This window comes from Vombatus ursinus, unplaced genomic scaffold (assembly GCF_900497805.2).
Source record: "Vombatus ursinus unplaced genomic scaffold, bare-nosed wombat genome assembly UNPS02009918.1, whole genome shotgun sequence".
NCBI classification, from domain to species: domain Eukaryota; kingdom Metazoa; phylum Chordata; class Mammalia; order Diprotodontia; family Vombatidae; genus Vombatus; species Vombatus ursinus.
In genome coordinates this window covers 6,061,450-6,132,444 of record NW_020949696.1, presented here as the reverse complement: position 1 = coordinate 6,132,444, position 70,995 = coordinate 6,061,450, and the positions used below count along the sequence as shown (strand labels likewise).

At 42.5% G+C, this 70,995-nt stretch overlaps 2 protein-coding genes across 8 annotated transcripts; both read left to right on the top strand.

The window, feature by feature from the left end:
• The first annotated feature begins 10,431 nt into the window (after positions 1–10,431).
• Positions 10,432–51,625, top strand: DAZAP1 (DAZ associated protein 1). Of its 7 annotated transcripts, none has more exons than XM_027853043.1 (13): positions 10,432–10,540; positions 23,953–23,993; positions 24,685–24,851; positions 25,133–25,198; positions 28,429–28,539; positions 30,977–31,025; positions 35,981–36,063; positions 39,350–39,503; positions 41,476–41,505; positions 42,557–42,697; positions 45,561–45,737; positions 48,051–48,140; positions 50,584–50,670. In XM_027853043.1, exons 1-12 carry the CDS (start codon positions 10,512–10,514, stop codon positions 48,128–48,130), a joined length of 1,128 nt encoding a protein of 375 aa, XP_027708844.1. In that variant the 5' UTR covers positions 10,432–10,511; the 3' UTR covers positions 48,131–48,140; positions 50,584–50,670. The 7 variants fall into 7 exon arrangements, with proteins under 7 accessions (XP_027708844.1, XP_027708843.1, XP_027708842.1 ...); XM_027853042.1 differs by having other exon boundaries at positions 50,581–50,668; XM_027853041.1 differs by lacking the exon at positions 48,051–48,140 and having other exon boundaries at positions 10,435–10,540; positions 28,432–28,539; positions 50,584–51,625.
• Positions 51,626–57,996: 6,371 nt separating this feature from the next.
• On the top strand, positions 57,997–61,498 carry RPS15 (ribosomal protein S15). The gene is made up of 4 exons (XM_027853307.1): positions 57,997–58,074; positions 58,445–58,530; positions 59,998–60,232; positions 61,345–61,498. The coding sequence occupies exons 1-4, from the start codon at positions 58,072–58,074 to the stop codon at positions 61,456–61,458; spliced, it is 438 nt and encodes a 145-aa protein (XP_027709108.1). The 5' UTR covers positions 57,997–58,071; the 3' UTR covers positions 61,459–61,498.
• Positions 61,499–70,995: the final 9,497 nt, after the last annotated feature.

Sequence of the window (70,995 nt, the reverse complement as noted above, 5' to 3'; positions counted from 1 at the left end):
AAACAGTTGAAGAAATATATTAAACTCAGCAGGGAAATAGAAATATAGAGGCATGTGGTTAAGAAGAAAGATAATAAGGGGCAGCTAGGTGGGGCAGTGGATAGAGCACCGGCCCTGGAGTAAGGAGGACCTGAGTTCAAATCCAGCCTCGGACACTTGACACTTACTAGCTGTGTGACCCTGGGCAAGTCATTTAATCCTGATTGCCTCACCAAAAAGCAAAAAATGAAAAAAAAAAGCAGAAGAAAGATAATAATGGGCAGAAATAGATGCAAACAAAACAAACTCCCTGATCCTTAAGTGGGTGGGGGATTAAAAAGAAGAAGGGAAGGAAAGCAAATACCTAGAATCTAAGGGAGTGCCTTAGATCAGTCTTGGGAACAGCTGAATTGCAGGAAGATGTAATAGAATGTTATTGTACCTTAAGAAATGGCTAAAAAGAAGATTGCAGAGAATCTTGGGTAGTTTGAATTGATGCGGAAAGAAATTTCTTTCTCTTGGCTTTTGGGTTGCCAAGTGAAATGGAGAGAAGGTTGCTAGAGAGGGGAAGGTGTAGAAATATTGATGCGAAGAAAAGAACAAAGAGGGTCATTACATTTTTAAAAAATGCACAGAAGGGACAGCTAGGTGGCACAGTGAATAGAGCACCGACCCTGGATTCAGGAGGATCTGAGTTCAAATCCAGCCTTAGACACATAACACTCACTATCTGTGTGACTCTGGGCAAGTCATTTAACCCCAACTGCCTCACCAATAAATAAATAAATAAGTAAAATAAAATGCACAGAAGACAATGGAAGTTCAGAAGGAAACATAGACAAGCTGGACAGTTTTGAAAGTAACACATGGAATGTATTTGTAATGAGAACCCCCCCCCCTTTTTTTTTTAAATATGGAACAGGGCTTTGGTCCACAAGCCCAAATCACCTAAGATGAAGGAGCCCAAGTGGGAGAGGGCAGGGCTCTTCTGAGAGATGATCTCCTGCCTTTCCCTACCATGCGGGTGGAAGTAGCTTCTATTGTAGGTGATTTGGCCATGTGCACTAAAAGTCCTGTTCCATATTAAAATAATAATAATAATAATAATTTTTTAAAAGCAAACCATATGAAATACAGATTCATATTTTCTGTTGTATATATAGAAATGCTCTTTAAGTACTGAAGTTCGAATTTTTTTTAATTAAGCAAAACCAAAATTGTATTAGATGATGAGTTCTTAACTAGGGGTTTATGAACTTGGGTTTTTAAAATTTTGATAACTGTATTTCAGTAGAATTAATTTCCTTTGAAATCCTATATATTTTATTTTGTTCATTTAAAAACATGATTCAGAGAAGGGCCCCATAGGTTTCACCAGGCTCCTGAAAAGGTTAAGAATCCCTGTAACAGTTCAATGCTTATCTGGTTGCTTGCAAAAAGGTCTTTCTCAACCCCAAAGCAATTTCTTTTTTAAGAAAAGAAAATCAAGGGGCAGCTAGGTGGTGCAGTGTATAGAGCACCTGCCCTGAAGTCAGGAGGACCTGAGTTCAAATGTGACCTCAGACCAAACACTTGACACTTACTAGCTCTGTGACCCTGGGCAAGTCACTTAACCCCTATTGCCTAAAAAAAAAAAAGAAAAGAAAATCAAACTTCTCTTCTCAAAGGGAAACATACATAATTTCCTGAGTACATGGGGTTTGTCCCAAGGGCATTAGGGACCTCACTCTTCAGGTGAGGAGCCACACTTACTGAGTTTTTATGCAGAAACCCCCAGGGTCCTGACCCTCTCCCTCCACTTGGGTACAGCTTGGTTCCAGGTGCTGCAACAAAACCCGAAGTTCTGGTTTAATCACAGATCCACTTAAAAGGACAGGTCAAGTCACCTTTCCCAGAAGCCCCTCCAGAATTTCCCAGATGAGCTGGTGCTCTGTCCACAAGGGATCTAGAACCTGAGATCTGCTGGAAATGACCTCGACCCCAGGTGAGATGGCAAATGGATTAGGGTTGTGCTCACAAACCAGCAAGGGGCCTTCTGCTTTCTCCCCTCTTCCATAAGGCTCACCACGCCTCTCTATTCTGGATTAATACTGTAAAAGCCCACTGGGTCCCTGCACCAGCAGAAGACAACCCACATTTTCCTCCAGGAATCCATAGGGAAACACATAGGGAGTCCAATTAGAGGTTAGATCCTATGAGATATATATATATGAAAATAATTTTTTAGGAAAAAAAAAAGTCTTGGACCTCAGCTGAAGAGTCCCTGTAGTTTTTTTTTTTTTTTCAGGAAAAGAAAATAAGAATTCTTTTTGGGGGGGGGGGAGGGGTTGCTAGGCAACGGGGTTAAGTGACTTGCCCAGGGTCACACAGCTAGTGAATGTTATGTGTCTGAGGCTGGATTTGAACTCAGGTCCTCTTGACTCCAGGGACAGTGCTCTACCCACTGCATCACCTAGCTGCTCCCAAAATAAGAATTCTTATATCATCGTGTTTACTTTTTTTTTTTTTAAAGGCATTTGAGTTAGGTGACTAGCCCAGGGTCACACAGCTAGTCTGAGGCTGAATTTGAACTCAGGTCTTCCTGACTCCGGGGCCACCTAGCTGCCCCATTATTATATTTACATAAATATCAAAAGCCAAAGCTTGACACTGCATTTCACACTTAAATTGTACACAGAGAAGAAAAATCATGATACTGGTTAGTTACAGACAGTTGAGGGCACATGTCAATCCTGAGTATTAGATTTTTTTTAGACATACAGTTGTTTGTTTGTCCTTTGTTCGTGAAGAGGACCACGACATCAGGGAGGTGATGCCATGACATGCCAGTGAATTGGATTGCAGTGAGGGAGGGCTATGCAAAGCCACCAGCCTCACTCTGTCCTCTAAAGCCATCTGGGTCCAGTGGCAAGATGGAGATCAAGACCACTAGAGATGGCCCCCAAACATACAGTACTCTGAAAGGGAAGCATGTTAATAATATTCTGTTAAAATTCATACTTTTGCAAGTAGGGGCACTATGGCACTGGAGTCCTGAATACCTCAATCCTAGTAAAATCTCAGAAATTTACTAAATGTGTGACCGTGGGCAAGTCACTTAATCTCTGCCTCATTCTCTTCATCTGTAAAATGGGAATAATAATACTGTCTAGCTCTCAGGGTTGTCATGAAGATAAAATGAGAGATTTTTTTAAGTAAAAATATATTTTTAAGTAAAATACACTCACAATGATATAAACAGGGGGTAGTTAGTGATTGCACTGGTTTTATTCCTATCCACTACTTCTTCAGTGATACATTAAAAAAAAAAAAGATAGGAACCTAACAAGAAAATGGTAGCAGTTTTTTTATACATGTTAAATGTTTAAGAAATGCATAAATACTATGATAAATAGTGGCCTAGCCTACTACTGCAGGCTGCTGTGGCTGGGCCTGGGACCCGGATCTATACAACTGTATGCTTTAAATGACTCCTGGATCGAGATACCACATCAGTGAGGAGCCTTGAAACAAGAATCTCATCCCTGAGTGTGACTGAGCTAAACTCTGTGACAGCTATGATATACTGAACCATTCACTCAGTAAGTCAGTCAATAAGCATTTCTCACTATGTGGTGAGTCCTGTTTGAACCATTTGAGTGATCTCAGAAATCATATACTATACATGAATTGAGTCTAAAACTTAATACAACAGTCCATCAGTTTAAAAATTATGTATATATGTATATGTATTTTATATGTATATATTGTTATATTATAAAACATATGCCATGTTATATTATTATTTATCATTATACTATATTGTCACATTAAAATATATTATGTAAGAATATTTTGTTATAGTGATATTGTTAAAATATATTATATTATGTTAGAATATATTGTTATACTATAACATATTATTTATGTATTTTACATATAAAATCTCATTCTTCAGTATAAATTGGGAAAGTTGTCTTTTTTGAGTGTGTTAAAGAGATCTATTCTTTAATAAATTCAAGGTTGCTGGACTGCTCTCACCTGAGATACTAATAACAAATGCAACAAGGTCAGGCCACTGTAAGGAGGTCTGCAGACCTTTTCTGACCTGCTTCATCTCTTCAAACAATGGAATTTGGAGCCCTTTTCTAGGTTTACCAGACTTAGTCCAGCTGCTAACTATGAATCAGCTCACCACTAATGGAGACTGATTGGACACCCTGGCACATTAGAGAGCAACAGATGATATTTTGGTTTTTTTGAAAGTCCAGGTTTGCTGAGATGATCTTTTCTGTAACATGTGCAAAAGTAGATAGGAAGCTAGGCCTCAAAGCCTGCTCTAGTCTGGAGCATTATCATTGACCCCTTGGATAACAGACTGTTTGTGCCTGCTGATACTACAATGGCATGGAGACCTTTAACGTTTGATAATTTTTTTGTGATGAATCTCACATTCATCAGCCTTGCTCTCTCAGGGGGACAGTTCCCACAACCGGCTCTCAGTTGCCTGGACTGCTGCTGTCCTCAGCCACAGGTCCACTTCCAGCTCCAAGGTTGGCTCCCAAGAACCCCTGTCCTAAGGGCCCTCCCAGCTCTGACATTCTGTGTTCTAAGGACCCTCTCAGATTTGACATTTTACCTTGTAAGGCCCTTTTGAGTTTTGACATGCATATTCTAAGATCCTTTTCATTCCTGCAATTATAATTTTGTTATTATGTATAGCAAATAATGAAAAGCAAAGTGTGCTTAATTGTGTTCTTCCAAGTTCAGAAGAAGGCTGTGTCCAAGAATTGGGACTTGAGCTAGGATTTTTCAGATGGTAGGTATTTGGGTAGAGGAAGAGGGTTAGGGAGGGCAAGGTTGGGTATCTGTGAGTGTGTAGAAATGGTGTGAGCTGGGGTACTCATGCAGGAATGCAATTCAGTTTTCATGAAAGAGCCTTGGATTGGGAGTTAGAGGATTTAGTCATTTAATCCCTGTCTGACTTTAGGCAGGTCACTTAACTTTTCTGTTTGCCCACCTCTAAAAAAAACAAAGCATTTGGATTAGATAAACTCAAAGGTCACTTCCAGCTCTGTGATCCTATAAAGAGGTGGTAATGATGTAGAAAGTAATGACTGAGCTGCCTCTTGAAGGAAGTAAGAGATTCTATGAGGTGGACAGGACACATATGAAGAGGGAGTATATTCCAGGCATGGAGGATGGCTAGGGCAAAGGCATGGAGGGAGGAAACAGTACCAGGTGTGCAGAACAGAAAAGACAGTTTTGTTGGATTGTTGAGTGCATAAAGGGGTGCAATGTATGAGACTGGAAAGATAGATTGGGGCTAGGTTATTAAAGACTTTAAAAACAAAAAGAGGTTATATTTTATTCCAGGGGTGTTAGGTTAGCTGACCACCAGAGTTTATTGAGTAGGGGACAGAGATGGTCAGATTGGTAGTAAAGGAAAGTCACTTTGGCAGTTGTGTGGAGGATGGATTGGAGTTTGCAAGAGGATCAATAATGAGTCCAGGTGAGAGGAGGTGAGGGGCCTGAAAGAAATGGCTACATGAGGTCTATAAAAATGTACATACCCTTTGACCCAGCAGTAGCACTTCTAGGGCTACATCCTAAAGAGATCACACAAAGGGAAAAAGGACCCACGTGTACAAAAATACTCATAGCAGCTCTTTTTGTGGTGGCAAAGAATTGGAAATTGAGGGGATGCCCATCAATTGGGGAATGACTGAGTAAGTTGTGGTATATGAATGTGATGGAATACTATTGTGCTATAAGAAATGATGAGCAGGCAGACTTCAGAAAAACCTGAGATGTGCATGGACTGATGCTGAGTAAAGTGAGCAGAACCAGGAGAACATTGTACACAATAACAACCACGTTGTGTGATGACTAATATTGATAAACTTAACCCTTTCTGGCAATACAAGGATCTAAGACATCTCCAGAGGCCTTGTGATGGAAAATGCTGTCCACACCCAAAGAAAGAACTATGGAAGTCAAATTGCTATTTTTTTTCTCTTCTGTTGAGTTTTGTTTCCTCTTTCTGATGGTTTCTCCTATTGGTTTTAATTTTTACTTACAACATCACTAATGTGAAAATATGTTTAATATGAATGTAGATGTATAGCCTATATCAGATTGTGTGCCATATTGGGGAGGGTGGTGGGGAAGAGGGGGAAGAAAAATTTTAAACTCAAAAGCATATGGAAGTGATTATTGATAAATCAAAATAAATTTTAAAAAAGGAAAAAAAAAGAAGTGGCTATGCGAGGAAGGAGAAGGGGTCAGGCAGATGTAAGAGATGTTACGGAAGTAGAAAGGGAAATATCTGGCAACTCATTGGATATATGGGCAATGGAGAGATAAAGCTGCCATTATGAACCTTTGCCAGAAAGTGGCAGGTTTGGTAGCAGGGTGGATTTTAGGAGAGAAGCACAGGAATTCTGGTTTGGACAGGTTGAGTCTTAGATGTTTCCAGGGGATCTAGTTTGAAATGGCCAATAGAAGAGCCATTCCCCAGGAGATAAAAACCCTGAGAGGTACATGCTGTTATTATCACCATTTTATAGTTGAGGAAACTGAGGTGAACAGGTTAAGTGACATGCCCAGAGTCACACAGCTAATAAATGTCTAAGGATGGATTTTAGACTTGAACTCAGGTCTTCCTGACTCCAGAAGCTAGGCCGGCACAGTGGATAGAGTCACAGGCCTGAAGTCAGGAAGACTCATCTTCCTGAATTCAAATCTGGCTTCAGACACTTACTTGCTGTGTGACCCTGAGCAAGTCACTTAACCTGTTTGCCTCAGTTTCCTCATCTGTCAAATGAGCTGGGGAAAGAAATGGCAAACCAGTATTTTTGCCAAGAAAACTCCAAAAATGGGGTCATAAAGAGTTGGACAGAATTGAAACAACCAAATAACAGCAATAACAAACTTCCTGACTCCAGACCCAGGTCTCTAACTACTGTGACACCTAGCTCTCTAGGTGCTATGTCATAACTGGAAGGGTTTGGTTTTTTTTTTTTTTTGGCAATTGGGGTTAAGTGACTTGCCCAGGGTCACACATGGAAGGGTCTTAAATACCAAATGTCAGAGCTGGGAGAAACCTCAGAGCAAGGAGGATCTTTAGCCAACATTTACAGATGGGAAAACTGAGGCCTGGAGTGTACATAATAGACACTTAATAATGTGGGTTTTTTTTTATGGATTTATTGACTTATCCAAGGTCACATACTTTGTAAGGGGCAGAGCCTACATGTGTGTGTGGTGGAAACCTGTGACCTCAAGGCCACAGTGGCCTTCTAGGTCCTTGATTTCAGCCTTTTGACTGAGTCCAAGTTTTACAGAACAAATCCTTGTATTAAGGGGATTTGTGCTGTGAAGCTTGGATTCAGTCAAAGGGCAGCACTTGAGGACCTAGAGGGCTACATGTAGCCTCCAGGCTGCAGGTTCCCCATCTCTAGCCTAAGATCTAGGACAGACTTTTCCGGGGTGAGGACCTCTTTTTAATGACCAAACATTCTGTGGACTCTGCACACAGTAGTATTTGTAGTACTAATGCCTAATGACTGAGAAAAATGCATGACAAAATGACCACACACACACACACACACACACACACACACACATAGAGCAAAAGGGGTATACAAGTGCACATCTACATCTATTTACCTATCTGGAGTTTTAGACAAATTGAGTTTGAGATGTTTCCCCGGGGATCCAGTTTGAAAATGGCCAATAAGAGAGTAACACACAAATATACCAATCCATAGTGAGGGGTGTATATGTGTGTGCCCCTCCCTTGTTTACCATTCTATATACACCTGTGCACATACATATATGTATACACACATGCACTTGTGTACCTTGTGTGTATGTACACACATATGTTCTTGTATACCCACACTGGAATTCTGCAGCCCTTTAAAGAAGTCTTTTCCATCTCACTACCACCCCAAGGTTAGCATAGTGCCTAGCACATAACAGAGCTTAAGAAATGTTGATTGATTGATTGATTGATCACATAATTAACATTTGAATATCCTTCGAAGGTTAATAAGTATTTTACATCCAGTCACTGTCTTTTTCAATACACTCTCCTTCGATTCCCCTAACTGCCAGGCGAGGGAGTCAGGGTGAGTTCCATTGTCCCCATTTCACAGAAGAGGACACAGGTCCAAAGGAAAACCACTTCCCTAGAGAATGTAAGAACTGGAAGGGTCTCAGGACCTTTAATCTGGGAGCGGGAAGGTACCTTAAAGTGCTTCACTTGCTTTTCCCGTCCGGCTTTAAGGTGGGGGGATTGGACCGGAGGACCCCTAAAGTCCTTTCCAGTTTCTAGCCCCAGGGAATCTTAACCTTTTTAGTGTCAGGGACCCCTTTGGCTATGTGGTGATGCTTATGGACCTCTTCTTGTTATAAGGGTTTCAATAATTGAAGGAAACGCTAAATTTCATTTGGAGGTTAGCAAAAATAAAGGTGGTTTTTTTTTAAACTAAGTTCAAGGTCTCCCTGAAACCTATTCCCTGACGCTTGGACCCCAGGTTAAGAACCCCTGCTCTATCTCCATCCCTTTCTCCTTCCAAATGGGGAAACTGAGGCTCAGCGACTTTAAGGGAGCTGCCAAGGTGACAGAGTGATGGCCCGCCGGTCGGTCCTCCAGACTCTAAAGCTGGCTCTTTGCACGATCCGGCGCTCTTCCGCGGCCTCTTTGTCTGCTACCCCCCGTGTCTAGGACAGTGCTGGTTGGCTTCTCTTCTCCCCCCTCTCTGGAGTTTCGGTCTCGGGTGCCTTCTTCTTCTGGCGAAACCCCCAGCTCCGAGCACAGACCCGGCCCCGCTTCCCTTCCCTTCCCTCCTCCCCAGCCTGTGCTGCAGCTCGCGCGCCCTGCCAAGCCTGTCTGCAAGCACGTGGCCGGGTTCAGCTCGGGCCAGGGCGAGGAGGAGGCCCGCGCCGAGAAGCGGCGGACTCCATTTCCCAGGCTGCCCCGCGACTGGCCTAGCGCCGGGCGCGCGCAGAGCTAGCGAGGGCGGGGGGAGGGGAAGAGAGAGGAAGGGAAGAACCGAGGGAGTGACGAGGGGAAGGAAAAAGTAGAAACCTAGGGAAAGCGGGAGCAGAAGAGGAAGGGAAAACAGATGGGGAGAGGATGAGAAAGGGAGGGAGAGCTGGTCAGAGAAGAGAAGAAGGAAAGAATAGAGAAAAAAGGGTACAGGGGAATAAAAGACCTAGGCTCAAGTCTTACTCAGACCGGTTTGAACTCTCTTCTTTTCTCATCCATAAAATGAGGGGTTAAACTATATGACCTCCTAGATTCCTTCTTGCTCTAAATGTATGATCACCATATACAGGAGAGAAAAATGCCTTGGGGGTATTAGTGTACTGCAGCACACTCACTATGAGCCCAAGAAGCTTAATTCAACTTTATGCCCCATTCGTAGGTTAGTGTCCAAAATGAGGGTAGTGATAATCTCTCTGGCCTTGATTGGGTCAAACATGGAGTACTGGGTCCCATTCTGAATAGCACCTTCTAGTAAGAAAGGATAGTAACAAATTCAGACATGAGGGCAAGGGGTAGGTACTTGGGACCAGGTCATAACGGGGCCAGTAGAAGAAACTTGCGAGGGTTAGCCTGGAAAAATGAATGGGGCTTAGTTGTTTTCCGTCCTTGATCATGAACAGATCTGCTCCAGGAGATCAGAGATTATTCATCACTGGTCACACTGAAGAAAAAAAGGAAGAGCAGTGAAAAAGAGAGAGGAGAGGGGAGAAGAGAGAGGGTGCATAGAGGTGGTGAAGAGAGGAAAAGAAGAGGGGGAGGTGACAGAGAAAAAGAGGAAGGAAAAAGTGGAGGAGAGGTGAATGTAAGGAAAGTGAGATAGAGGGGAAGGCCATCTAGTCCATCTCCCTCATTTTACAGATGAAGAAACTGAGGCCCAAGGTTAAATGAATTGTCAAAAGTGATCAGACATGGGATCTGGACCGGGGTCCTCCGACTTTTAGAGTTCATCCATACTCTTTCCACTGCACCATATTGACTACCCTAAGTGAGAAAAAAGGAAGGTAAATAGAGGAAGAGGAAAGAAAAAGGAAGGAGAGAGGAGGCAAAGAGAGAGAAGAGAAAAGGAGTAATGAGGGAGGAGAAAGGGAGAAAAGAAAGAGAGAGCACATGGTAGAAAAAGAGGGAGTCAGAAGAAAGTGAAGCCGACGCGAAGAGGAGGAAGAAAAAAGGAGGGCGGGGGAGCGCGCCGAGGACGCACGACGTGCCCCTGGCCCCGCCCCCGGCGTCCCGCGCGGGAGCGCGCACGGGCGCAGCGCCGGCGAAGGGGGCGGCACGGCGCGGGGGCGCGCGGTGACCGTTGGCGCTGAGGGGAGGAGGCAGGAGGAGCTGCCGCCGCCGCCGCCGCCGTCGTCGCCGCCGTCGCCGCCGCCGCTGCTGCCGCCGTTGCGCAGATCCGGGCTGGGGCTGTGGAGAGGGCGACGGGAGCTTGTGACCTTCCGGAGGAGGGAGCGAGGCCCAGGCCCGGGGGGGGGGGGCACGGAGCAGCGCCGCCACCATGAACAACTCGGGGGCCGATGAGATCGGGTAAGAGGCCCGGCGCAGGCCTCCCACCCTCGCTCCCTCTTTCTCTCCCGCTCCGGCTCGGCCGAGCCCGGCCCTGAGGGAAGCCCGGAAACCCCGGCGGCCAAGGGTCCCCCCCTCGCCCCGGGCCCCCAGCGCGGGCCTGCTGCCACAACCCGCCTCAAGGTCACGGCGAGGGCCGGGGCAGGCCCCCCCCCCTCCGTCCCGGGAGGCCGAGGCAGCCCGGCGGAAGCTGGCTTGGGCCTCTTCTTGGTTCCCTGAGCTTCGAGGACTGGAGGCTTAAGAGCCCGAGGTCGGGCTCTTCCTGGGAGCGGATTTACCGGGGGGCCCCCTCTCCAGCCTGGGGAGGCCCCGGCACCTTGGTGGGGCAGAGTGGGGGGGCGAGCCGCCTTGGTTCCTCCCGGCGGGAGCTCCAGCCATTCTCCCCGCCCACCTTCCCTGACCCGGCCCGGGCTTGGCCACCATTTGCCACCTCCCGTGCGGCTGCCTCCATTAACTTGGAGGAGACGAGCCCATTGGTTTTTCCAGGGCGGGCGGGGGGGGGGGGGGCCCCCCGCCCCTTGGGGCGGGGCCCCCCTTGGCGGCCGCCCCGGGGGCGCCCCCCCCATTGGGGGGGGGGGGGGGGCCCCTTGGTTTTTCCGGGGGGGGGGGGGGGGGGGGGGAGCACGCCTGCACCTTGGGCTGGGCCACCATTTGCCAGCCGCCCCGGGGCCGCCTCTTAATTTGGGGTGTGGGGGAGGCCATTGGTCTATCGGGGCCGCGGGAGGTAAAGTGGCTTATGAAGCTGCTTTTCTCGCACCTGTCCCCAGCCTGCTTTAGGGCACCGATTGCCAGTCGCTCTGGATGCTGGGTCGGCCCCATTAATTTTGGGGTGAGGGGCGATTTATGCCGAGTGGAGTGAGTTATGAAGCTGGTTCTTTAACCTCACGGCTTGGAGGTTCAAGAGGTATCCTCCAACCCCCGACATAGTTTGGAGATGGGGGCATGCCTTTTGTTGTATCTGGAGATGGGGAGGAAGAGGAAGTTAAAGCGTGTTTGTGAAGTTGATCCCTGGCAGTAGAGGTTGTTTTCCCCAACTTTGAGAGGAAGGCAAGCTGGGGAATGGGGGGGTGAGCACTGGTTTATTAATCTGACGATCTCTTGGGGTACCTTTGGCCACCATTTCCCAGCTTCCCTGGGGCTGCCGCTCTCCCGTCTAGTTTGGAGTGCCACCTTTGATTTGTCCGGAATGGGGACCTGGATGGCTGAGGATTAGGAAGCTGAATTCTCTCTTTCTTCTACCGATGTTTTCATTACTATTTGCCGCCCTCTCTAGGGCTGTTCCCATTGAATTGGAGTTAGGCTCCTGCTTTTATTCCCAGGTTAGGTAAAAGTGTTAAGCAAATTTAGATCCCAGAGGAAATAGGGCTTGCCACTTACTTGAGAGCCCCTAAGATCCCATTGGTTTAGGCTAGGAGGAAGTGGAAGATGTGATGCCAGGCAACCCACGTGGTAAGGCTGAAGGAACTAACCCTTACCATGGGGAAGACTTGAGAGGTTTCTCTGACTCCGTGGCTCTACCGAAGAGTCCTTTGGAACTTTGAAATATTTTGTGCCACTCACCTTTCATTTCTTCCATTGTGCCTTTAGCTTTTCAGAGCTCTTTGATTTCTGTTATTTTGCATGATGTTTGAAAGTAACTTCACTTGTTTGAGTTAGGATTGGGGAGACAGTGGGAGAAACGCCAAACATCTTTATCTATAGTGGGGGTCCCCGCCCAAGAAAAAAAAGAAGCACGTCTTTGGGCTGAGATCAAGTTCAGAAAGTTTTTAATTCAAGAATCTCTGCACAAATTTGGTAGTAGGAGAAAGTATTTGTCCTACCTTAATTCCATCTCTCACTAATATTAAATGAATTGAAAATAAGTTGTCTCAATAGATCCAGAAAATTTAATTCTAAATAAGTAAAGGTAGATTTAGTTTGCAGAGAAAAAGCTTTCAGGGTTTCCAGTCTTCAAAATGAGTTGACTCTTGCTTCATAAAGAGCTTTAAAAGAATTTGTATTTGGCATAGTGAAGTGGCCAGGTTTTCTTGTTTTCATTTCAGAAGAGGTCTTTTGAATTCTTTAAGGCCAAAGAGTTTTGAACATTAGTTTTGTTTGCTTAATACAGTAAATAAAAGAGGTATGTTGTCACATGGTGCATTCTGACAGATACATTGTCCCCTCCCCTTACTGTATAGTGAAAAAATATTTGACAGAAAATCTCTAGAGAATTGGGCAAAGTCTTGGCATTATAAAATATTGTTAAAGCAATTTACAGACATTGGTTAAGTCTCTCAGTACCCCTGTGTGGTAAGTACAATATAGAAATGCACCTTCCTGTGGGGTAAATGAGAGAAGATTCTTGACAGGGCCACCTGCATAGTATAAAAAAGTGTTTGTTTAAAAAGAAATTCATGACCACTTGAAACCTTTAAAGCTCTTCTGATAGGTAAAAGAGTAACCCAGAAGTGAACTTTAGAAACTTCTCCAGTGGATCTTTGATCTCCGTGCAGTGGCACTCAGCACCACTGGACAGATTACATGAACTAAGGCAGTCTTCCTCTATGCCTCATTCTGTTGAATGATTGTCTTTTTCTTACATTTTCCAGCAAGGATTTTTTTTTTAAGGCAGTTGGGATTAAGTGACTTGCCCAGGGTCACACAGCTAGTAAGTGTAGGATTTTCTTAATCTGCCTAAAGTTTTTAGAAATTTGTCCATATCTTAGCCTAATTTTTACAAGATTAAGTTAAGGCCTTTGTGTTTCTTTCTCATAACTGACAGTGATTTAAAGTTTTGAGATCAATTTACATATATTAGTTCATTTCATCCTCAAAACACTACCTGAAGTATGTAAATTCCTACCTGAAGTAGGAGCCATACATACTAATTGAAGAAACAGAGTTAGCAAGGTTAGACTTGCCCATGGTTATCCAGCTATGAAGTAGCAGGTGGGAGCTTACTGACCTTTGAGTCTAAAACCATCTGTAGTACTTATCTGAATAGTAGAATTTTTGAACTAGATGAGAACTTAGCTGTATTAGAGGAGCAACATGTAGTTGGGTAGGGAAAAAAATCTCTGGACTTGGAATATGGAGAGAGTTGAGATTAGCTGGGTGAACATGGCCAAGTCATTTAACCTCCTTGAAGCTAAGTTTCCCCATTTCCAAAATGGAAAGCGTAATATTTCTGTCTTGAACATGCTTGATGGGATTGTTGTGAGATTCAGATGAGAGAATCAAGGCAAAAATGCTGAACAGACTTGAAAGTGCTACAATGGAAATGTTTTATTACTTGCAATAACAATAATTCCCTTCACTTTCCTAAACCTTAGTTTCTTTGTTGTTAAATGGAGATAGCTAGGTTTGGGATCACAGATTTTGGTGAAGATCAAATGAGATGATGCTATGTAAGCATTTGTAAACCTTAAAGGCCAACACAGATTAATGTTGATGGCTACGCCTGTGATTATTTGGGATCATTTAATCCAGTCTCATTCTGTAGATGATAAAACAGGCCAGAGGTCTTGCTTCTCTTATTCCGGTGCAATTTTCACACAGTCATTGAACTTTTCAATAGTGAGTCATGTTTCTAGAGTACTTGAAGGTTTACAAATTACTTTCTTCACTGGCCCTTAAAGTAGATAGTACAAGTATTATCCCATTTTAGGAATGGGTGAGGGATTGGACCTATGGTTTCATTGGTATAAGGAACTCCTGGGTGAGGAAATACTCTCTATGAAAGCTGGTCAGCACCTTGTCTGCAACTTAGATCCTTAGGTGAGTTGCCTAGAGTATTGGGAGGAGACCTTCCCAGTTTCACACAGCTAATATGGATCAGAGGTAGGACTTGAACCTAGGTATTTTAGTCTTCTAGGCTGGTGCTCACCACTACAGCATAATGCCTCTCATCTCATATTATAGATGAAGAAACTAAGAGGTTGTAAGTGATTTGTTTGTGATCACATAGCATATTTCTTCTAGATATCTTGAGTCAACATGAATTAGGTGATTTTTAAAACAGGTAAAGTTTTGATGTAATGTTTTGGTTTTTTTTTCTCCTCAAAACAACTCTCTAAAGTTGTGCATTTATTAACTTTCACTTATGGAGGTAGAAACTGGAGCTTAGCAGTGTTAAATAACTTGCCCAAAGCCTTAGAGTAGTTAAAACAGAATTGGGATGAGAAAAACTCAGGTCTTTTGATTTTAAGTCCTGAGTCTTTGCACTATATTACCTCTCAAAAACCTTTGTGCCCCTTTTAAAATATGCTAATGACTGGGCTCTTTAAATTTCTGTGAAGTTAGCTTGGTGAATTCTGAGTGTGGGAGTTTGTTTAATGTTGGGATCAAAGTCATATATTTAACTTTTTCATGTTTAAACAGATAACCAAGTTTCAGAACTTAATTGGTTTTAATTGTTCTTGATAACTTTCCTCTTTAATAAATCTGATTCTCTTCTTCACCTTCTCATGAAGTCTACTTTGTAGTATTTGAAAGTAGAGAAAATTGAAATGGACCTTCCATTTTCTCTGCCATATTTTTCCATTCTCTCCTTTTAGTGAATGAGAAGATCCATCAACTTCTCCTCTTTAAAAAATAACTCCATTGTGTGTATTGGCATGTTAGTGCTACTAACCAGATTAGTGGTGCTCGAAGTTACTAAGTCCTGACTTTGGAGGCCTGTGAGAATTAATAGGCCTAGTTTAAAAACCACTACACTGGTGTTCTTCAAATGGAATTGGACAGCTTTCGATCATCTGAATTTGTTTGAAAATATGGTTCGTGTTCTTTTTGATAATTTATTTTCATAGTGCTTTGAGGATTACAAAGTTTTTTCCTTATAACAGCTCTGTGAGGTAAATATTCTGAATACTGTTTGTTGGTTTAATGGAAAGAACACTTGACTTGGGAATCAAGAGACCTGGGTGCCAGCCCCCCTCTGGCAATTGGCTGGCTGCGTGATGCTGAACCAGTTGCTTATGAGCTTCAATTTCTTCCAAAATGGAGATGAAACCACAGGTTTGTTGTGAGGAAAGTGTCTTTCAGATCTAAAAGTGCTATAGAAATATGAGCTGCCTTTACTAATTTTAGAGTAGTTAGAGAATTGAAACTGATTACAATCATTAATCAAATTCTGCTTCATGGAGTGTATTGTTCAAAGGCTAAATATTGGGCTTGTTTGGAAGGAAAGTATAAGGAATCTTGGATTGCTACAGTTTTAAATTTTGAATAGGTTAACTTATTTCATTCCAGAATTTCATGCATTTTACTGAGTTTGCATCTTTTAAGTGACATTTCAGATGGATCTGAAAGGTTGTGCTCCCTGCCTATTTGGGGTGATTAAAGTAGCTGTAAATGGTTGGATTCCTTTTTTGTGGAAGATGTTCCAAGGATTGGTATTAAACCTGCTTATAGTATCTTTATTTTTTGGAGAAGACAACATGTTGTCTAAATGTGTTAATTAGAGGCGTGTGTTTGAGGCATAGGTACACAGATGGAATTACCTTTTTGTAGCTACATCCTTCATTTGGAGCAAACTGAGAAAGGAGGGCTGGCTAGGAGCTTGATAAGTGCAGAGAAATGCAGTTATGGCAGCCTTGTGTGTGGGATCAGGAAGCAGAACATCTGCGTCCTGGTCTTGGCTCTGCCATTAAGTATAATTATGTCATCTTAAACAAGTCACTTTGGTTTCAGGGCCTCAGTTTCTTTTCTTTTCTTTTCTTTTTTTCTTTTTACAAAATAGAGAGTTAGATTAGATGTGCTCAAAGGGCCTGCTCAGTTTTAAGTCCTAAGAGTTCAAAGATAGTGTGAATATCACCTCCCCCCCATTTTACAGATGAGGAAATCGAGGCTCCTTGAGGTTATATAACTTGCTCAGGTCACATGGCTTAGCAAATGGCAAAGATCTGATCTTCTGACTCTAGGCCTAAGGGTGTTTACAGATAACTCTCTTTGGCATGGTGGTTGGTGGACCGTGTTTTGGAGACCATTCATGCTGTGCCTTACTGAGGTGGGACTAGAGAGAGAAGCAGCTGTTGAGATTTTATCAAGCAAACTGAGTTCCATTGGGTCACCTTGGATCAATAAGTCTTAGGGAATTTGGAGGGAACTCCAAACAATCTGAAGAAATAAGGAAGTGGGAAGATTAATTGGAGGGAAGATAAGAGCAGCATTTGTGTTAGCTTCACTAAAAAATAGTCAAGAAGGCTGTATCAGTCTATAGATCATAGAAAGATCTAAACATTAAAAGGGGAACAAAGCAGAAGAGACATAATTGAATAATGAAGTTAACTTGAAAGTCTAGAAATTGGAATGGAAAGAATACTGAACTAGGACATAGAAGGCTGAGATTTTCTGTTGGTGACCAAAATCTTGTCACTTTTCCTTTTGGGGTCTCAATTTCCCCATATTTAAAATCAGAAAGGATTGCATGATCTTTTAGTTGCCTTTAGACTTTGAAATTCTTTTTGTAGTGTCCCTTTCACCTGTCTCTTTTACAGGCTTTCTAGCTCTTAAAAGTCTACGATTCTGTTAGGCTGAATGTTAGAAAAATAACAAGTGCAAAAATTAGATTACAGCATGGTTTCTCAAGATTAGTAGCAAAAGTCCATTTCTTGAAATGTTAGAAACAAAACAGTAACCATCTCGTAGGCACTTATAAACCTTAAAGGACAAAGACAAAATGAAAACAGAAGACCTAAAGTTAGTTCTAAAAAGGTTTTCTTAACTAGAAAATGATCCTGTTCAAGGTCTGGTCTCATGGTTTCTGGTCTGATCTCTTTGATATTTTTTGTGGGGGAAACTTCCCTCCAATCAATCAACAAACATTTATTAAGCACTTACTGTGTGCCAGGCATTGTACTAGACCCTGGGGATAAAAGTAGAATACCTTGCTGTGGTCCTGGTCCATTTCCAAATTCTTTGGTACTCTTTTGTTCCTCCTGGCTTTTAGGACTTGTTCTTTGTCGCTGATAAATGTGATGTTTGTTTAAAAAAAAAAAGGATGTGGTTTTGAAGTGGAATACTCTGATTTTGATAGCTTGACAAGGTAGGTCTAAAAAAGCGTAAGGGATTTGGGGGTTTAATCATTGGGGTTCAGGCAGAAAGTAGTTGACTGCTTGTTAGTTAGACTAGATTATCTCTAATGGTTTTGTGCAAAAGCAGTTTGTACTTGGATATTCTAATCCTGCTATATCACTATGACTTTAGGGAAGCTACTTTCCCTTATAGGTATCTGTTGTCCTCATTGTAAAATGGCTTACAGCTCTGACATTTTATGAAATTGGATCCCTCCAACACTGGGCTACTGTAAATTGGGAACGTCATGTATTTTGATCATCCGAATCGGAGAATAAACTTCTGGTGGTCAGATTTCTCTCTTTTTTCAGTGATGGCCATGTTTGACAAAATATGTCTCCTTGCATATTTGTAATCTGCTACCTCTGTCGAAGTGAGGCAAATATGCTTATTTATCTATCCTCCAAAGTCAAGATTATTCAGTTGCCCACAATTCACTTGTGTGAAAACAGAAGTTAGTGTTTTCCTTTACATTGTTATGTTCATTTGTGTACATTGTTCAAATGTTTCTGCTTTCTTTTTTGTTGGATAGAAACTTAATCTTTCTGTTTCTCTGAATTCTTCATGTTTGTAGTTTCTTGAAGCACAATAATACTCCATTGTGTTCATGTCATGAATTCATTCAGCCATTCCCAGTTTATAGGCACCTGTGATCTATCTTTCTTTCTCTCTCCTTAAAGAAGGAATAAGCATTTGTATAGTACCTTCTGTGCTATATACTTTTATATACTGTGCTAAATACTTTTATTTCATAAAATAACCCTCATTTAACCCTCACAATAACTTTTCAAGGTAGGTGCTATTATTATCATCCCCATTTTGCAGTTGAGAATACAGGTAAGTGACTTACCCAGAATCACACAAAAAATAAGTGTCTGAGACCAATTTTGAATTCAGGTCTTTCTGACTCCAGGCTTAGTGTACCACCAGCTGCCTGCAGGGTATCTTTTCCTTTTGTCATTTGCCTCCTTGGAGGCTGTATATGCCCAGTGTGGTATTGCTGGGTCAGAGAGTATGCATACTTTAGTGGTTTTTCATTTATTCTTTCTCAGGATGGTTGGACCAGTTGACACTTCTGCTGACAGTACATTAGTGTATCTATCTTTCTAGAGCCCTTCCAATATTTACAATTTCACAGTATTTCCTTTTTAGCTATTTTAATCCTGTAATCTTTATGGTATCCTAGTCAGATGTCTTAGTGTTAAGCAATAGCTGGTTAATTAGCTCAATACATTTACTTACTGAATTAGAATCTGGCAAAAATCTTAGGGGAAGGGAATAATATTTATATAGCTCTTATCTGTGAGTCAGGCACTGTATTAAGCATTTTACAAATATTATTTCATTTGATCCTGAAAGGAAGATGCTGTTATTATCCCTATTTTACAGTTGAGGAAATGGGGTCAAACAGATGTTAAGTGACAAATTTAAGGGTCCCATAGCTAAGTAAGTGTCTGAGGCTGGATTTGAACTCATATCTTCCTGACTCCAGACCCAGTACTCTATCCTCTGCATCATCCTGCTGCCAGGCAAAAATTTTAGTCCTCTGAACTTGGTATAGTTGTGACTTACATAACTGATAACTGGCAAAGGACTCACCTTTTTCAGTGATCTCTCTTGGACTTAACATTTTTTGAAAGGGCTTTTCTTATACATTCTTTCATTTGTACCTCAAATCCCCATGTGGCTGAGCAGGAATTATCCCCATTTTCCAGAAGAGGAGCCTGGCCCAGAACTAAGTGACTTGCTGTGTGTATGGGAGCTCCCTCATGGGTAGTGAAGTCAGGATTTGAACCCAGACCTTTCTGACTGGCTTAGGTCCAAATAAGGCCCTTCTACCTACTCTTACTTAGTCTCTTAGTAGTTTGAATATTCAACTCAATTCAGCATTTGAAAAATGCTTAATATGTATGGAACACTGTGCTGAGCTGTAGGGAGATAGGAAGATAATCACTCATTACTACAGAATTGCAATGGTTATGTCAGATCAGAAACGTTGATAGCTAGCCCATCACCAGTTCAGTTGTTCTGTCATTCCTAGAAAATAAAATAGCTGAGGATGTGCCTTAATGAGAAGTACAGTGTTTGGTGCTCCTTATCCCATGGATCCCTGAAAATAAACCCTGCCCGTGCAAATCTCTGATAATCTTATTCCAATTTCACTTATCAGGGAAAGTATGAATTTCAACTAATGGGTCTATGCATTGATGTAATAGAAAGTCTTTGAACTCAGAAAACCTGACTTTGATTACTAACTTTGCCAGTGACCTCATGTTACTTTGGGCAAGTCACAACCTTAGTCTCCCCATCTGTAAAATGGGTGTAATTCTTATACTACTTTACAAGGTGATTTGGAGGATCAAGTGGATAATGGATGTGAAAGTACTTAGGTGGTAGAATACCGTATTGGTTGGGTTGTGTGAAATATCAGATTGAATACCAGTAAGCTGGCACTGTCTAGTCCCACGGGGTGAGGAATTCCAACCCCAGATTTGACCTCTGAGTGAACAGAAAGTTGAAGGGAGCTTTGGAGGGCAAATTTTCTTGGTGGTTTTTGTGCTTCTTTTGTGTTGAGATCACTGACTTAGCTTTAGGCTTCAAAGGAGCCCTCCTCAGGTCATAATGAATGACTTTTACCCGATCTAGGCCAAATTTTAGGCTCATCCTTAGATTTAAGGATTGTACCCTTTGGTAATGCCCTAATCTGTATAGTCCAATTTTTAGATACCACATGAAAGCTTTGTACCAGTATCATGTGAAGCCATTGTTTTTGGACTAAACCTGTTAGTACAGTGACAGTCTTTTATTAATGTAAGGGCAACTACTGCTTACATAGTGAATTGATAAAAATTTAGTAGAATCTTTTAATACTGAATATTTTGATTTTTGGCATGCAATCCAATTTCTGCCTCTCAGTTCTAGAGGTGATTTTGTTACTCTGGCAGACACATCTTATAAAAAGTGGGGCAGTAGCCTGGAGTAACAGAAAACAGTGAGTTTGGAGTCAGAGACCTGGGTTTGAGTCCCAGCCTTGACATTTATTACCTGTGTGATCTTGGGTAAGTCACTTCTTGAGTTTTCTTTGCCTTGGTCTTATCATCTGTAAAATGAGAGGGTTAACTGAATCTTTAAGGGCCATTCTAGTTCCCCTGTTTTATACTGGGAGGATCTCAGTAAGGTTAGAAATATTTCCCCGTATACTCTTTTCTAGTGCAGCAAAGACAAGGGTAAACGGGATGGAGAAATGCTGAACATACGAAGACTTTCTTATTGAGGCTTCATTTCATCTCTTTCTGAGCAGATTGAGATAATAAAGTGGGGGGTAATAATACTTGTCCTTATGGGAACAGTAGTGAGAAAAGTGCTTTGTAAACTATAAAATACTACTTTATATGTAAGTTATTGTTTTTAGTAGGTCAGGTGCCATTTAGGAAGGTTTTCTTTATCCACAAGAACTGAAAGTTTTAAAATGAGTTCACAATATAAATTTTGATGACTTTAGAATAATCGTATTTCTTTGTATAAACAATAGCTGTTGAGACTTTGAACACAGGACATGATAAGACCTACTGTCTGAAGAACCAAAACAAAAATTAAATTCTGACATTGCATTGGCACCTAAGTTTTAAAATTTAAATAATGATGGTTGGAACATTAACTGGCCAAACTTGTTCTTCTGGTATGTAAAGTATTATATTACTTGTGGGGAGCACCTGCTTGTTAAGTTACTGTTTTTGTTGGATGTAATACTTAGTAGGAAGTTGGTATTTTTTCAAAGTTAATCGAAGTGTTTTGAATATGCTTTAAAGATTTTGTTCCTGGGAAACATCAAGTATAACTACTAGTCCTTTTTTTTGAAACCATGCAAAGTTTCTCCCCCACCTGTGATTTCTGAATATAGTAGACTAGATTTTAAAGCTCCACATAGAGGATCTCATGATTATAGTATAAATGGCTATTGCTTAAATGGTGTCGCAGCAGTCTACTGTAGGTCCTGGAAGACAAATAGGTGGCCATCTTTTGGGTAATTGGTAAATAGGGAGAAAATAAATGTTAGCTCAGCATTCTCTTTGGCCTAATTTAGAAATGGTATGGACGGGAGTTTGGTGGTTTTTAAGTTAATGAGGCCAGAATTGGATCACCATTATGACTTTTTGTCCCATATGTTTTCCTGAAAAACCTTTGGCTTCACAATTGGAACGTGGAAGGGGGCCTTATCATGTGAAATGCCCAGACATCCTTGTTACTTTCTTCCCGCATTGAGTGTATTATTAAACAATACTAAGCATCAGTATTAACAGCGGTAGAATTGTCTCTCTCACATGCCAGCTTTAAATACTTCTCCTTAGAGAGTGAGAAAATGTAAACTGCAGTAGAAAAGAGCACCTGAAAATTGTGCTATTCCACTCATTTTTGCAAAGGGATTTCTCTTAATTGCAGTCTGCCAGTTTATTAGGCCCAGTACAGTAATAAGATTGAGTAGAGTTAATGGGATCAACAGTTATCTTGCAAGATCTTTAATCAGGCAAGATGTTAGTGAACTTCCACATTAGGTAAATACCTGTTTATTAAAGTTTTTTTTTAAAATATTCTCCATCATTGCTGATGGAACACTGATGCTTAAAACTTTCCAAGTATCTTTCATCTACCCATCTAGAAGTAGGTTATTATCATCATATAATTCTCACATGCTACCTCCCAGTATTCTGGTCTCATATTAACTATTGGATTGTCCTTATTTCTAAGGAAAAGATCATATGGGACTTAAAGTTCAGATATTTAATAAGCACCTTGATGCCTTAGGTGTTGTGAAAGATAGTTTCTTTAGGGAGCCCTAATTAAGGTGCAGACATTAATATTTAATACGCTAATAGTTTTTCAAAGCACTTAAAAAAAACCCTTTAATCCTAACAGTAGATTTAGGGAAGTCAGCAGGGCTGGTGACCCTCCTTTTACAGATTAGGAACTGCCGTCTAGAAGAGTTAAGTCATTTATTCAAGGTCATAAAGGTATTGTTCGTACAAATGTAGGTAGGTAGTACTTTATCTAATCTGCTGTATGTAGAATCTGACTGTGATGTATAATTGGTGTTTTTTTTATTATATACTTTTTTCGTGGTCTGGCCTCTACTTGGGGGTGCATTATTATTCAAACCAATACATTGAGTGAAAGAACCAGGTTTTCTACCTCTGGAACAATTATACTGAGTCGCTGCTATAGTGTAATACTAGTTTGATGGCAAGAGTACAGAACTTGTAGTCAAGAAAACCTTGTGGATTCAAGGACTAACTGGATCATAGGATCCTAGATTTAGTTTTGGAAAGGACCTCAGGGACAAACTAACCCAATCTCATCTTACAAATGAGGAAACTTAGGGCAAGAAAAAATGCCACTTACCTGAATCATTTTTGTGATAAGCATCAGAGACAGGATTTGAACTCAGATGATCCAGAGCAAGTCATTTAACCTCTTAACCTGTTTGCTTATCTGTAAAAAGAATATAATAATCTTTATACTTTTAAACTCCACACAGTTCTGAGGAAAGCTCTTAGTAAACATTGTCATGCAAATATGAGCTATAACAATTATTAGCACAGGGAGAGATTTACTTTGACTTGAATAGCCGTTTTGAAGCCTTTTGGGAAAAGATCTTAGATCTGAAGAGGAAAGGACCCTTAAGAGACTTAATCAGTCCTAACCCCCTTTATTCTACAGATGTAGAAACCAGGCCTACACAAGTAAAGTGACTTCCCTAGGGGTCACATTGATGGCATAGCTAATATTTTAATCCAAGTTCCCTGATTTCCAAATACAGCATTCTTTTCACTGATTTTCACACTTTACCTCCATCTAGAACTTGTGCCATGATTGCCTTATACAACTTGGTTTTGAGAAAGAAGTAATGACCATGTTTTCTAAACCTTTTATCTTCTTTAATGCCCAGCCCAGTGCTCTGGCCATAGTAGATGCTTATTAATAAATGTTCATTGTAGTTTCTTTGCACAGTCATAGCACATTAAACAAGTTGTTTATGTATATGCTGTAGTAGTAGTAGAAATGTAATATAAAGTTTCAAATTTTAAAAACTTTGAATATATTAATTTCTTAAAGGTGTTTCTTAGGTAAAACAGGAATAAGCCCAAACAAAGGTTTTTGTAATGGGTTATAATAGCTATGCATTAGAAGCTTCTCTACTGCCCTGCTAATTTACACCCCGACTACCATGAGCTATCTTGTTGGAGCATTGTCAACTTGATTGTTTTTAATTAAGTTTGGCCGCAAATGTTTTTAACCATAATGCTCTATTCTGTGAATTACAGAAAGCTCTTCGTGGGTGGCCTTGACTGGAGCACAACACAAGGTAGGTCACAAATTTTAAAGCTTTGACTCTAAGTATGTTTTCTGTTTCTCAGAATCTGTTTTTTGTTTCTCAGATTCCATTAAAAAAACAAACAAACATGTCTTTAGTGATTTAAAAAACTAGGTTCCTTGAAAGTGCGCTTATGATTGAGGGATAGAGGAGTGGTAAGAATACTATGCTGACACTGTCATATTTCATTTTCATATCAAAAGATAAAGTGGAGTTACATAGGCTTCATGTTCCTAGATGGTATTGTAAAAGGCCATGGTAGGTTTTTAAAGGCAGGACAATTCTTGGCTATATGAGATACACAAAGCAAGTACAATATTTGGACCAGTTGTATTGTTAAATATTTCCCTTCATGTTGATTTCCTGATGTCCCAAATCAATGTTCTCTCTCTCTCTCAATCGTTGTGATTGATAAGATGCTTACTGTTTTTCCATAGCACAGAAGATCACTAAAATGTGTATTTACCTTGCACCCCTTTCATTATCTCCCCCCAAAAGACAAAAATCACCAAATCTTAACAGCAAGGGTAGCCAAGATAAAGAGTTCTAAGTTACTATGCAGTTACAGATGTTATGGAAGAGTTCAGGTTGCTAAGTTATAGAAAGCGCTATTCTTTCAGGTAACCGCTGAGAATAAATGCTTAACACTAGTTATGTGTTTTTGTTTTTAATTTCTGACTAGAAACTCTGCGCAGCTACTTTTCCCAATATGGAGAAGTTGTAGACTGTGTTATCATGAAAGATAAAACAACCAACCAGTCTCGAGGCTTTGGGTTTGTCAAATTTAAAGATCCCAATTGTGTGGGAACAGTGCTGGCCAGCAGACCACATACATTAGATGGCCGCAATGTAAGTTTCCTTTTTTGTTTGCTTTGAATCATTTCTTAGGGTTAATTCTGTATGGGGAAACTGTATTTTTTATGTTAGTTTTTTTTTTCTTTTAAAAATTGGGATTAAATTAAGAAAAAAAATGAGATTTATTTCTCACATCAGTTATTGTAATAATAATATATGGTAAATTAACCCAGTGAGGTTGTGGTAATTTGCCACTGGCTGCTGTTGCTAACATCTTGTTTTGTAGAGAAAGTAGTCTGCATATTCACAACTAGCTGGTTTGAAACTTCCTACAGATTGACCCAAAGCCATGCACACCTCGGGGAATGCAGCCAGAAAGAACACGACCAAAGGAAGGATGGGTAAGGGAAATGAAGGTGGGGCAGTGGGGAGTAGAGGTATATTGGTAAACCTAGAAAGAAGAATTTAGAGGAAGTAATTCAGCTGAAGTTATACATGAAAAATATGTTTCTGATAAATGATAATGGCAGAGTAAAGGAAGGCTCTCCAGTTTGATGTTTGAATAATTCAAAGTTTATTCAAAGCCATTCAATTTTTTCATTCTGAGCATTGTTCTCAGTCTTAGCTTTTACACACCTATCCAGTTTGACACACATTTTATTTTATTCATTCATTTATTTATTTATTTAATTTTTAGGCAGTTGGGGTTAAGTGACTTGCCCAGGGTCACACAGCTAGTAAGTGTCAAGTGTTTGGTCTGAGGCTGGATTTGAACTCGGGTCCTCCTGATTTCAGGTCAGGTGCTCTATCCACTGCACCACCTAGCTGCCCCAACACACGTTTTATTTTAGCCTGAAACTTCTGCTAACTTCTAATTCTAGTCTAGGATAGAAGACATTAAAGTTTAATATGAAATGTATTTGAGCCTTCTGTTCCACCATTTTATTTATTTTCTTGGAAAGTTGTTTTAAGTTTTCAGTGACTCAGTTATATTAGCCAAGAGACTGTTATCTTAAATAGGTGGAATTAATGTGTTGATTTTTTTTTTTTCAGGATAATACTGCTTTATAAACTAAAGATGGTAGTTTTCTTGCTTTTTGGTGAGGCAGTTGGGGTTAAGTGAAGGGTCACACAGCTAGTTAAGTGTTTAGTGTCTGAGGCTGGATTTGAACTCAGGGCCTTCTGACTCTAAGGCCAAAGAACTATCCACTGTGCCACCTGGCTGCCCTTTGATATGGTAGTGTTTTTTGGAGCATTTTTTGAGTGTAATTCAGTTGGCTTAGGCCTATCAGCTGTGTCTAGTAAGCTCATCTCATTGGTTGACTCTTTGCTATAGAACCTTTCATTTGTAGTCTTGATATTTTAAAAATGTATTTGAGTATTTGTAGCAGACTTTGTGATCTTAGGGAAAGAGAATTGGGCTAGAAATGAGAAGATGTAGCATTGAGTCTTGGTTTCACCATAAATAATTGGACAAGTCATTTGCTCTATGCCTTTTTTCGTATCTATAAGATGAAAATATTGATGCCTGCCTGCATTAGCTATCTCATAGGTGAGGTAAAGACACTGAGTTCTCCATTACTAGCTCTCTTTAAGCACAAAGACTGAACTTGTTAAGGATGTTCAATCAGTCTATCAGCCAGGTAGTTATTAAATGCCTATTTTTTGCCAAGCTCTGTGCTAGGCACTAGGGATACAAGTACAAAGAATGAAACAATCTTTACTTGTGATCTTACATGTTAATGAGGGAGACAAGTATATATAAAGCTAAAGCAGGAAAGGGGCTTTGGACTTTGTTCACACTTAATGGTGCTATGAGATCATTGATGTGAAAGCATACCATAATTGGTAAGGGATGCTTTACTGCTTCAGAGGACTGTGATTTTCTAATCTGAGCATTCCTTTCACCAAAGCAAATCACAGGTCTTTATGCCTTATATTAATGAGTTACTGTGGCCACCATTTGGGTGGTGAGCCTCTCTTCTTAGCCAAACTGATCCTTGGATGATAGAGATTTTTTTTCTTGGTCTGTTCATGAGGCTTTTGCCATAATTTAGAAGGAAAGACCATTAATGGGGCATTCAAGGGGTTAGGTTCATGAATTTGGATATTAACATTCCTGAGGCAGTGTGGTATAATGGAAAGAACACTGGATTTACTGTAATAAGCCATGGGTCAAATCTCTATCCTGCCATCTGTTTCCTAGGGCAAATCACTTAACTAGTTTGGAGTCAGTATCTGTGAAATGAGGGTTGGACTAGGTGATTTTAGGAGGTCCCTTTCAGCTGTTTAATCCTATGACCCCAATTAAACATTAATATCAAATTCTTCTCTTCCAGTTTAGTCTTTAATGATCTAATGTTCTGGTTTTCCTTTCTTTTTATGCTGTTGATTTATATAAATTCACTTGTCATATCTCATAAGCAATGGTTGTTGAACTCTTAGCTTGCCTTGTTTGTTGCAAGCCATCACTGTTGAAAACGGTGTAAGTCTGGTTTTGGTTTAAACACTGTCCCTTTTTTGTAAAGGCAGGAATGTAAGACAGTATATATACTAGATACCTATCTCTCTGGATCTCTGCTACAGAAGAATGAAAGCAAAACCATTCATGGAAAACAAGCTGAGCAGCTTAGGTTGCTTCTTTTGGTAGAGCAGGGAAAATTAGAGAGACCTTGTATGATGGCCTTCTGTAGATTGTATAATAAGTACAGAGATAAACTTTTAATTGTTTTTTGAAGTGACTGAAGAAATTATTTTTAATTTTCCTTAACAGGTAGCCACTAAATAAGGATGGTAATAATAATTTTAAATTTCAGAACTGTTTTTTTTGAGACAGTACCTTTAACATTTAACTTGAGCTAGGCAGAAGTTTTATATTTAAAGGAAACAAAAATAAGTATGGTTTTCTTGAATAACTGATTTTGTTAAATTAACAATCAACAGTTAAAATCATAGATTGTCTGGGTGAGTTAGAAAGTATTTTTTGAAGTAATTAGATGGAGATTATGCTTAAAGCCCTGATCATTTGCCTTGATAATTGCACAGTTTAGGTAGGTAAAGACTAGTTTGCCAATCCATAGTCCCACTTTCTTTTTGAGTACTTTTTGTACTTTTTGGAGTACAATTGTACAAAAGACATTTTGTGTTATTTGAAGTGGCTAAATCTTTTGTCTTTTACTCAGGTGGGCTGTCAGTAGATTAGCTTTCTCTTTAAAGTGTGGCAGTGTTACACACTATATTACACACCATATTGTGCCATATTGCATAATTATAAATTGGTATATTTGAATACTTTTTGTGTTCCTTTCCAAGTTAAGAAAGGATTTGAGATTAACAAAATATCTGACTTGGTAGAAAATGGGGTTTGAAAGTTCATTGCTAAACATGTTACTCTGTTATTAGGGGTCTTCAAGTAGAGACCAGAAGCTAGCCTGTTGGAGATGTGGAAAAGGATTCATGTATCCCCTTTGCCCAAATGATTTAGCAGGGAAGGAAATTTGGTAATTTAGAATCCTAAACTACTTAGGGCCAATATATGAATGAAGAATATTTTATGTAATAATATAGCTGAGGTAAGAGAATTGTGAAGAATTTCCAGTATGAACTAACCAATTTCTCTTCCTTGATACAGCAGAAAGGTCCTAGGAGTGATAACAATAAATCAAATAAAATTTTTGTTGGTGGGATCCCTCACAATTGCGGCGAGACGGAGCTCAGGGAATACTTCAAGAAATTTGGAGTGGTGAGTCATTTATCATGACAGCAGGTATTGGCTTGTTATTGACAACATTGCCCCTTATTTTAGTTGCTTTGATTGAATTAAGGTATTTAAATCTCTCTTTGCCCACAGACAGAATCATGGTTATATTTGTAATCTTGGACAGTCAGATGCATCTTTAATTGGTAGTAGCTCTTTGCTCAAACATTTTCCATTTAATTTATTTTTATTTTATTTTTGCTCACCTCTCAATCCTCCCCATCCTGTTTACCTTGAAATGAATAAACCACGGTGGCATCAGTGTTCCTTACACCATTCTTGGTGATCTAACTTTCTGGTCCTATCTGAAAATAGAAAGTGCTTTAATGGTTCAGGTTTACCCTAAGCCTCTGCCTTCTTGCAGTTGGCAAATGGGTGAGGTGCTTTTGGAAATGCAGGTCTCAGACTCTTTAAGGATTTGTTTGATTATAATGGCTTTGTTGTAGTAGATGGTACAGGCATAGCCCTGTTTGAGCCACTGTAATGTCACAGAACCTCATCGTTTGGCTGGTTGCCTGACATACAAAACAGATGGTCTAATTAGAGCACCAACTACACCCTGTAACATTTCACCTAACATTTTGTTTTTGCAGAACTAATTAACAACGTTAGATAGGGCTATGCCTATTTTCAGAGAAATTAAATTCATTTGGCTTCCAAGAGTTGGCCTCTGGTGTATGAACCAGCTCTCTATAATGAGCTCTTAGGCCAGGTCTAAACTAAACCGTAGCACGTTTCTGAGAACTTGGAGGTTGTTTTGTGGACTATGTGGAATGAGTTCTATGCAGTTTTAATTGTGACAACAACTAATGCCAATGGACATGAATGTCATTTCATTTAGATTTCTATTAGGGACACTTCTTTCCTTTTTGGCATGTTCTTTGTTTCTGAGTAGACCTGTTTTCAATCTTACAGAGGCAGCAGAATGTATTTAGAGCTACATACATATATCTCTATAAGATCTCTTGTAGCACAAAACATCCTAAAACCTGAATATCTCTGATTGGCAAACTTTCTGGGTCCAAGAGTTAGCTATTAACAACCAAGAGAACAAATCCTTGCTTCTTGCTTCCTAAATTTTTAGCTATCTTGCTGCTTGTTTAGAAATTTAGCAGAGCATAGTAATTTGGAGTGAAACTCAGATTATCCAATTTGCCTTCCTAATACAAGGTTGAAACACACAAGGGTATTAGTTTTCAATCCCCACACCCTTCCGTCCTTCCCCCTCTACCTCTCTCCCCAACCCTATTCTAACATAGTGACTATGTGGTGTGAAGATTGGTTTACATTTGTGTATCACTGCATTGTAGTTAAGTGATACACAACCTTGGAAACTAATATTTCTAGTCTTAAATTAAGATCATCAGTTCAGCAAGTATTTGCTAAGGGTCAGAGTCAGAAAACCTTGGTTCACATTCTTCATAACTATTTGATCCTGGGCAAGTTTCTTAATTCCCTAAGCCTTTACTTTCTTATCTATAAAATGGAAATACTTGTACTAGCCTCATTCACAGAACTGTCATGAGAAAGTGTTTTGTAAACCTTAAGGTGGCACTTTGTAAAGGTGAATTATATAAACTTATATATTCATTTAATATTCTTTTATGAACTTGGGAGATAGAGATGAACGATGACAGTCTCAAGTCTGTTAGGGAGAGATATGACATGTATAAATAATCTCTCTTCAGATCATCTCCCCAAACTCTACTAAGTTGCATAGAACTTGTTTTAATCTTTTCCCTATTTTGAATGGGTTTTCTGCATTAAAACAATTATAATGGTGGTTCACAGTGCAAAGAACCCTAAAGCTCTGTGGCTTCCCTTCTGTAATTTTTGTTAATCTTTTTTTTTTTTTAAAGGCAGGCTAAATGATTTCACTCCAGCTCGCAGATTTTGTGATTACTCAAAGCAGCCCAGGATTTAGTGCCTTTATGAGGGAGCCTCAGAAGTTGAGAAATGCAGTGTAAATATCCAAAGAACAAGCAGAGAAAGCAGCATACTCCTCTGCTCCGAGGTCATTGGAGATTGGCCGGCCTAGTGGGCCCTTGTCTCTAAAGGGATTTCATGTGGAGTTTGACTGAGACAACTGTCTAGGTGTCCCCTCACAGTGTCAGAATGCTTCACATGGGACAATCTCTGGGCAATATTTGCATTCCAGTTTTGGCCCATGAGATGGGTCATGGGTGTATGTTTTAGACTGCCCTCCTTTCTGGGCAGTGCTGAACTTTCTTATCTCCTGATCAAGTGACCCTAAGTAGTCATTTTTCTCTGGATTTGTATTTTAGCTGAGAAGTTCTAAGTCAGCCCCAGGTACTTGTCTTCTATTGATGTGACTGTGTCCTGGCCTGGCCTACTGCCATCTTGTAACCAGCCCACCCTCCCTGCACAGCATGGTTAGTGGAATTTCCTTTCTCTTTTTCAGGTCACTGAAGTTGTCATGATCTATGACGCAGAGAAGCAGAGGCCTCGAGGTAAAGGCTGATCTCGTTTGTCCTTGAAACTTCTTCATCCTCTCTTTTTGCTCAGATGGCAAACTATTTCACACCATCCAAAGAAAAAAATTAGCTAGATTTTTTTTTAAACATTGCCTCAAAGATTTTGAGACAAATATTAAAAATGTAGGTCTTTCATGTACAAATCCATTACGTGTGTTTGTGCTTTTTAAGGTCAGACATTATGCATTCCTTTTTCTTTTCTTTTTTTTCTTTTTCCTTTTTTTTTCTAGTTCTTTTGAATTGAAGTTTTAAAAACTGACAAGAATTTCAACATGGTTTCTGTTTTTAAGTGTATGTAGAAAGATTTGTAGATATTTTTAACTGTGGTGAACTGATCCTGCTTAAGACCTGTCTTTCCTGTTTGAAGTCAACATGAACGTACTTGGAAGTGTGATTTCATGCTGTCACCTGGTTCTTTCCCTATCTTCACCCCACCTATCCATTCCCTACCCCCCAAACCCCCTTGGTATACATTATCTGCTTGAGATGGAAACAAATTCATTCCATGTTCTTTTTTTTTCTCCCCTGTTTGGGAGGGTTGTTTAGTCTAATGGTTTTAACATGAGGCTGGTGCAAAAAGAAACTTTTTGAGTTGCTCAAAAGCACACCTCAAATTGATTAGTGGAGTTGGGATGACAGAGACACAGTTTCTGTGTCGTGGTTTTTAGTTTTTTGTTTTGGGGATGGGTTGGGGTCATTGTAACTGTTGCCCCCATACAGTCTTTTCCTCTCCCTTTCCCCTTCCCATAACCCCACCTTGTTTTTGGTTAGTGGATCACTTTTGGACAGGCTTTGTGAACCAGTCTGTAAGTTTTGGTCTGTCTGAAATAATTGCCATGTCATTCACTTCATCCACCATCTGCAGAATATTTATTTGAGGCAATATTTTATGATTGCATTAAGCTTAGTTGCACCAACTGCCCTGTAGCATGTTCCATACATGCTGGAGAATAGTTTGCCATTTGAACTTTCATTTCTCCTCTGACTCCATTATTATGTAATGTATTCTTCACTTCATATTTATTAAGCTGTTAAGTCTTAGTTTTATTTTTAATTTAGACATACATCCTTAGAAACGTATTCAAGTGTTTCATAGTAAAAGTACAGTAATGTTAAGTAAGTTGTTTTTTTTCTTTTCTTTTTGTGAATTGTTTGACTGTGATTAACGATATCTCTTTAGATTTCTCTTCCCTAGGTGTTAAATTATATCACACAGGTACAGGCCAGTTCCACAGTCAGAGGAGGGACGGGCTTTGTCTGCATTGGGGTGTAAACGAAGTTTCAATAGATTTTTCTGTTCAGCTTCTTCGTCGGTGATGTAATCTTATTGAAAGATGCAATCTTTAGAAAATCTGTTCTAGGAGTCTCCAGAATCTGAAATTTGCCACTTCTTTGCTGCTGCCCATTTAAAAAGAATTGAAACTATATATTTTGTTAAAACATTCCTGGAGTTTGAGAAAATACTATTTTTAACCATATTGCTCCATCACTTATATTTGTTCAGAATATTTACCCTGATCTTGCAATAGCTTAGCAAAAGGGATATCTAAAGTTCTACTCTCTATCTGACTAGTTCATCCACTTAAAACTTTGCAAAGAGTAAACACAAACAAGAGTGAGGTGAGTTCACTGTTTTCAAATCACTGTTTTCAGATCAGGTCCCTTTACTCTTATAACCTTTGCCTTCTGTCATGATGAGGAGCCCGTAGTTATTGTTTATTGTCTAGTTGATTGGGACCTGGAGGCTAAAATAAGAGAATGAGGCAATCAGTTAAAAGGTGGGATAGATGGCTATTAGTTATAGAATTAGGCAGCAGTGCCTAGAAGTTGAGGCTGAAGGGTTTTGAGACTTTGGTAATACTGGTTAGCTGTACCAGAAATAAATAGAGAACACACTGGATTATGGCTAAATAGACAGGTAGTTTCCACAGCTTAGGCAAATTAAAACAACGATAGGCCCATGATATCCATTCCAGGTCTCTGACATTTGAGTTCCCTTCCCCCAATACAGAAGACAATTGCCCAGCTTAACAACATCCTTAAACTGAAGGTGTGTGTGTGTTGCCCAGCTTAATAACATCCTTAAACTGAAGAGGGTGTGTGTGTGGGTGTGGGTGTGTATGTGGGTGCGGGCCTCCCTGTATGTATTGTGTGTCCTCTGTCTGTCTGTCTGTGTGTGTTTTATGTCCTCCTATGTCTGTCCCCATCCAAAAAGTAAGGTAGATAAAAGGATTTGTCAAGTTCTCCCTTCCTTAGAAAGAGCAGTGGACCCTAGAGAACAACCTTCTGATTTTCTAACCTTTTGCATTGTTTCTGAATTTCTGTGATACGATGAAACTCTACTTGTACACAATGTTCTGCATGTAATGCATTAATGCTATTTCAAACAAACAAAATTTCTGTAGTTTGTATTCAGTAGATGCATTTATTCCTGATAGAACTTCCCTGTCTCACTGTTCATAGTATAATGTTATTTGAGTATTTTCCCTTTTCAAGTTCGTAACCTTGTTATCTAACCTTCATTTCTACTCTGAATTACCTTCTTCAGTTACCTTACAGTTTTCCTTGTCCTTTGCATATCAGTTTAAACTTTTGCCTTCCTCCTTTGTATTTGCTACCTTCATCGTTTTGAACCTCAGATTTCATCCCTTCAGTTATATGGTCATGTTGCTGATTGATATGGATATATATATATATATATATATGAAAATTGTAAATCAAATTGATCCTAAAACCATTCCCAACTGTACTTTGCTGATAATCTTTGTCAATTCAGCTTCATAAGCCTTCTCCCACATCCCTTTCATGCCTGTTGTCTTACCAGTGGTTTTTCGTTAAAAATATCCTGAAGTCCCAGGTAACTCCAGTCTGAGCTTTCCCTCATCTACTTTTGTTTACTCCCTGAAGTAATCTGGACTTGAAGTGATCCTGGTAATCTATAATTTCAGCCTTTCCCCTTTAGACCTTTAGACCTTTGTTTAGACCTTTGCTATTGACTGCACATAAATTCTACTAATCCTTGAGGGCTTGAGTTTGTCCTAAGCCCCTTCTTAAATATACTCTAAACTGCTTTCCAGACAAGTAATAAGTTTTTCCTGCTTTCTCTTTCCCGCCTTCTTGGCCAGCAGGAGGTGTGTTTTGGTAAACGTTCACCTGCCTTTCTGTCTTTCTCTCTCCCTCCTCCAAAAGAATCCATAAGCAAACAAGCAAAAGAAATATGTGTGTGTTTGTATATGTATATGTATATATATGTATGTATGTATGTGTATATATACACACACACACATATATATATGTATATAGCCTTATCTTTGGTCCTTTTGGTACCCTATTGAATTCTTTGAGAATTTCATCTTTCTTCCAAGTTCTTTGGCATCTATCTCCTCGAAGTCTTTCTTTTGTGAACAGAGTCAGTGGACCATCTCTGGAGGTGGCGAGTGCTCCCTTCTGTTCTCCTCTTGGCATCTAGAGGGGAGTCTGATATTAAACTGATGCAGGATCCCTGCAGAGACTTGAGAGGGTCTTCTTGGCAGTGCTGCTAAGCTTTCCAGTTCACTACAGATAAATACATTGTGATGAAATGCTGCTTTCCATTGGATGGTCGCTCTCATCACAGACCAACCAAACTTCGTTTATACCACCAGACTCTTGTGTTTGGGAAATGCTCAAGTTTTTTTTTTTTTATTTTTTTATTTGATTTTTATTTAATTTTTAAAATTTTGATGATGCCTCTTGCTCTTGCTGCTGACAGCAGAATTTGACCTGCTGGAATCCATTTTGGCCTGTATCTTTGTGTATTTTATATATAACCTCCTTTGATAGGCCTCCTTGGGCTTCCCCAACCGAGTTGGGGAAGCTTAGTGAGGCACTAACTGTTATAGATACTGTGTTTCTGTTTAACGCTTTAGAGCAATACATATATATATATATGGCTGCTGTCAGCACTAGCTGCAAAGCAAAATGCAAGCCAAGGTGGAAAATCTTGGGTTTCAGAAAAGCAAACACACACCCAGACTACACATGCCCAATTTATCTTCCTTTTGTCATGGTCCAGGAGCCCTTGCAGATGGTTGTTAGACAAGATTTCTTATCCTTCATTAGGAACTTGGTTTTTGTTTGAACACTTAGTATATAGGAGGCAATGACTAGAGTGGAAGGAAAACTGGGTTTGGAATCAGAAGATCTGGGTTGAAGTCCTAGCTCTGCCATTTAACTCCCTTTGTAACCTTGTGTAGGTTGTTCCCTTGTTTGTAAAGGGAGGGGAGCAGGGTAGATTAGTTAGCAGGTTAGGGCTCTTCTGGCTTTAAATCCCAGTGATCTTTGTGGCCCCCAAAAAAACATAAACCCCATACAGAATGTCATCTGATACATTCAGTGAAAAGATAGGGTGAAATCTTAGGTTTATAGAAAAAGACCTTCAAGTTTTAATCACTTCATGATTCAAGTATTCCCTTACTCTTAAGGATATTTTTCTCCTATTTTAATTTGGATTGGTTAATTTTCATCACGGTTGGTAGGGTTTAGCTTTTTGTTTTTCGACTAGTTCTTAGAGCAAAGTGTAGACTCCCTCTAAGTTTTTAACCTATGATAGTTGTTCAGAAAAGAGAGCTACCTTGTTCCATGACCGGTTTTTCCCAATTTAGCCTGCTTCCTAGCCGTGTAAAACCTAACAATATCAAGCCAGTTATATGAACCTAAAACATGTATATTTTGTTTTGCAAATGCACTTTGTTAGCTGAGAATCTTAGCCCCTCGGAGCTACCCTGCCCTTGGTACTTCTTCAATGGCTACTATATTTTCTGAACTTTATGAACATACCTGGCTTATCTGAAACCCTTGTTTGATCCCTTGGTCCGCCCCTAATACTGTTCATCATCCTGTTTTGTGTCACAACACCCTGCTACCTTGATTCACTCTTCGTCGTTGGCTAGGTTTTGGATTTATTACTTTCGAGGACGAACAATCAGTGGACCAGGCTGTCAACATGCATTTTCACGACATCATGGGCAAAAAAGTGTGTAGTTGTAGTTTTATTTTACCTTAAGACCAAACCAAGTCTTGGGCAACTGGGGATTTCACTGGTAAATAAGTGTAGAGTTGATGGTTTTGTTACAGGAAGGGGAAGGTTAGGGAACTTGAGTAAAGTAGATCATTTGGCAGAAAAAAAAGTCAAGGGATACTAGTTTTTCAGGAAGTTTTGGCGCAACTTACCCTAAGACGTGTTCCTTTGGCTAGGTGACACCATTCTCTTAGAATTCCTTTTGAATGTCGAATGCCTAAAACAAAAAATTAACGAGTGGGAAATTCAACAGGAGGGAAAGGTGTTTAGTCCGAGTCTGTGTTTTCAGTCTGGCTTCCAGTGAACTCTCTGTGTTGTCTAAGGTTCGGTTTAAGATACCACTCCTTCAGATGTGGATTTCATATTCAAATTGTATAGCACTTGACCTGATAAGTGAGTAGATGAGCCTTTAAGAATCCCAAGTTACAATTAAAAATGACAGCAATAATGAAACATCATGAAGGATTGGTTTTTTAAAATTGGGTCACTTACTGTGAAACCTCGGTACAAACCCACAGACTTTATTATAGTATTTAACCACAATGCAGTTAAGTGACCTCTGGTTGTTATATCTTCATACTGTGTTGCCATTACACGAAGATAGTAGTAGGAAATTAAAGGCCTGCCCCACCCCAGCCCCTTTGATTACTCTGTTCCACTGTGAACACTGAACACCATCTATAGACGAGCCTATTTGAGCATCTGTGCAAAATCAGTACCCAAATCTTCATTTTACTTGGATCCTTACGATTTCTAGAAAAGGAGCTCTAAAATGAATAACTGGGACATGCATTCCTTATTAGTACCAGATACCATAGGATCTGAATTTGTGTTGAGTTTGGTCTGCCCTAAAAAACAAAACAAAATCCTATTAATGCATTAGGGTGTAGTCCATTTCAGTAACAGTGCCAAATATTTTCCTGTGTTTCTGATCTGGTTATAACCCAGAGCCATGAAATGTTTGTTTGTTTTTTTTAATTCAGTTTAAATGCAGAGCATTTATTCTGTCTTTAGTCTCATAGGCATTTCTTTGGCTGATGGTGAAAATATTTTGATGACGGTAGTAGTTAATGTCATCAATCCACTAGTCCCCCTCAAAAAAATGGTGTTAAAATTTTAAATTTCTTTATACAGTTCAGTGTATTGTGATTATTTTTATATATAGGTGGTTTAGAATTTGTCCAAGTTTTAATGAAGTCTATTTGAACCTACCTAAAACAGGAAAAAAAATATATCTTGTACTGACATTCATTGAAGCTTTTAAGTTTAAAATTAGCATACAGATTGCAAGGATGCATGACAATTATGAACACAAGTTCAAAGGAGTCTGCGTTCAATATTTTAAGGTACTGTGACATGGTATTGAACATTTATAATTTGGAAAAAGTGTAATCTTTATATATGGAGCAGAAGGTGTTTTGCTGAATTACTAGATTAGCCGGGTCCCGGTAGGCCCCTCTGCTGATGTTAAACAGTGATTTTTGAGAAAGCTTGATCCCAAACATGATTAAATAACACTCTGAGGTTACTTCACTCACCGTGTAGATTAGGCAAAGGTATCTGAAAAAGGGCAAGCATATATTGCTTAAGGAGTCCACCTCTTGGACTGGACGTCTAAAGCAATCGAAATTCCCATTTATACATAGGTCAAAATCAAGCTATCTAGACAAGTGGAATGCTCGCTTTCCCGTTCTTAACATTGGTTATTTAGTGGCTATATTAAGCTCTTAAAATACCCGAAGTCCCATTTGGTGATTAAAAATGTATTGCTGGGGTGACTCTGCATCTATATGTTCCATCATTAAGGGTAAAAAATTTTAAATTACAAGAACTACTTTGCTTTGTAAGCAGGAACCAAATTCCCCTAAGGAAAAGTGTGTGAAGGCTCATTAATTTGAGTTCTTTGAAAAAGTCCCTTGGTTCTGCTATATAGCAGATCCTTTCAGCTCACAGAGATTTTGTTACCATCATGTATAATGCCCTTGGGGCATTAGCAGAAAGGCGGGGAGTACTAAACCTTTGTCCCTGTGCTGGGCCTGTAAGGCAAAGCAGACAGAACTCTGAATACAAAATGCCTGCCTGCACTATTGCGAAGCCCCCATTGATGATTCAGATTTGTTTCCTTTGTATACTGGCCCCCATTAAAATTTATCATAAAAAAGAATTCTGAAGACATGAGTACAGAGAGATGCATTAAATAAAAAATTGGATTTGGGGTGAGGTTTTTTGGTGGGGGGAAGTATTGTTATGAGGAGAGAGCTTGATTTTGGATGTCTAGCTTAGCAGAAGTAGGTCAAGTTCCATTCTCCCCAGCTGTCCCAAGCCACTCAGTTTTATTATTGACAATAAAGTGTGTGGCTTAGTGAGCGTTCCCAACAAGCGGGGTCTGGGCTATTGACCTAACACAGTATGAAGATTTTGCTTACTGATTCCACTGTCCATTTATTTGCATGTCTGTTTACTTTTTTGTTAGATGTAATGTAAGATTGATTCTCTTATCACATCCATTCCCTCTGACATTATTTTGAGTTAATTGAGATTCTTTAAGCCTTAGCCTGGGGAAGGTAAGTCTTTATCTTCCATTAGACATTTAAACAAAATTAAAACCTAAGTTTAAAAACAAAACAAAATATAAACAAACCAAACAAAACTAGACTTGTGTTTCTCAGGTATGAGCAGAGCTGAAATTGCAGGCAGACTGGGTGGGCTTTTTAAGCTTAGCTTAGCTTCGAAATGCAACAACCAGTGTCATTAATGGTTTAAAGCATTAGTGCCCTCATTCAGTAAAGAACTCTCTTCCAAGCGAGAAGGTGACCCTGCTCACCAGGATGGTTTGTCTGAAAGTGAACATTAATGGATGGCTTTTTAAAAGACCACACCTCAGATTTCTGAGCACATTTTAATGTGAGAGACTATTGAAAGAGGGTACTGCTGCTTTAAAGTAGGAAAGCCAATGACCTTTTATTATATCGGAAATAAGATTTAACAACTCTCTTAGCTCTAAATACTTATTCATGTGTAGGACTTGCTGTGTCTTACAATTGCATCTATTGTACCTGAGAAACATTAAAAAAGCAAAGCAAAACAATCTACTGGCCTAAATAAGTTTTATAATTAAGTATTTAGATTTAAGTCATAAGGTGCTAAGTGTAGTTGTAAGTGTAACTAAGGGTGTATATAAAGGGAAGGGGGGTGTATTAACCCACAACATCTTTCTTAAATTGGTATTCTGTTTGTTTAGGTGGAGGTAAAACGTGCAGAACCTCGAGACAGCAAAAGCCAAGTCCCAGGACAGCCAGGTGCCAGCCAGTGGGGAAGCAGGCTCATGCCAAATGCCGCCAATGGTTGGGCAGGTCAGCCCCCTCCTACCTGGCAACAGGGATATGGCCCACAAGGTACTGTCATTCTCATCTAAGTCCCATCAAGGTACACGAGTAGTTAAATAGTTATGGGTGACCTGTCTACTGCAGAGGTGTCAAACTTGGGTGGCCCACTGCCTGAAAGAAAAATGCAATGCACCATAAATTTGTGGTTTTCTTAGTCAGTAGGTGGGTATGTCTTTCCCCCCTCCCCTCCATTCAGTTCCTTTCAGTTGGACCCTCGGTCTAAAGCTCTGACTTTTCACCAGGCATCACTAGGAGTACTTGCTATTTTATCTTGATATGGTTACCACCCACACACCCACCTTCCACTCCCCTTCCTCCCCATTTGAATTCTTCTGTGAATTGTTGCTATTTTTAGACACAAAACTAAGTCTTTGTCAAAATCTGAAATGCAGCAGATCACATCTTAGAAGTTGTCTTTGAGTTTCTTTGCTTTTAGGTTTTAAAAAAATCTTTAGAAATTTCCTCAACTCCAAATGGTCAGTTTGATCCAAATCACTGCAGCAAGGTAATCCTTAAAACTCATAATCCATTAAAAATCAAAGTAATACATTAAAACTACAACTTTGGTCAGGTCTTGGTGTTGTATCTCAAGAAGGAAGTCTACAGTTAGATGGGGTTAGAATAAATTGCCTGGGTGAGAATAAGGGGCAGATAAGAGCCCTGATATGAAATCGATTCCAGTCCTTAACCTGAGTCACCAGTTCTGTTTCCAAAGTAAATCTTTAGTCAAAACTGCATTCCTAATTTTTCCCACTTGATCTAACAAGGCCACCTGCTCAGGTCAAATAGAAGGACATTGCTGGGGGGGGAGTGGCCCTTACTCTCTAGAAGGCCCCAGTTGGGCTTAAGCCACCTTTGTGAATTTCATACATTATGTTGAAGAGTTCATCTTCATTCTGAAGTAGTTCTCCTCAACAGTTAATGTTTTATAAGATATGGACTTAATGTTTTCAGTTCTGCCAGGTAAAGGAGACACATTTTTCTGCAGGATAAACTTCCCACTGAGGGGTGGGAGTGGGGTGTTACAAGCACTTCTAAGTTGTGATGTCCTAGATCGTGCAGAAAGGGACTGGTTAATTCCCTTTTTCTCCTCCATAGTTAACTCTGCAGACACAGCTATGGCTTTGATGTTTTTATAATATGTTAAACACAATAAGGGAACATGGCATTCATGCTCTCAGTGCATTTCTGGAATAAGTATTGGCTTAAATTTATTACATAAGGAATATTTTATAGTGCTCCAAAATTCTACTTAAGTAACAAGGCAGTGAGGAAAGGAGTATCAGTACTAACCTCATTTTATAGATGGGGAAATTAATGCTTGGGAAGGTCAGGTGACTCTTGGTCAAATAAGGCTAGTGACTTGCAGTGCCAGAATTTGAACCTAGGTCCGGTGAGTCTGTATCTAGTACTTTCTCTGTTAAATCCCTCTGCCTGTCCTACCAATCCTAAGATGGCTCCAACTGTCTGTAGTTAACAAACATCTGGTCCTTCCTTTTAGCTCTCTGGGAGAATTCTTGTTGAATCCAGGTAGACACACAAGCCATCTCTTACCTACAGCAGAGAAGAAAAGCAGATTCTCATTCTCATCACTCTTGTCTAGGCCACACAGGAAACTTTATGCTGGGAAAGGGAGTGATCTGCTTTAAAAAAATAAAACAAAAAAAACCAAACCCTGAATACTGTAGAATACAATAGAACTTCCTTATGCCCCAATGCTCCTGAAATCCCTGAGTGATGAACAAAAGGAAAACCATTTGGTCTCATTAGTGGCATATTTGAAGTGCTTATAATTAAATCCTAGACATGTAATTTTTTTTTTTAGTTTGGAAGCTTACCTTGGATATTAGATAGAATTTGAATTTGATTCATTTTCTGAATGACACTAAAGTGCCTTCTAGGATTTGCTACTTAAATGACTTTCACCTCATGACTTGGGGAGCATCAATCATTTTTTTGTTTGTTTGTTTCACTGTTTTAGGAATGTGGGTGCCAGCAGGGCAGGCTATTGGTAAGTAGCCCTTTTTTTTTAAAAAATCAGACAAAGTGGTTACAGAATTACTGGGGAATTCAGCCTCACAAATAGCATGTTTTAAAAATTGGCATAGGGAGATGGCTGTTTATATTGGCAGAGTGGAGTAAGGAGGACAAAATATCATTTAACATTATGGCTTCAAATTAATGTCAGAACTGCTTTATGGCATTTCACAGTAGCTGGAAAGATGTTGATTTCACAATCAATTGATCCGTCACTGAGCATTTATTAAACACCTATGTGCAAAGGACATTGGAGGAGATAAGAACTTTATGTCCTTTGCAGGAGGATAAGACACCATCATGTTTCACTAAAGCACAGTATTACATGAGGAAAGAGCACTTTGTTGTGAAGTCTGAGAAAAGATCTTTGAAAGTCAGGAAATAGGGATATTATAATTGTAGGAGATAGTCAAGCTAAGACCTTCAATAACAATTTGCAGTGGGGATAAAATACCATTATGGCTAGCTAATGCATGATACTACATGTGAAAAGAGCAGAGCACTGGGTTGTTGCTCTTTATTATAGGGAGAGGTCCAAGGAGGTTCCTTTGGGGTCTTGTAATTATGATCTGTTATAGCTGGGAGGTTGGGGCCTTTGAGCTCATTGTCCAGATTGGGAAACTGAGGTTCTGAAAAGTGACAAGACTTGTGTAAGGCCACCTGTCAGGCCAGTAGCAGAGCCTTAACTCGAGCTGAGGTCTTCCGACTCAGTCAGCCTAATAAGTCTTTTCACCCCGTTGTCCTGAAACACCTTGGTGACCTGGCTGGGTGTCCTGAAGAAGTAGGTTATTTTACAGAAGGGGAGTGAAGACACAAACTCAGACAAGTGGAGTTGCTTATGGTGGCACTTGCTTGTTAATAAGAACTGAGATTAGATCTTAAGGACGCCAATGTCCTGTCCCCTTCACTGACTGAAAAGGTCAAACGAGGTGGATTTTAAGCCCATGTAGGTTGGGGATGGGTACAGTTGGGTGTATTCTTTTCTCTGCCCCTCCTCTCACCATGTTGTTTCCTTGCTTTTCCAGGTGGTTATGGGCCACCTCCTGCAGGAAGGGGAGCTCCACCTCCGCCTCCTCCTTTTACCTCATACATCGTATCCACACCTCCAGGAGGGTTTCCCCCTCCCCAAGGCTTCCCACAGGGGTACGGTACCCCTCCTCAGTTCAGTAAGTCTTCCATGGGGTCAGATGGGGAAAGGTCTGGATTCAGGCCTTTCATAATAGCTAATTATGTTAGAATGTCCCTAAACAAGCCAACTTTGGTGGACCTACTATGTCCACAATGCTGAGCTTGGTCCTTAAACGAAATCCAGATAAGACATGGTCCTTGAAAGAGCTTGCAATCTAAGATAAGGCGTATTTACCAATACCAATAATAATAACATGCAACATAAAGTAACTAGCATCAGAGGGACAGAGTAGGTGTTGTGTAGGATCTTAAGGTGAGGTCATTACCAAATGGTGGGGAGGGGGTCGGGAATCAGGGAAAGTCTTCTTGAAGATTGAGAGACTCGAGGAAATAGATATTTAAAACTGAGTAGGACTGCGACAGGCAGTAAAGGGGTAGGGGATGGGACAGCATTTGAGACTTGAGGAATAGTATAAACACAGGCATGGATGGTGGTAAAAGTGCAGAGGCATGCTTGTTCAAGGCAGAGAATGGCCTAATTTGACGGGAACAGGGGTTCCTGGAAGGAAGACAAAGCTGGAGAAAAAAGTGTGTTGTTGAATCCTGGAGGGCTTTGAATTCCAGACAGAAAATTAGAACTTTTCTCAAGATGAGAGCCACTAAGGGGAGTGATCTCTGTATAAAGAAGGATGATTCAATCAATATGAAAGACAGAGTGGATTGAGGGAAAGTAGAGGCAAGGAAGGCTGTTTAGGCCTTTACTCCACAGTAAGCTATGTGGAGTAGTAAGGAGCTATATCACCAGGATTGCTATCCAGCTGTCAGTACTTCTGTAGAACATTGAGGTTTTAAGTGTGAAGAAAAGCAGAAGTTTAACATTTTGTGATTTGTTTTAAATGTACCTTCCCCACCACCACTTCCCCAATAAAAGCTATTATCTGGGTAGACAGTTGAAATTCTGTTTCAAGTTCTCTTGTAAGCAGAGATTTTCCTTAATGCCTTGATTTTTCTAGTACATTTATTTAATATATTGACATTTAGCACTCCCTTTGAACTAGAACAAGAACAATGGCACTGTATGGAATTCGTGTCCATGGTTTTTCCCCCCAGTTTTCATATAAAAGATAATAGATCTTGGCTTAAGTTTTAGACCATAGTGTTTTGGCAACATTCATATTCAATGAATTGAGTGCCTAAAATTTAAAATGAGGTGCTGATTAAAACTAGTCTATCTTGAAATGAAATTATTTTACCTTATTGTTTCAATTTTCAACTTAGAACTTGGTTGTCAACGTGTATTAAAGAAATCATAGTACAGCTATTGAGTGATAGAAGCAACCTGATCCTGGTAGAGTTTTTAGTGAGGAAATTACATATTATCTACCTAGAGATTGCCATCACATCACCAATGAGTTATAATTAAAACAATTGCTTTGGGGGCAGCCAGGTGGCACAGTGGATAGAGCACTGCCCCTGAAGTAAGGAGGACTTGAGTTCAAAGCTGGCCACAGACCAAACACTTGACACTTACTAGCTGTGTGACCCTGGGCAAGTCACTTAACCCCAGTTGCCTAAAAAGAGGGAAAAAAAAACTAATTGCTTTAATAAGTAATTTTTTTTTCTTTTTCTCTCTCTTTTCTTTTGGCGGGGGGAGAGAGGGGCTAGGCAGTGGGGTTGAGTGACTTGCCCAGGGTCACACAGCTAGTAAGTATCAAGTGTCTGAGGCTGGATTTGAACTCAGGTCCTCCTGACTCCAGGGCCGGTGTATAATTGCAAGTCTTAACAGAAGTGTTAGAGTTTTGTTTTCAATGCTTCACTCGTGTCTTACTCAGGTGCCTTGTGGTGGTGCACAAGTGCTGTTTATTTTTTGAAGGCTGTGTCAGTGGCACCATAGGCCCTAGCAGGGCCCACTAAGCTGGTGGGGCTTGTCCTCCAAGCCAGGTGGCAGAAGGTATCTGTAATCTGAATGGTAATCTAGGTGAGCAGCCCTTGAAGGCTGTTTAGTGAGGCGGAGGGGGTTTCAGTCTGCCACAGTACAATGGGCATCCTTAACAGGAAATCACAAATCCTTGAGAAGCTTTGGAGTAGTCTTGCACCAAGTCTTTTGACATATATATAATTAGGGGCAGAAAAAGTATTTGTAAGCAGATAAAACAAGAGGTCTAGAAAGAAAGAGTGAACCTTGTGGTCATTTTTCTTGGTATAATTAAGGGTTGTGTTTCAAGAATGATTTAATCTGGCCTGTTCAGAGAACCAGTATGTCTAGTCCATTTAGCCACCTTGAATTTCATGTTGGGAGATGTGAACTCTCAAAGAACTGAAAGTTTTGGACTTGGGAAACAGCCCGGGCTGGTCATTTGGGGGAGGGAGGGTTGTATTGTGTGTCTGTATTTTGAGGAGAAGCATAACTATGCCATCACGACTGCTTGGGTGCCCTTGAGGCCTACCCTGGGAGTCAGTCAGTTGTCATAAGTTGTTCTTGCCTTTTCTGAGGCACACCCTGTAAATCCCAGCACTCATTTTAAGGGCAGCTACAGACTAATGGGCTTTTCCTTTAACCTCTAGTAGGCCTAAGAGTAAATATATTTTGCATATGGAAATCTAACCAAGATGATAGTAGCACTTTACTGTTTACAAAGGGCTTTCCTGACCACCCTGAGAGGTATGTAATGCAAATGTTATCATCACCCCCATTTTACAGGTAAGGTAACTGAGGGCCAGAGAGGGGACATGGTAAAGCTAAGATTGGAACCTGGATTTCCTGGCTCTAAGTCTTAGATTCTTTCCATTCTGCCACTGCCTCACAGGATCATTTTTGACCTAAGAAATCAGAACTGCCGTCTTTTGTTCCTTGTCAGTTATATGTGTTCTATTTTCTTTTATTCTGCTTTTTCTTTTCAGGTTTTGGCTATGGACCTCCACCACCTCCACCTGATCAATTTGCCCCTCCTGGAGTGCCTCCTCCACCTGCCACTCCTGGGGCAGCGCCGCTAGCTTTCCCACCACCACCATCTCAGGCAGCTCAGGACATGAGCAAACCCCCAGCGGCCCAGCCCGATTTCCCTTATAGTCAGTATGGTAAGTCATTAGGACTTGCACTTCTTCCCCCAATCTCTTGCTTTTCCTGTAGTGTTAATGTGTTGGGTGCACATGTTGGGTTTTCCAGACTGGTCCACGTAAGCCAAGTGTAAGCACATCATGATTTAAAAAACTCTTCAAAAGCCTAACTGCAGCCTTTCAGGGTTCTCTTACACAGCATTCTTCCTGTACTTGTTTTCTGAGCTAATGCTAAGTTTTCTGGCTCCCCAAATACCCAGACAGTCAGCAGGGGTGCTCATGATGGTGAAGGACAGGAATGTGTGCACTGGCTAGTTTGGTATCTTCTTCCCTTTCGTTCTAACTTCCCAACTGTATTTAAGCTGTTAGAAATGAGCAGAACATTGTCCTTGGAAGTCAGGTGTTTTCTCTTGATCAGTTAACCCAAGATAGCCTCAGGCCAGGCCAGTTCTGGGGGCCTCACCTTAAAGGTGCATCAGAAATGGGAGGTGGGGGAAGTAAAGGAGGCCTGGAAGGAAGCTTCTTAGTGGTAGCAGGCAGTCAGGAGCTTCAGGCTGCTCACTAGGAAAAAAGATGGAGTGGGGAGTTGAGGGAGAAGAATTCAAAATGACCAAAGGTTATAGCAAAACTTTCAGCATATTTTACTTTTTTTTGCTTAGTCTCATAAGGGCAAGAATACAAGGGCACTTGCAATGGAAAAGCAGTCAATTCCACAATAAATCCTTCAGGGTACTGTCAGTTTGTGGAACTCAAGGCTGTGAGTGGTCAAGGAGAGTTAGTGGGGTCGAGGTGAAATTTCATCATGTGACGCTGGAAGCCCCAGGAAGACAGTGTGGAGGGGGAGATTTCATGCTCCAGGGCTTCAGTTCCTCTCCTGATCCCAGCTGTGCAGCATTGCGTGATGAACTTGACTTCTAGGGCTTTGCTTGCTGCCTTTGATTTGAAGTGTCAGATGCTGGCCTCAGCAGTAGGGGAATGGGCGGCCAAATGACCCGGGAATCGGATAGAGTCAGGGTAACCCTTGCCACCATGCTTTAAGTAGCTTCTCTAGTTGGTAGCTGGGGCTGTTCTGGAGAGAGTGACAAGATCATCAACATTTTTCCCCAAAGTCCCCCAGGGGTAAGGGGGGCACCACGTCTGTGTGCATAGAGTGGAGCCAGCATTTGTTAGCAATTCCTGTGGTGTAGACAGTGAATCTGAGCGTCAGGATTTCACTGAAAGTAAGATTCATGTTGATGGCAGAGGCTTACCAAAGTTGGGGGGCAGGGCAGCAGTGTATGAAGGAATTGGCAGTCTAGAAAAGGGACCTTAGAGGGTCACCTGGTGCAACGTCCTTTTACAGTTGAGGCTGTGGAGATGGAGAGAGCTTTGGAGATTTGCCCAGGTCCGTGGCAAAGGGAGTAGCAAAACCAGGACCAGAACCCAGGTTTCCCAACTTGCCATTCAGCACTCTTTCCAATACCATAGTGCCCATCTTTTAATTTGTCAGCAAATTTTCTTGCCCCTAGAAACTGGCCTCCGTCTCTGTTTCCTTCCTAGAAAGTAAATTAGCCTCATCTGCTCTTGCAGCAGACAAATTCTACTTAGAGCTTACAAAGTTAGGTCTAGCTCTCCGTTTACTCAGAAAGGTGGTATTGATACAGTGCTGTGAGAAGATATCTCTGTAGAACCTGTTTCTCTAGTTCTGTCAGGCCTTTTTTGGGAAATGTGGATGAAATGCCAAATGCTGCTTTTTGGTCAGTCTCAGGGAACAGTTAGCAAGGGGTGTGGGGGAGGTGGCTAGAGTACCATTAGATTTGGGGCCTGAAGTTCCACGTCTGGCAGCAAACTGTTTCTGTAAAACTCTGCTGCATACCACAGGGCCCCTAGTATTCACCTTAGCGTCAAATTTCCAAAGTTGAAAGTTTTTCTTCCTTTCATTGCTAGAGCTGGTTTTTCATACAGTCTTTAAAGATGACAATGTCTAGTCAATAGAAGCACCCCTTCTATCCCATGCATGCCCTTTTCAGTCTCATTCACTAGATTAATGTCCCAAAGGCAGCTTACCAACGTTGCATGTTTCGTTCATAGTTAAGCAAAATGCCTAGGGAAAAGAAAAAGCATTGCTAAATTTTAAAGGCATTGGAACTATATCATTATTTTGCATTTGCGTAGACATTATTTACGACACCTTAAAGCACTGCTGTATTTACGACGGGTGAAAAAATATGTAAACCTTTGGGTGTAGAGTAACAGTAAGCCCTGGTATATTTGTTTCCCCCACCCTAAAAAAAGTTACTATCTGCACAAGGCTGTCTTGGGGTTAGTCACCCTGGTCTCCTCATTTCTTACTAGGGCTGGGTACCTATTCTCAAGACCCTTCAGGCTTCGGGCCAATACTTTGTTTACACTCTTATGGTCAGGCTGAGCAGTGATATATCCTAGGTAGGTGGAGCCTATTTATAACCAATGCTCTTACTGTATCTGCACTTGGGAAATGAATGTTTCTTAACAGGGTCTCTTCTACCTTTGTTTTCATTTGGGGTGGGGGTGGAAATTAGCGGTACAGCTCTGAAATGTTTGCTTTTGCTGGTTTGAGGATCTTTACTGGCTACAATCATCAGCTGGCCCCAGCTGGTTTGTTTTTTTGTTTTGTTTTGAAGCAACGCACTACAAAACTATCACCACCTTGAAGCACAAAGAGCTTGAATGTCCAATAACCCCGATCCCATTCTTCATTGACCAAGTCATTGCACTGCTAGTTTTCGTCGGACCTCTGCCGACTGAACTAAGTTTACCATGAGCAACTGACTTTATTATTCCCCTCTAATGTGGTCCATTGGACTTGATTGCTTTGGACATGGTAGTTTTCTGAAGTAGGAAGTTACCCCCTAAGGGTCTGGAGCAGAGAAGTTGATCTCTACCTGTGAATGAGAGAGTTTACAGGGAACGAATTGGGTAAGACTTTATTCAGATAAGTTGTGAGCTCTGATCAGGGCATGCAGTCTACAGGCCCAGAGCTGCTCTCTACCTCCAAGATACAGTGCTAGTGAGAGAAATGTTCTTTTCTGTCTGTCTGTCTCTCTGTCTCTCTGTCTCTCTCTTTCTCTCTCTCTCTTTAATCTTGAGCTTCACTACCAACCACATTGGTGATTCGAAGTATATTTGTGATGGTTAACTGACCTTTGCATTAATATGACTGAATTAAGTAGCTGAAGGGGGTCAAAGTCCCTAAACAGCTCGCAACAAATACATTGACCAGTGTCATTAGAAATAGGAAGGTCTTAGCAGACTAGCAAAACTAGAAGTGGCAATATTGTTGTTATATGCCAAGAAGTATTCTCATATTGGAAATCTTGCACATCCAGAAATAGTGTCATGGCACCATGTTGTGGTTGTATAGACTTCTTAGTGGTGTCTGGATTTTAAAAAACAAAACATTTGAGTCCTGTGGTTAATTGGCATTTTTCTATCTCCCAATCACAGGAACTAATAGACCAGTTAGATAACTTAATTCCAGTAAGTTTTGTTTAAAGATCCAGCACTGGCATACCATCAGAGAACAATTAAAAAACTCTTCTATCCAAAATGAAAAAAGTTTATATAGCATTTGACATGTCACATTTATGGTCGTAGCACTTTGTGGTTATAGAGCGCTTATTTGATCCTCACAATACCCTTGTGAGGTAGGTATTGCAAATATTATTTTCCCCATTTTACAGATGAGAAAACAGGCTGAGAGAGGTTGTGATGTGCCCAAGGTCACACCGTGGGGAAGCCAGGACTGGACCCTGACTCATAGTTCAGTCCTCTTCCCACATGACTGCCCTGCTACTCATCTCTTCATCTCTTAGCCACTCATCTCTTCATCCTGCTTTTTAGACAGCTGTTGGACCTCATTCCTTGTCAGTAGAAACCACTCCACATGACCTTTTTGAAGGAGCGGGAGGAAGAATTGGGCTTGGAGCAGGTCTCTTGGTTACGTCAAGTTCTCTGAAGTGAATTTTCCTTTCTGTGCTTGAGCAAATCTATCCACGATCCACTTTGAGCAACGTCAGGCATTACCAGGAGATGGTTTTAAAGACGGACATTGAGGATTATTCCTTTTGCTTTTCTCCCTGCCAGTGGTTGCATGTGGAAGTGTGTTGACTCTCCCATACTTCCCACATTCCCATTGCTTTGGTGACTTGGCTGGAATCGGATGTGGTTATTGAAGCTGATAAAAAGGATGAGAAAATAGATCTTTTCTGTTTGCCACACCTCCTTCTAAAGGAGGTGTACAATAGTTTCCTCTTATCCAGAGGATTGACTGCTAATTCTGGGTGCCAGGTTGGCAATGGAAACTGAAACCCTGGGCCCCTGGTTAACCCAAGGGACAAGGTGACGCAACATGCAAAGCCTTCACCCGTTCTGCCTCCAAGAACTTGTCCCTGGTTTCAGTGGGAGGGGGTCGGCACTAAGAACGAGGGGAATAAAGGGGGAGGTAAGTCTTGATGTCTGCTCTGTCCTTTCTGCTGGTGTGAATAGCTAAAGGGATGAGGGGTGTGTGACAATTTCAGCTTCTAGTGGATAGCTGCCTTGACATTTGCTCACTTTACCACTTAGGCCTTTAGCAACATGAGCCAATGATTTGAATTTGACCTCTTAGTGCCATCTTAAAAAATTAGGGTTTCCATTTTCCATGCAAGTCACCTGTCTACTTTGATTATTAAGAATTATATTTGAAGGCAGTCAAATTATTTCCCCCAGAGTGACTCCTTTTGGTGGGGGAGGCGGTGGGGTGGGGAATATCATTGCTATGACTATGGTCTTGTCAATGTCCCTGTCTTGAATTCAGGTCCATTTTTTGACCAGAGCTCACTGTAATATCTCTTTCCCTTCTCAGCAGGTTACGGACAGGACTTGAGTGGCTTTGGACAGGGTTTCTCAGATCCCAGCCAGCAACCCCCCTCCTACGGAGGACCCTCGGTGCCCGGATCAGGTGGCCCGCCTGCAGGAGGAAGTGGTTTTGGACGAGGACAGAACCATAACGTGCAAGGATTTCACCCTTATAGACGCTAGCCTGGGCTAGAAATCAGGGAATTCTGTCCACAGTGGGATATCTGGTACCAGATGAAACCGGGAATTCCAAGCTTGTGAACTTGTGACAATCACATACTTGATGGAGAACAACTTAATAAACCATTTGGGGGGTGGGCGGGGAGGGGGGAGGGGGCGAATGGCTTTTGAAGGCAAAGCTGTGGGTGTTTGGACTGCAGTTTTTAAATATATTCCTTTCTCTAGCCCATCAGCACAAATAAAACAAAACGTCACTGGTTCAAACTACAGGGTTTTAAAAAAGTCTTCAGCTTTAATTCAGAACTTCAGGTTTCTTTTTTCTTTCTTTTTTTTTCCTTTTTTTTTTAAATGATTCTTCCTGAGCCTTTTGTTTTACCGTATATTGTAAACTTTTATGTTTAAAGAAAAAATATACATTTACAGATTGTGAAATTTTTAAGAGAAATTTTCTACTATGTATGCTGGCTTATTTTTTAATTTAATACAGGGTTTCCGTTAGTACTGGTGGAAGTGAGGGTCAGTTTTAAAGCCCTTACTCCTGGCTTTGGGGGTTGGGGCAGTTTGTCCAGAAACTCTGGGAGTTCAAAGAAGAAATCTACTGAGTTTGGTTGTGGTTTTGCTTTTGCCACCTGACTAACTGTGGTAGCATTGCAGGTGTGTTGATGCTCACAGGGTCACTTAAGAAGGGCACAGGCATTTAGATCTGTGCTTCAAAACTTTTAAATCCGGTTTGTGGATTTCATTGGGGGAGGGGGGGTGATGGAGGCCTTGGTGAGATGTAGATTTTCCTCAGGCGGAAAGTTCTGGTGCATTTTGCACTAACCAGTGATTACCCCTGGTTTGAATAAAGAAAAGTACATTTGGATTAGAAACACAAGTTTGTATTCCATTTTTTCCCCTTGCCCTCCCCCCTAGTAGTGTTGTTCTCAACACACCCACCCATGGTGGATTGTCTAAGCTTGATTTGTTTCTGCTATTTTGGTGCCTGGTGGAGATTAAATGCACAAATAATAATAATAATTTACATTTCTATAGTGCTTTCAGATTTATAAAGTGCTTTCCTCAAAATTGGTCCTGTGAGGTAGGTGATACAAGTTATTAGCCCATTTTGCAGATGAGGAAACTGAGGCTCTGGTTAAATGACTTGTCCAGGGTCATATGGCTAGTTATTGTCAGCTGGAATCCTGGACATAGGATCGTAGGTTAGAGCTGGAAGGGACCTTAGAGGTCATGTAGTCGGATCCTCTCATTTTAAATTTTAGGTATTTTTAAATTCTCAATCTAACAAATAGCAAAAATTAAAAATTAATAAATCCCCATGCAAAGTAGGAGAAAAGGATGCTATGGGAAGCTGTGAGTCTCTACTTGTTACAGCTGTTCTTGGGGGTTTTTTAAGCATACAATAAATTCAACATAGTACTTTAAAAACTGCCCTGCTTGTCTGTCCAACCCCTTCATTTTACATGTGAGGAAACTGAGGCCTAAAGAAGTTCAGTAACTTTTCCAAGGTCACTGGATCTCAGAGCTTTGACTCCAAATCGAAGGATCCGCTCCATCCTGCTGCCTCCCAAACACTGCACAGCATCACTTGGTGCAGCAGGTGCCTTCGTGTGTCCCAGTAGTGACTGGTAGAGTCTGCCAGTTGTCTTGAAGAGCACTTTAAAAGTTGGCTTCACCTTGGAACTTAGTTGTGGAATCCTGAAGGCTGTGGTGTCCGCCAGAGGCTTCTCACCTGAGGTTACTTAAGAGCCATCCGAATGTGGGCTAGGCCCCTTTCCCTTCTGTGGGCACCTGTTTCCTCACCTATAAAATTAAACTAGATGATCACAGAGATTCCTTCCAACTCTGCCTAGCAAGATCTCTTGGTGGGGGAGGGGGCCAGGAGCACCCCTTGGAATTAGGCAAAGTTTGGGTGGGGTTGTTGGGTGTTGGTGACTTGATCTGGGTTTTGGCTGCTTAGGAGGGCTGGGAGAAGAAATGGTTATTTCTTGAGAGTCCAGCATACAGCATTCAGATTTCTCTGAATATTTAATAGCCTGGCAGCAGTTTGCTGTATACAACGCAGTTTCATCTGCCACATTTCACCAAGTGCATGGAATGTAAGAAGACGCCTAACTAGCAGAAGGGTGTACCATAACATAACTTTGTGTTCAGTTGACCAATCCCATCTCATCAAAGGAGGAAGAGTCTGAATTACTTTTTCTCATTGGATTTGGATCTAATTTGAGACCTTACGATGCAACTCAGGTTTTTCTTAATATTCTGTTGGGGATCCAGGAAACGGTCATCTGAAATTGCAGTTATACCAGTGATGAGGTAGTGGAATGAGTTTTGAGACCTGGGTTCTAATCCTGCCTCACTAATTCACAGAGTACACATGGGCAATTCACTTAGTCTTCCTGTCATTTGTAAAATGAAGGGGTTGGATTAAGGTGACCTCCAAGACCTTCCCTGCAAGCTCTAAGATAAATGATTTTACAGTGGCCCCACACATTTGCTGGCACTAATCCTTGTACCACCCCCCATCACAAGCTTATTAGAACAGCATCTGCCCTCCAGCAGGCCTGGAGTCATCCAGGCTGAGGCAGCTGGTGGGGATTGAGGTTCTGTGCTGGGGGATGTGTCATTGCAATTGAACGCATGGGGCTGGTGCCAGTGGTGAGCCTGTCATTGTAGGGGGACCTGCCCTGGGGAGCTACAGGAAAACTTGGCATCCTGAGCATCTTGATTGAGTGGCAGCCCCTCCAGGGAACATAGGATGCTGGGATTTCAGAGCCTGATTATCGTTGCTCTGTGGGCATTGAAAGAAAAAGCATCTGCTATTGGTAGGTGGCAAAAGTGGGGTGAGAAGCACTGGTTTTAAGTAGCAGCTCCTTAGGGAAGGCCAGTCCAAACAACATCTTGCAACGAAAAACTCAACGTTGGAGTTTGTGAACCTCATGAGTTTGTCAGTTGTAAGTTTTTTGGCCCCAGACGTGGGTGGTGAATTGGAGGCTGCATTTTTGTACCTCAAGGAAATGGTCTGCCACTGCACAAATGACAACTGTCCTGAGTCAGGGAAATCTGGCTTTGTGTGTCAAGTGTGTTGAAAGCCAGCTGGGCAAACCACTAAACTTCAAGTCCAAACAGGTGTCGTTCTGCATCTGCAGGAGTCTCCTCACCTCAAAGATCCTTCGCTAATGAAATCCCAGGTCAAAATTTGCCCTTTCCCTCTCCGTCCTCCCCCCACCCCCCCATAAAAAAATACCCAAACTAATCTTGTCCCATGCTTTGGAGTCTAAAACACCAGAGGCTTGGGAGTCTTTCCATTTGTGAAATGGGATAGACAACCTAAGCCTACCTTGAGTTACAATCACTCAATATTTGCTATGTACTCACTGAAAGAGATTATATTTAGAGCAGACAGGCTTCTTTTTGTTATGGGACTAACGGGATAAGATAATAATACCTTGATGAGTTTGTATTGTAGCCTGTCTATTCTGCCTTCTCCTGAGCTGCTTATCCACATCCCCACCCAACATGCTAAGGCTGTCCTCTCTAGGCCTTTTAATGCTTTGTATACCAGGGCATTATGTCTCTTTTTCTCCTTGACTTTTAAGATGTTACATATATTTTTGTCCTCCCTTATACCACGTGAAGTCATTGTTAGTAATGTGTGTGTGTGTGTGTGGTTTTTTTTTGAGGTAGAGAGGATTAAGTGCGCAAGGTCACACAGCTAGTAAATGTCAAGTGTCTGAGGTCGGATTTGAACTCAGGTCCTGATTCCAAGGCTGGAGCTCTATCCACTGTGACACCTAACTACCTTCAAATTCTATGATTCTTAATAGAACAGAACTTTTGTAGGTGGACAGAGCCTAGCCATCTCCTCTTCCAGAATGCTGATAGTGGAAAGGATCCCAGAGATAATCTATTCCAAGCAGCCATCTAGTGGGAATTAGCCTTCAACCTTCTTTAACATCTCATTGCAAGCATCACAAGCCCCCTCCTATTGTATCTTGACGTTACCTCTACACTTTCTCACCCGGCCAAAAAAAAAAAAAAATGCAGGCGACCTTGGGAGGGAAGAAGGAATGGAACTGGTTTGTCTTCATGACGTTTCCCCTCCCTTTTGGATTCAAGCCATTTCTACCTGCTCATTCACCTCAGACTGGCCTCTTGGTGAAGTAACACATGAAAAGGCTTTGAAAAATTAATCACTGGTACTACAATTTCTAACAAGTTTTAACTTGATTCCACGAACCAATCAACATGAAAGCACCCATTTTTCATCTGTAGTGCAGTTTAGTATCCAGAAAGTAAATTATCCAAGGGCAGCTCACCTTTTAGACCACAGACTTTATATGATTCAGTAGAGGGACTTGAAATAATTTGTTTAAAAAAAACAAAAACAAACCAGCACGACATCTGTGCCCAGACTTGGACTGACACTTGAGAGAACAGTGCTTTCTAAAGTAGCCTCAGATGTGGGTTCTGGGCTGTGACCCCTCCTTTGATGCTCTGGGAAGCTGTGAGTTGTGACTGGCAGACTGCCTCATGCTAGGTTTTTTTGGTTTTTCGCTCTGTCAGCCTGATTTGGGTAGTGGCTTTTCATGTTCCTCCTTAGAGATCAGCTGCTGCTTCTTGGTATAAGTCATCTACCTAATCCTGCCCTCCCCCCAAGAGAGGGGCCACTACCTCTGAGATGAGTCACAGAATGGAACTGGGCAAATGTGGCCCTCGGCTGTTTGTTTATCCAGTGCCAAATATGTGCACAGATGGCCTTGTGCTAAGTCGATGCTGAGGAAACATGAAGTCTGGCTCACGGGATAATAGCCTCCTTGGGGGAGAGAACACATACCTAAGAAGGGAGCTAACAGTACTTTGCACCATATGCTAAAATTTCCAGATGAGTGGCATGCCAGGCAAGGTAAACTTGAAAGTTCTATACAAATGTGAATTATTATTAGGCAGCTGCCTACGGCACAACACAGGAAATCTTTTCGTATAAAATTTTATAAAATGCACGTATTTGGTAATGCCAGTAAACCTTTTCCACCACCCTGTGGGTATTTTGTGATGTCAGATGGCATTTGTTTAAGTGAAGGTTCAGAGCCTAAGGTAGGATGGTTAACACACAAGAGGCACAATTTTCAAGCCTTCCCCAGGCTAGACTGAGGCCTTGTGCTTTCTTTAGAGAATTGCTCTCAGAATGTCAGAGTAGGCAGTAACTTCAGAACACAGAGTATCACAACTGGAAGGAGGAACTCCAGGTCAGCATCTCCTCCCCATCTGTAAAAAGAGAGCTGGACTAGATGACCAACCTCCAAGGTCCTTTCCAGCTCTCAAATCCAGGAATCTAGACAGTATAACTTAGAAAAGGATGAATCAGCTGGGAGGGAACTAGGCCAAGCTGCTCATAGACATGGGAAACTGACACCCAGCGAGGCAACATGAGGGTCTCTTGTGCACAGAGTTAGTGACAGGATGAGAGGCCCCTGGTGTCCTTTTCAGGCCAGGACTTTTTTTCTCCTACCACAACACTGCAGAGTCCATGAATAGGAAAACCTAGGCTTAGCTTCTCTATTCCCCCTCAATTCACAAGGGAATTATGGGGAGAGGAAGAATGATTAGAGAGATCACCTTGGCAGGGCTCCAGTTTCCAGGTCCCAAAGGGCAAGTTTTGAGGATAGAGGTGAGGAAACAACTGAGCACCCCACCAATCACCAATATGTCTTCCTTCCCACCCCCCAGCCATGAACTTGGAATTTGGAAACCTGGATTCTGTTGCCAATTTTTTGGGGGGCTAGGCAATGGGGTTAAGTGACTTGCCCAGGGTCACACAGCTAGTAAGCGTTATGTGTCTGAGGTTGGATTTGAACTCAGGGCCTCCTGACTCCAGGGCCAGTGCTGTATCCACTGAGCCACCTAGCTGCCCCCTCTGTTCCCAATTCTTGACATTCATTGGCCAAGTTATTTCCAATTGCTGAACGGGTTTCCTACCTGTAAAACAGAGTTGAAAGTGGTACAGTGCATTAAAGTACTAGCTCTGGAGTCAGGAGGACCTGAGTTCAAATCTACCCTTAGACACTTAGTAGTTGTGTGAGTAGCTGTGTGACCCTGGGTAAGTCACTTAACTCTGATTGCCTTAAAAAAACCAAACGGCTGAATTAGGTCAGGAGTTCACCTTCTTTGTGTCATGGACCCCCTTAGTGACCTGGTGAAACCTATGGGCAAGCCCCTTCTCAACAATCATATTTTTCTAGGTGCCTAGTAGCCAACTACATTGAAATAATTATCAAAAGGTTAAAAAAAAAAAGTTCACCTGCCCCAGATTAAGAGCCCTTGGACTTCCTAGCAAGGATCTTTTCAGCTCTGACAATCTAATTCTGGGAGATTAGGTTATGAGAGGCTAGTCTGGTCTCTTGATGCCCAGGTCAGGGACCACCCAAAGGCACAGGTTCTAATCAGAACCACCTGGCTCCCTCCCCCGGGGCCTGCTTGTTCGCGGGCTGCAGCCTCCTGAGGAAGGAAGGCACCCTGGAGACTCTGTATCCCCTCTTTCCTGGGGCTGCCGACCCCCTGGAGAGACTGACACACACATGCTCCTTTCCTTCACCACTTGCCTTTGCAAACCCGGCAGCAGCAGGAGATGATGAGAGGGAGAGAGAACCCAGGTGACCTGAGTTCGCGTCCCAGCTCTGAGCAGCACAATCAAGGCGCCTATCTGTCTAAGGCTGGGGCTGGCATGGGCTCGTGGAACACGGAACGTCAGAGCCAGGAAGGTCACGGAACAGGCACTATCAGACCTGGAGGGAGGGGGCAGATGGAAAGGAACATTGAACATGGACTCTCATACCTGGGGTGGGGGGGTGGGAGAACCAGAATGGGAAGGACCTTAGAACCCAGAACCCTGGGAGGGACTTTAGACGTCCCCTGTGTGTACAGCTCGGCCATCGGAAAAGACTTGGTTGGGACGAGTTAGGGCTTATCTCCTCAGGTGCTTGATCTTCGAGGTTTTATACGTGCAGCCCTAAGTGTCTGGGGCAGGATTCGAACTGGCTTTTCAGCCCACCGAACCCGCAGCCTCCAGTGCCGTCTCCCGCCCCTCCGCGTCTGTCTTATATAGCCCTAAGCACACGCCCGCTGCACGCTGGAAGAACCCAACGCTCTATGTTCTGCTTTGCGCCTTCTGGCCAGAAGAGGGCGCGCGCGCGCAGCTCACGAAGGGGGCGGGGCTGCGTGCAGCGCGTGCGGTGTCGGTACGCGCTGGCGTGGGGTGTCGACGCGCGATATCTGCGCCTGCGCAATCGGGAGCGGTCTTTTCCTGACAGCAGACAAGATGGTAGGTGCTGGCGCTGAAAGGCCCGGGGAGACCGGGCGGGTGTTTTGTATCCATCCCCATCCACAGTTGGGGTGTCCCGGTCGGGCTAGGAGACCTCGGTTCCCCTAGGAGGGCCCCTGGGCTTCTTAGCCGCCGTATATTGAGGAGCGGTGAGGGTCGGTAGGAGGCCCCGTGGGGTCCCGGGTCCCAGGGCACGGCGTTGTCGCGGCGCGAGGCTTTGCTCGGCGCGGTCCTGGTATTTGCAAGGAGCGGGGGCTGGGGAGAGGAGCGGCCCCGGGCTACGTGCCCCCGGGGACCCTTCCCAGTCCCGGGGTACGTCCCATTGGGGCCGCGGGCGGGGAGTCTCACCGGGATCCCCGGTTCTTAACAGGCGGAAGTGGAGCAGAAGAAGAAGCGAACCTTCCGGAAATTCACCTACCGCGGCGTGGACCTGGATCAGCTGCTGGACATGTCCTAGTAAGGAGCATGACCCCCACCCTAGGCCCTCCCAGGCCTGCAAGTTCTAGAGGGCAGCTTGGGAGGGTCGTCCCGAGGCTGGGGCCAAAGCCTCCCCTCCCCCTCAGCCCCCTGCCCGCTATTGCTCGATCTCCGTCTAGACGACCCGCGTTCTTGGGGTCCTCGGCCCCAACGAGGCCTTGCACGAGTCCGGCATGGTCGAGCACACCTCGCGGTTTGGAAGGCTGCTTCTGACTGTAATTGGGCCAGGCACCCTCTCTGGGCCTTAGGGTGAGCTGTAGATACTCACCAGGGGCAACTAGTTGGGTACAGTCAGTGCTAAAGTCCTTTCCCCCCTCCCCAAAGAATGCTCTCCAGTGGCTCGGCCAGGGTTGAGAAGACCAGGGGAAGAGGTAGATTAGATAGAAAGAAATGTGAAGGGCTGGAGCTTTCTCTGAGCCCTCTTCCTCTAAATAATGCATTTGGCAGAATGGAAGGTTTGGTAGCCCAGTGATCGGCCCCTAACCTCTGCTTTCACTGCTCTTAGGGCCTCTCTTTGTCCAGATTTGGATTTGCCCTTTTGGAGAAAAGGGTGATTTTTGTCCTAAGCCAGTAGGACAGTGGGATTTGGTCTGGAAGTTTTGGGTTTCATTTAACAAGCTTAATTGTATTTCCCCACCTCACTTTGGATTTGCCTAGCCCCCATCTTTCCCTCACATTGAACCTTTGGTCAAGTGCACAGAAAGAGCCCTGCCTGCCCTGGAGTCAGGGGGGCAGAGTTCTAGCCCCAGCCTGGCCCTGTAGTCCTGGGAAGGCGCTTTCCTCTTTTTGTCCTCATTTCCTCAGTGAAATGTAGGATTTGGACTGTTGATCTGTGTGGTCTCTTTAGCTCTAACCTCCCGAGGTTGCTTCCCTGGCTTTTTCTTAGCAAGTATTTACCAAACCCTTGAGGGTAGGGGGTGTCCTGGAAATCTTGGAAATCTTGGAAAAGATGTTCCTCATCTCATTGGGCTAGTTTCTTCCATATGATCCTTATGCCCTGGGCGATTTAAACTAAATTTTGAAATGATTTTTGAGAGTTTAGTGTGTGGCTGAGGAAGGAGAGAAAAGCCTTCTGAGTTACGGTGCTTTTAAGGTTTTCTTCAAGCACTTTGCATGTATGTGTGTTCCTTGAAATAACCTTATGAATAAGGTGGAGGTGCTATTATTCCAATTTTACCGATGAGAAAAAAGAGAAAGTGGATTTGTCCAGTGTCATGTAACTATTAGGTGTCTGAGGCAGGATTGTAACAGCTTTCTGGTTCCAAGTCCAGCACTATAAATGGTGCCATCTAGTTGTGCTCTTAAATTGTCCTGTTCTTTCCACCCCCCAAAAGAAAAATAAAGTAGACCCTGTTTACATTCCCAGCCTTTGAGCATCCATCAGTTTTTCCTCGATAGCCTGGGTAGGTCCTGCTAACTTGTGTCTCTTCTCCCAATCTCCTGCAGTGAACAGCTCATGCAGTTGTACAGTGCTCGACAGCGGCGGCGACTGAACAGGGGTCTGCGGCGCAAACAGCATTCCCTCCTGAAGCGCCTGAGGAAGGCCAAGAAGGAGGCACCCCCCATGGAAAAACCCGAGGTTGTAAAGACACACCTTCGGGACATGATCATTCTGCCAGAGATGGTGGGAAGTATGGTGGGTGTCTATAACGGCAAGACCTTCAATCAGGTAGAAATTAAGGTAAGCACTGGCAGGCATCGCACCTTCGTAGCTCTTCTGGTAGCTGGAGGACGTTAGGACTCTACTGATGAAAACAGTAAAATGCTCCTGGAGGGGAAAAAAGAGGATTTGAAGTCAGGCACCTGGTTGTCAGTTCCTAGCCCCAATTGTTCACATATATGACCTTAAACATGTCAGAGATTTAGAGGCAGAAGGGACCTTGGAGGTGGGGTTGAATCCATTCCCTCATTGTTCAGATAAGAACAGATGACTTACCTAGGGTCATAACTGCTAGCAAGTATCTGAGAAAATGCCAGTAAATGTTAAGTACCTACTGTGTGCCGGGCACTGTTATGTGCCAGATAAATATGGATGCCCAGGTGTTCTTTACTCTTGTACAGTACTAACCATTATACTATACTGCCTCTCAGGTCATCATTTCTGAGCCTTAGTTTTCTCAGTTGAGATGACACTCGAGTCAGGTGCTCGAAGGCCAGCTTCTCAGCTGCCTTTGTGAGTGCATCACAAAGTGCTTTGGCCGTGGAACACTTGGGATTTCAAAGACACTGCTAAGGGTTGGTCTGGGGAGGAGACAGCAGCCTCGTGATGAAGAGGTCAGGGGCCATACAGAGCAGGACAGGAAATGGTTTCAGTCAAGTTGACAAGCATACGCTCAAATTATGAGGGTTTATTTTAGAGAACTAAACTTGGATGCAAGGCCCTGGGCTTGAGTGCCGGCCTGGCTGCCTGCTGTTTGTGACTTGGTACAACAATAACAATAACTTGCATTGTAGAGCATTTTTCCAGGTGAGGAGGAGGCTCGGTAATTTAAGTCACAAATGGTAGCTCCAAGATTGGAGTCCGGCGTCTCTAGACTCCACATCCCATGTTCTTTAATGTGCTCCACAAGTCACAACTTCTTTGTGGTGCACCACAGCTTTTTCAGCTATAAAATGAAAGGGCCAGATAAGTGGGCTTTCTGTCCCTTCAGCTATAAATCTTTGGCGGCCATTGTTCTTAGATTTTTCTTTGGCCTTTGTGATAAGAGGTGGTAACCTTGGGCAGAGTAAGGTGCCTTCCCACTTTGGTAGGAGCTTGCTTGTAAACCATGAGCCATCCATCTTGTCCTGCAGCCCGAGATGATTGGACACTACCTGGGCGAATTCTCCATCACCTACAAGCCTGTGAAACACGGCCGGCCGGGTATTGGAGCCACCCACTCCTCTCGTTTCATCCCTCTCAAGTAACCCGGATCCTCACAATAAAAATAAGAAGCTTCTTAGTGAATGTGCAGTATTTTCTGGCGCCTGACCTGTGTAGGGTGGGAGGCTGTGACCCTGAGAGGAGTTGGTTTTGTGGGGAGAAGTTGCTGCAGAGTTACCCATTGCATCCCTCCTTGTCCATGACCCACTTTCCCAGCTTTGATTCTGTTTGTATAATCTCCCAGGCTATGTTGGCTTCAAGGCCTGTCCCCTAGAGATTAGTCTAGTTGAAGGCAGCATTTCCCCTTCTCTAATCAGCCCCACGGGGATGCCCAAGATAGCAGCTGTTGGGTTAATTATTCATCTTCATTAATTCACAGGGCTGAACTGTGATTTTCTGTGATTCTGCCAACCTAATATCTGCTGGTGACTTGAGGGAGGGCCTACTTGGGGAGAGCAGAGGTAGAAATGGACCTTTCTTGAGGTTATTAACTAGAAGGTAAGTGGGCTTGGGTGTAGGCCAAAGTGAGTTCTGCTTTTGGTCATAGCCATTTGGTAGGATCAGGTGTCTGGAAACCTTATCTCAAGGTGATAGAGAAAGAGTAGACCTGGTTAAGAATGTTTGTTTGAATTTAACCTGCTTCCTCGATCCCAAATATCGCACTTACTCTTCATGAAACTGGAAACAGCCACCTAGACCTCATTGAAGAGTTTACTATCCAATCAGTGTTTAAAGACTATAAACAGTACCACATCTCTGGATCCACAAACATGTTCTTTATGCTAGGTAGACACTGCTAAATTGCTGCTGGGAAATAGTGAAAGAGGCCTTCGTCTCAAGCATCTTGCCTTCCCAGGAAGGCCATGTGCAGATACATATAATTCTGCAAAAGAGGGCACTAGCAATGGGGGCAAACAAGAAAGGTTTCTTGTGGAAGAGGGTTATTGAGCTGAGTCCTCGAGGAAGCCGAGGTGACCAGGCTGTGACCAAAGATGGCCGCCATCCAATATGGAAATGGGATTGTAGTGGTCTGAAATAATAAGGCTGGGGCTCCAAGTGCATGCAGGGGAATGATAGATTAGAAGGTAAGGTAGGAAGGGGCCCAATTGAGAGACCCAGAGAAACCATTGGAATAGTCTTACAGGCAAGAGCAGTTGACTATCTTTGGTGTAGGCTTTGGGTGTCTGGGGAGACCCAGAAGAGAAAAAAAGAACGGCTGATTTTAAAGTTGGCTTACATCTATTTACATCTATTTATCCAATCCTCCTCGCAACCCTGGGGGTGAAGTACTTGTAGCTGAGGCTCAGTCGGCCAGAGTTGAAAGGAAGGACTTTTTTTTGTTAGTGGTGAAGCAATCAGGGTCAAGTGACTTGCCCAGGGTCACACAGCTATTATGTGTCAAGTGTCTGAGACCAGATTTGAACTCTGGAGCTCTATCCACTAAGCCACGTAGCTGCCCCAAGAACTTGAATCTGAGGTAGGATTCTAACTCCTCTCTTCCCAAGTACTAGGTCCAGCACTATTAACTGACTAGCTATAAAGGGTAGGGGAGAACTGTTTAATTGAGAACCCAAGTGACTGGAAGGATGGTGGGAATAGGGAAGTTTGAAAGATGGATGGATTTGGGGAGAAAAATTAGCCCTGTTGGTTGAAGAAAAACTACTACAACCGATAGTTTCTGGCTTATAGAGTCATGTTCATACTGACATCTTCCCAAGCCTTTGTCTGTCCTACAAGATAATTTAACTTTTATGGGAATCGTGAGCCTAGGAAAAGGTAGGGTTAAATCATTGGATTAAACCTCACCCTTCATCTGATAGGACCTTAGTTCCTTCTTGGTCCCCTCTTGTTCCCCCGTGTAACTTGGAGGGGCCTAGTGAGTAATGCCATAATCCCCTCCCAGTGAGGGGGAAAGGGTTCTCCCCTTGTAACTCCCCTCCTGCCTGGTGGTTTTAGGTTTTTTTTGTTCTGAGTTTGATTGCCACCCTTAATCTGTTTTACAGATAGCTTTTATTCTTGCTCTTTTACGTACTTTGCCTGAGGAGGAAAGTCTAGAAAGAACTTTTAGTACCCTCAGTTAAACTGAAAAGAAGGTTTTAAATAACGCCTCCACACCTGTTGAGTTTGACACGGGACATCCAGTTCAAATGATCATTAGGTAGTTAGTGATGCCAGACAGGGCAGAATCTGTAGATCTGGGACTTGTCTGCTGTGTCCTAGGCACTTGGGCCAAGTGCTTTACAAATGACCCTGACCGGTAGGTAGTAAAATCATTCCCATGTTACAGTTGAGGAAACTGAGGCAAACAGGTTAGATGACCTCCCCAGGGTCATGTAGCTAGTGCCTGGAGTCCTATTTGAGCTCAGATCTTTTTAGAGGCTCGGTGCTTCCTATCCCTTCACTGCCCTACTGGCTTTCTCACAGAGAATTTGTGGGAGCTGTTGGGGCCACCTGAGAGCATGTGAGAGAAGAGGGCCCAGGACAGAACCTTGGAGCTTCCTCACCAACTTTTTTTTTTATAAGGAAGGTAAAAATGTTTATTTCAATATTTAATTCATTTATGATATTTCATGACATGCATAGTCTCAGATTTGGAAGAAACCTAAATGTAATTCAATCTAAATTTCTCCCAGTTTTATTTTTTGGAGCAAATCCTGGAGCGTTTGGAGGTGTTGGCCTTGGCAAGGAGAATGTGGGCACCAGACTAAAGGAGGAAATGATGTCATGAAATGGGGGTTGGGGAAGAGAAGAGGGAGGGCTTGGTGAGTGCCCTGGATTGTGTGGTGAGGTTGGGGGATGGGGAGGGGGGGTGCTCCGGGAGGCCTGAGAAGGATTGGAATAGCTGATGGTGGAGAGTGGGATCAAGTCAATTCTCTTCACATCCACTCAATAGCATGTAATGGGAATAATCCAGGCTTGGGGTTTGGCTAGGAGCAAGGGATTCCTGAGGAGTGCACAGTGTAGTGTCTAGCTGGTTTGCTATGAGGTCATGATTTGGGTAAAGGAGGCAGTAGCGCAGATGACCTGGTAGAGGATAAGAGGTGGAGAGATTGTCAGGAGGAAGATGATGAAGAGGTTTGGGAAGAGTAACGACTAGGGAGAAAGGAAATAATAGGAGATTGTAAGGGCAGCTAAGTGGTGCAGTGAATGGAGTACCAAATCTGGATTCAGGAGGACCTGAGTTCAAATTCGGCCTCAGACACATCATAACACTAGCTGTGTGACCCTGGGCAAGTCACTTAACCCCATTGCCTACCCAAAAAATAAAGTAGAAGATTGTGGGATCATGGGTGTGGAGTGCTTGTGCTGATGATGGCCAGGGTCAGGGTGAGAGGGGCTGTTTCTGAATAGCCGAGCACCTGTAAAAGCAAAGTGTCAAACCCAGGCACCCAGCAAAGCTCCCAAGTGCAACCTGAACCATATTAAAATGTAATTGGGCAATGTATAACAAGAGAAATTACACTGAGGTTTCTTCCAAATCTGAGATTATGCATGTCATGAAATATCCTCCCATTCTGTACTGCTCCCCTTGCCCCAGGGCAAGAGGGGCCTCTCCCGTTAATCCCCCAAGCTACCTGGGCTGCTGGACTGCTGTACCCCATCTTACTTCTGGTCTGGCTGTTCTAGGGTTTTTCCTGGGGAAATATTTTCTGGGCTTTCAGAGGTTAGTAAGGGAGGGTAAGAGCGACTTCTTACTCTGCCATCTTGGCTCCTGGAAGCCAGCTAGCTTAAAGCCCCACCTCAGCATACCAGGAGGAGATCCTGAAACCCAGGTGGTGGAACAGGCAAGCACCCACACGTGGACCCCCTAGCACCTCAGTGAGGGCAGGGGAACGGGTGGAAACCAGCTTGGAAAAGCACCAGGTGCTTCAGCATTCTACGGCAACTGGGTCTCCCAGTGTCTCAACGAAATTAAGGGAAGCAGCGCTCCAAGGGGCCCCAGGTGGATAAACAGCCTGCAACATCCATCTGAAAGAAGCTGAAGAAAGTGAAAGGAAGGAAAGGCCCAGATGAGCAGGAAGTCTTCAAGAGACACACTACCCAATCCTACCCCTAGAGTTCCAGTGTTGGTGATTCCAGCCCAACACCAGGTAAGCTGCCAGAACCCTACAGCCTCCAACTGCCAGCACTGGAGGCCCCAGCACACAAAGCCAGGGACAAGCCCCAGAAGCTTGGGTCAGTGCCCTCTGCTCCCCAGTAGAACTCAATCTCTTTAAAGGCCAGGAAATAAGCAAACACTATGAGCAAAAAGAAACATACAATAGATTCTTATTATGGGAACAGTGAAGATCAAGGCGGAAATTCTGAAGAGGACAGCATTGTCAACAAATCCACATCTGGAACCTCAAAAAGGAATATGAACTGGTCTGAAGCCCCAAAAGCCTTCTTGGAAGAGCTCAAGAAGTTATTTTAAAAGCCAAATGAAAAAGGTAGAAGAAAAAATGGAAAAAGAAATGAGAGGTATGCAAGAGAGAGTCAATAGCTTAGAGAAGGAAGGATAAAAATTAACTTTTGAGAACAAGTCCTTAAAAAATGCAGTTGGCCAACTGGAAAAAAAAGTACACTGAAGAAAACAAGTTCCTAAAAGAAAAAAACCAAGAGAAATAAAAATGCAGTACAACACAGATGATGTTAATTTATGGTTGTTTTAAGTCACTGTGACTCACAGGGCTCTGTTTCTATTTTGAGTGTGAATACCATTGCACGTGGAAGGCTGGGTCAGATGAACTGAGGAGATGAGGGAATTGGGAGGGGAGGGTGTCTGAAGGAACATTAATTCGTATGTCCCCTCATATGAGGACAGGAGAGGAGGTAGAGATGCTGTAAGACAGACTCGGAAAGGAGAAAGAATGTCTTGGGGCAGCAGATAACATCCCCTCCGGTCAGGATTGGTTGACAGATGTGGTTAAAATGAACCTCAAAGGAGAAGTAGCTGAGGGAGAGTGGGGAACAAGGAGAGTTCTGGATCTGCTTTGCTGGCCTTGTTATAGTGGGGGCTTCCCTTCCTGCCCCCAGTTCTGTGATCTTTCCAGACTGAGTACGTATCACTGCCTTCCACACCTGGCAACCACCGTGGCCCACTTCCCGTATTGTCGAGGACATCCCATCTATGGTCTCTCTCCCATTAGGCAGCTGCTCCCTGTGCCTGGAGTTCTGTCTTTCCTCCACTTCACCTGGTAGGATTCCTATCATCTCCCTCAAGCGCAGCTTGAGTGCCACGTCCTACACAGAGAGGCCTTTTCTGATCTGCCCCAGTATTAGTGCTCTGCCCTACCTTGCAAATTTTATTTTGTGCATACTCCAATGGTATTCTGGCTAGACTTGCCTCTGCACATGTTGGGTTCCTGCAGGGGAAGGTAAACAACCGTGCTTCTTGGGGTTTTTGTCTTTGTATAGCCAGAGCACATAGTAGGCACTCAAATGCTTATTAGATTGCAGTTCAGGTTTCCATCACCCTGGCCTGCACCCTTTAGAAGGGCCTCCCAGGGAATATTTGTCTTCAGTCTCTCCTCTCTCCTTTACACATTTGTCAATATAGTCTAAAGAAATAGTCCTGGAAATATTTTGTGTAACTTCACATGTATAATCAGTATATTGCTTGCCTTCTCAAGGGGTAGGTAGAAGAAAGAGAATTTGGAACTCAAAATTTTAAAAACTGTTAATTTTCAAAATATAATGGAAATGTTTAACAAAATAAGTAAAAATATGTTAAAATCTAAAAAAAAAAAAAAAAAATAGTCCTGGAGTGCTGCTCCCTTCCTCAAAAACCATGAGGGGCTCTCCATGGCCTTTAGGATAGGATAGAATTGAGAGTCCTGGCATCACAGCCTTGCGCTGGAAGGAAGCTGAGAAACCCTTTGTTTCTTCCAAGATGTCAACTCTGGGGCCACTTTGCCTAGGAAGCCTTCCTGGTTCCCCCTGTTTTTGGACACTGCCTCGCTCCTTGAACATTCCTAGTTATTTGACCTTTCCCATGCCCCCTTCATTACCTTCCCATGTAAAAGGGCTGGGGTTTTTAGTGACTGATTCAATTGCTGAGAGATCCATATCAATCAATAAGCATTGATTATGCGTGCCAGGCACTGTGCAAATAAGCACCTTACAAGTATTGCTTCATTTGATCCTTAGGACAACAGGGAGATGCTATTCTGATCCGCATTTTACAGTTGAGGACGCTGAGGGCTGACTTGCCCATAGTTACACTAGGAATTTGAAATCGGGTCTGCCTGGATCCTGGCCCAGTGCTCTAACCATTATACTACCACACTGATGCAGAGATTAGTGCTCTCCTACCCTTTACTGCAAGTAGAGAGCCCAGAATACAGAGATGGGGGAAAGTTTTGCTATCGATTTGCTAAACATCTGGAAGGCTGAGCCCAGGTCTGAGCACTGGGTATTAGGAAAGACAGATGAATGAGGGCCCCAGGCTGGGGAAAAGAGGAAGATCCAGATGAGTGGCTGATGCCTAGGCAGGAAGAGGGAATACCCAGGAGGCACGTGGGAGCTGTCTTCCAGCTTCGGGAGGGCCTTAAAAACAGTTTCGCTGTAGAATTTTGTTTTGTTAAAGGCTCCCAGTGCCTTCCGAGCCAAGGTTCTGTGTTCTAGGAGGTTCTGTCCCAGCTGACATCATGGGTCTTCGGGTCCTGACCAGTTCTAACACCCTATGTTGTAATGGCTAACGTAGAAACATATTTTGCATGACTTCACGTGTATAATCGATATAAAATTGCGTGCCTTCTCAAGAAGTGGGGGAGGGGATGAATTTGGAAGGAAAAAATTTTTAAAAAAATAAACGTTAAAATTTTTTGTACATGTAATTGTGAAATATTGAATGAAATAAAATTATATTGTTAAAAATAGTCTGTGTCGTAGGCTCCCCTCCACCCCAGTTCTGACATTTTATATTCTTTTCTCAATCAAGATCTTTTCCCACACCAATGGTCTGTGTTTCTTCATTTCACTCTTCAGGGTTAGGTGTTTTGAGGAAATGAAAAATGTCCAGAGGTTCTGCAAGTCAGAGGACTCGGGGTCAGATATAGGGTCTGCCCTATACCAGCTGGATGACTGTGGGAAAGTCACTTCCTCTCTTCAGACCTCAGTTTCTCCCGTATTATAATGGAGAGATAAAAACCTATGAAAGGAGCATTTAAAGTATAGAAAAACCCAGCAGAGGGGTGAGATGGGGAGCAGGGGTCACTCTGACCAGCAGGTGGCACTGCACATCCTTGCCTGCCAGGCCCTGGCCAGTGCCCAACGATTGTCAATTGTCCTACTGGGAACATGGCCTGTCAGAGCGAGGAGGGACCTCAGAAATCATTGAGTTTAGCCCAATCATTGCACAGAATCCTAAGAAGTTTTTCCAGGGCACGGTGAACCAGGCCTTGAAGCCAGATTTCTCTTATGCTTTGGGGTTCTGGGCTCCTTTCACTGACTTCCCCCCTCATCCCACCTGTCTTCAGCCTTCCCAACTCCAAGAGCATATTTCCAGAGGGGGAATGCCCCTCCCGGCTCAAACCCACCCATCCAGTAAAAATTCTCTGCCTACAAGAGCCCCAGATAGAACCTAAGGCTGGGTCCACTCTTGGCCAAGGAAGACAAGGGGTCACGTGAAACACCCCACCCTTGCTTTGGGTTGGTGGCCACGCTACACCCACCGCCCCCCATCTCCCCACTAGCCTCAGATCCTTTCCTCAGTCTCCTCTAGATCGACAGTGCCTGCTGTCTCTAGAAGACCCCTTACAGGCTGCCATCTGAGGAAGGAGTTATTCTGAGAACTCCTGGTGACTTAGAGACCCAGGATGAGTGACCCAGCAGCAGGCTACCTTGGGGCTAAGAGGTATAGAGATTGACCCCACCTCTAGCCAAGCCTTGGGGCTAACCAAAGCACCTGTTTCCTCCTCCCCTGCAGTCAGTGGAGGTGCCTAGTGCCTGGCAGGCTGAGGCTAGTCTGGAGACTGGTGGAGGGGGAGCTCCCCATGGTACTGGAGAGAATGAGGAGAGATCAGCTTATCCAGCAGGGACCTCCAGGGCTGGCTTGGAGGTAAGGAAGGTTCCCTCTGCCGTACCCTAGCCTGGCCTCTTGGGGGCTCCCTTAAGATGAAGGTGCACCATGGGAGGGAGGGTAGTCCTCTCTGTGGATTAAGGCACCTGGTATATGAGAACCTCCTTCTCACACCACAGCCTAGAGTCTCTCCACCATGGTCCTGTAGGGTCACCTCCCCCTTTCCAGCTTTCCTTCTATATAGTTTCCCCATACCCCAACCTTATCTACTTTTTTTTGGTGAGGCAATCAGGGTTAAGTGACTTGCCCACGGTCACACACCTAGTAAGTATCATGTGTCTGAGGCTGGATTTGAATTCAGGTTCCCCTGACCCAGGGCTGGTGCTCTATCCACTGTGCCACGTAACTACCCCTTCCCATCCTTATCTTCTTTGCATGCATTTTTATTCTCAGTGCCCAGCATATTTGTTCAGTTGTGTCTGACTCTTCGTGAACCAGTGGACCATAGCACACCAATGTTGTCCATGGTGTTTTCCTGGCAAAGATACTGGTGTGGTTTGCCGTTTCCCTCTCCAGAGGAGAAAGCAAAGATACTGGAGTGGTTTGCCTGTAGTCTTCCTGACTACAGACCTAGCGCTCTATCCATTGAGCCCCCTAGCTGCCTCCTAGGCAAACAGAAGTTAAGTGACTTGCCCAAGAAGGGGAGACAGTACCAGGCTGGAGAGAGGGTACCAAGGTGGAGCGGGAGGGTAATAGGTTATGGGGAGAAGGCTCAGGGGGAAGGCTTGGGAGCATAATGAAGTCCTGAAGCCAGGTAGGAGATGATGAGGGAGCTGTCCTTGATCCCCCTCCTTAAATGGAGGATTTGGGAGGAGTTCTCTCACATCCACCCTCTATCATTTCCAATCACCGCAGGAGAGGGCATTATGAAATAGGCATTTTCCATTTTACCTCAGCTATGTACTATCTATTATTCCTCTGCAAACCCTTTTGCTGTTACTGTATTTCACCGCATAATCATCACATCCTGGGTGTTGTTTTTTTTTTTTTTAAGTCCAAAAACTGGCTCATAACCTTTCATTGAACAATTGTCACATGGTATAAATATGTTCCTCACGCCGCTTAAAAGGTAAACAGAGCAGCAATGTATTCACCAGTGGCGTATGGATACACATTTATCTCTCACGAGCCTCGCACCTGGAATTCTCAGAGCAGGTGCATTGTCAGTATATTTCCAAACGCTGGTATGCATGGTTTGTTTAGAGCCTTGCAGTACTAACAGTATTGTCACTCAACCCAATGAACAGTTCTAGGCGTGAGGGGAGCAAGTGGGCAGGCAAAGCTTCTATGAGTGAGTCTCGTGATATGGTAAGACGTACATCTTGCCAAGTTTAACGTGTATTCGCGAGTATTCTGTGCATCCTAATCTTGCACCAAAGACAATCTAGTAATAAATAATTTTTAATACCGGCACAAATGGTTTTTAAAGCTTCACATAATGGTCACACCCCACTTTTTTTTTGCCAGAAATTGTCATAAAATCTTTGATGATTACGTGGTGAGATGTGGTAATTCTCCT

Excerpts from the sequence above, each read along its gene's own strand:
- RPS15 (XM_027853307.1), top strand. Across the intron at positions 58,531-59,997 it reads CAGCTGCTGGACATGTCCTA|TGAACAGCTCATGCAGTTGT; the intron begins GTAAGGAGCATG and ends AATCTCCTGCAG. Across the intron at positions 60,233-61,344 it reads TCAATCAGGTAGAAATTAAG|CCCGAGATGATTGGACACTA; the intron begins GTAAGCACTGGC and ends CTTGTCCTGCAG.
- DAZAP1 (XM_027853037.1), top strand. The coding sequence starts at position 10,512 with ATGAACAACTCGGGGGCCGATGAGATCGG. Across the intron at positions 36,064-39,349 it reads ACGACATCATGGGCAAAAAA|GTGGAGGTAAAACGTGCAGA; the intron begins GTGTGTAGTTGT and ends CTGTTTGTTTAG. Across the intron at positions 39,504-41,475 it reads ACAGGGATATGGCCCACAAG|GAATGTGGGTGCCAGCAGGG; the intron begins GTACTGTCATTC and ends TCACTGTTTTAG.